At 38.9% G+C, this 72089-nt stretch overlaps 1 protein-coding gene across 1 annotated transcript; it reads right to left on the bottom strand.

The window, feature by feature from the left end:
• Positions 1 to 13685: 13685 nt before the first annotated feature.
• Positions 13686 to 56689, bottom strand: ITGB1 (integrin subunit beta 1). Its single transcript, XM_040645271.1, has 16 exons — positions 56554 to 56689; positions 40102 to 40168; positions 37506 to 37591; positions 34781 to 35003; positions 32869 to 33039; positions 32118 to 32356; positions 29477 to 29632; positions 28655 to 28750; positions 28257 to 28346; positions 26419 to 26559; positions 26060 to 26259; positions 24019 to 24257; positions 23575 to 23797; positions 22744 to 22976; positions 20876 to 21042; positions 13686 to 14917 (listed from the first exon to the last, which is right to left on the bottom strand). Exons 2-16 carry the CDS (start codon positions 40166 to 40168, stop codon positions 14852 to 14854), a joined length of 2397 nt encoding a protein of 798 aa, XP_040501205.1. The 5' UTR covers positions 56554 to 56689; the 3' UTR covers positions 13686 to 14851.
• Between the last annotated feature and the right edge of the window lie 15400 nt (positions 56690 to 72089).

The following is a 72089-nucleotide window of genomic DNA, read 5'->3' as shown; positions in this document are numbered from 1 at the left end:
TTAACAACAGATTACTATTGGACACACCTATCGTTATAATGTAAATCATTGGACAAAACCCAGATTGTGATGGAAAGTTATACTCATATAAACCTTATTTCCCATGGTCAGTAGATCCATCTCTATCGAGGTCCATTTTTTTTAATGGCACAGCTTTGCCCTAAGGGCATAGCTTTTTATTTTATTTGAGCCTGCCATAAACTCCACCTTCATCTTTTCCAAACACCTCATATAATAGAGCCTGTTTATAGGATCCAAGCATCTTGTCTGCTTAACTCTAGCCTGAACGTCCTACAGAGCTCTCTACTCTGGGTCCCACTCAAAGCTAGCAGCCTTCCATATCACCCAGTATACGGGTAAGATCAATATTTCTAAGTTACAAATATGCATTCCCCAGGACCCAAATAGGATTACCAAGCATGTGCTTCATTCTTTATTGTGGATTTAAAAAAATGTAGTAATTTGTCTTTCACTTTGGAGGGGATGTCTCATATCTGAGATAGCATGCCTCATATCATAGCATACCATAGCATATCTCAACATGTCTCAACACTACATACCTAAAAAATTTACTGATATGGTAGGCTATGAAATATTTATATGGCATGTCTTTCACCTTCTGGAGTGCAAATGGCCATGAAGGCATCCAATATATTTGTGACCTCTTAGTCAAGTGGTATGATGAACTTAGTTCTGTAGACATAGTGGGCTATTTATCTGCATTTCCAATTGGATCACATCTCCTCAGACTATTTAATGACAGAGGATGCAAGAGTGATCACAGCCATGTAGATGTAGAGTTCTCCATCCCAAGTGGATTCAAATTGCTGCTTCTCTTCTTTTTCTGATATAGGATAGAAAGAACACATTAAAATTTAAAATTAGAAAGTGTGATGGATCCAAATCTGTTCTCTTTTCCAATATTTTTTGACTACTCAGAGTCCCATGAGATTCCATATGCTTTTTAGAATTTTTCCATTTCTGCCAAAAAAAAATGCCAATGGGATTTTTCAATTTGTACATTGAATCTGTATATCACTTTGGATAGTACAGACTTAAATAAAAATAGTTTCCAATACTCTATGAGCACAGAAGGTGTTTCCATTTATTTGTATTGTTTTTTGTTTTGTTCAGAAATGGCTTATAGTTTTCAGCATACAAGTCTTTTTTTTAAAAGATTTTATTTATTAATTTAACAGAGAGAAAGAGAGAGAGAGAACAGAATGCACACAAACAGGGGGAGTAGCAGAGGGAGAGAGAGAGAAGCAGGTTCTTTGCTGAACAGGGAGCCCAGTGTAGGCCTCTGTCCCAGGACCCTGGGATCATGACCTGAGCTAAAGGCAGATGCTTAACCAGCTGAGCCGAGTGGCTCCCCCAGCATATAAGTCTGTCACCTCCTTGGTTTAGTTTATTCCAAGTATTTTATCCTTTTTAATATCATAAAAAATGAACATGTTTTCTTAATTTTCTTTAACTTTGGTCATTGTTAGTGTATAGAAAAGCAACTGATTTTTGAGTATTGATTTTGTATCCTGCAACTTTTCTGACTAGTTCTAATATGTTTTTTTGTGGAATCTTTAAGGTTTTCCACACATAAGATCATCTCATCTGTGGAGGCACCTGGGTGGCTCAGTCAGTTGGGTGTCTGGCTCTTGATTTCAGCTCAGGTCATTATCTCAGGGTCCTGGGATCAAACCCCACATTGGGCTCCATGCTCAGTACAGAGTCTGTTTGACGATTCTCTCCCTCTCCCTATGCCCCTACCCCTACACACACTCTAAAATAAAAAAGTCTTTTAAAAGATTATCACATCTGTGAACAAAGCTAATTATTCTTTTTCAATTTGTGTTTCATTTTTTTTCTTGTCTAATTGCTATGCTATAACTTCCAGTATTATGTTGAATAGAAGTGGAAAAATGGGCATCCTTGCCTATTCCTGACCTTAGGGGGGAAGTGTTTAGTCTTTCCGCATTGACTATAACATCAGCTGTGAATTTTTCATACATGGATTTTATTATGTTGAGGTAGTTTTCTTCTATTCCTAGTTAGTTGATTATTTTTATCAGGAAAGATTGCTGAAATTTTTTTTTAAGATTGCTGAATTTTATCAAAGCTTTTCTGCAACAACTGTGAGGATTATGTGTTTCTTCTCCATTTTATTAATGTGGTATATTGATTGATCTTTATATGCTGAACCATTCATGCATTCCATGAATAAGTTTTAATTGTTCATTGTGTATAATCCTTCTATTTATTTTTTTTAGAGAGTTTATTTATTTGAGAGAGAGAGAGAGAGAGAACAAGTGGTTAAGAGGGGCAGAGGGAGAGAGAGAAAGAAGCAGACTCCTTGCTGAGCAGGAAGCCTGATGCGGGGCTGGATCCTAGGACTCAGAGATCATGACCTGAGCTGAAGGTAGATGCTTAACTGACTGAGCCACCCAGGCACCCCACGTATAATCCTTTTAATGTGCTGTTTAATCAGGTTTGCTAGAATTTTAAGATTTTTGTCTCAATATTCATCAGAGATATTAGTCTGTAGGTGTATTGTTATGTCTTTGTCTGGCTTGGGTATTAGGGTAATACTGGTCTTATCAAATAAATTTAGAAGTGTTCCCTCATCTTCAATGTTTTGAAAGAGTTTGAGAGAATTGGTGTAGTTCTTGAAATATTTGATAGAATTCTCCAGTGAAGCAATCTTGCCCTGAGATTACTTTAATCTCTTCCCTAGATATAGGTCTGTTCAGATATTTCATTTAAGACTCCACTGGTAGGTTGTATGTTTCTAGAAATTTATCCATTTCTTCTAGGTTATCCAATTCATTGGCATAGAAATTGTTCACAGAAGTCTCATAAATCTTATTTCTGCAACATCAGTTGTAACACCTCCTTCTTCATTTGTAATTTTAGATACTTGAGTTTTCTCTCTTCTTAATTTGTCTAGATACGGGTTTATGAATTTTGTTTATTTCAAAAAACCAACCCTTGTTGACTTTTCCTATTGCTTTTTTATTCTCTATTTATCTATACTCTAATATTTATTATTTCCTTCCTTCTGCCTGACTGAATTTAGTTTGCTCTTTTTCTAATTCATTGAGGTGTAATGTTAGGTTGTTGATTTAAGATATTTCTTCTTTTATAGTATAACCATTAACTGCTATAAAACTTCCTCTTAATATGGCCTTCATGGAATCCCATAAGTTTGGGTAAGTTTTGTTTTGTATTCATTTGTCTCCAGGTTTTTACTAAGTTCCCTTTTGATTTCTTCTTTGATTCATTGGTTATTTAAAAGTGTATTATTTTCTATGTATTTGTGGATTTTCCTGTTTTCCTTCTGCTTTTGGTCTCTAGTTTCATTCCACCATAGTCACAGAAGATACTCTGTATAATTTCAATCCGATATTTGTTGTAACTTGTTATATAACCTAACAGGTGGTTTATCTTAGAAAATGTTCCATTTATGTTTGAGAAGAATGTGTATTCTGCAGTTGATGGTTGGAGTGTTCTGTATATATCTGTTATTTAGTTGGTCTAGAACATTAAGACCTCTGTTTCCTTATTGATCATCCATAACTAAAAGTGGGATCTAAAATCTCATATAAGATGGATATACATTTATAATTGCTGTATCTTCCTGATGAGTTAACACTTTGATCCTTATTTAATGTCTTCCTTTGTCTCGTGACAGTCTTTTTTTCGTTTGTGTTGTCTGATATAAATACAACCACCCCCATTCTCTTTAGGTTTCTGTTTATATGAAATTCTTTCACCATCTCACATTTTGCTTATATGTGTCCTACACCTAATGTGAGTCTTCCATTCAGCCACTCTATAGTCCATTAAATCCCTTTACATTTAAAGCAAATACTAAGAGTGAACTTACTATTGTTATCTGTTAATTTTTATCTCTCTTGTTAATCATTTTATATCTTGTATTTTGTTGTTGTTGGTTTTGTGTGTGTGTGTGTGTCCTTTTCCTCTCTTCCTAAAAAAAGAGGGGAGGGAGTAACCATTTTGGAATACACCAAAGTGATCTGTTCTTCCTTAAAAGCTTGCCCACAGGCAAAAATATTTTGCCAGGGCCAAACCTGCTGCAGTTTTATCAACACTTCACCAACTTGGGTGACGGGAAAAACCCAGCTCCAACCCCTATAGCCTTCTACATGAGGGTACAGAAATAGCCAACTCCATTCTAGACCTCAAGTTCCACCTAAGTGGGGGGGCAACTGAGAAGAATTGGGGAAATTCACACTCCATGGGCATAGGCTTACAAAAAGACTGAGACTTAATCATAAGATTATTAAACACTGGAAGAGAGAACTCTTCCAAACTCACTTTATGAAACCAGCATTACCTTAATACTAAAGCTAGATAAGGACACTCTAAGAAAATAGAATTCCAGGCCACTATCTTCGATGAACATACATGCAAAACTCCTCAACAAAATAGTTATAAAACCAAGGGGCACTTGGGTGGCTCAGTTAGTTAAGGACCTGCCTTTGGCTCAGGTCATGATCCTGGGGTCCTGGGATTGAGCCCCATGTCGGGCCTCCTGCTCAGTGGGGAGTCTGCTTTCCCTCTCCTTCTGACCCTCTCCCCCCTGCTGCTCATGTTCTTTCTTTCTATTAAATAAATAAAATCTTAAAATAAACAAACCAAGTTCAATAATAGCATTGAAAGGATCATACACCATGACCAAGAGGGACCTATTTCAGAAATGCAAATATGATACAACATCCACAAATCAGGCAATGTCATACAGCACATTAACAAAATGAAAGATAAAATATCGTATGATCATATCAATAGGTAAGAGAAAAAACACTTGACATGGTTCTATATCCATTTATGATAAAACTCTCAACAAAGCAGGTTTGGGTAGAACCTCAATATAGTAAAGGCCACATATGACAAGCCCACAGCTGACCTCGTGCCCAAAAAGAAAAAAGAAAAAAAAAAAAGCTAAAGGCTTTTCCTCTAAGATCAAAACCAGACAAGGATGCCCACTCTTGCCACATTTGTTGAACATACTATTGGAAGTCCCAGGTACGTCAATTAGGCAAGAACAAGACAGAAAGACACCAAAATTGGAAAGGAAGAAGTAAAACTGTCACCGTTTCAGATGACATAATATTACATATAGAAAACTCTATAAAGACTATCAAAAAATTGTTAGAACTAATAAATTCAGTAAAGTTCCAGGATACAAAATCAAATACAAAAATCTTTGTGTTTCTTAACACTAATATTAAAGTATTAGAAAGAGAAATTAAGAAATCAAACCCATTTATAATCACATCAAAAAGAATAAAATACTTATGAATAAATTTAAGGAGGTGGGAGATCTGTTTATTGAATACTACAAACATTAATATGAACAAAATTGAAGATACATATAGAAAGATATTTTGTGCTTGTAGATTGGAAGAATTAATTCTGTTAAGATGTCCATACTACTCAAATCAATGTACAGATTCAGTGCAATCCCTATCAAAATTTCTTTTTTTTTTTTTAAGATTTTATTTATTTATTTGACAGAGATAGAGACAGCCAGCGAGAGAGGGAACACAAGCAGGGGGAGCGGGAGAGGAAGAAGCAGGCTCATAGCAGAGGAGCCTGATGTGGGGCTCGATCCCATAACTCCAGGATCACGCCCTGAGCCGAAGGCAGACGCTTAAACGCTGTGCCACGCAGGCGCCCCCCCTATCAAAATTTCAATGGCATTTTTTTTTCACAGAAATAGAACAAATAATTCTAAAATTTTTATGGAACTATAAAAGACCGTAAATAGTCAAAGCAATCTTGAGAAAGAATAAAGCTAGAGCCATCGTACTCCCTGATTTCAAACTATATTACAAAGCTATAGTAATTAAAACAGTATGGTATTGGCATGTCATGAAGATCAGTGGAACAGAATAGAGAGCCCAGAAATTATAGTTAATTAATTCATGACAAATGAGCCAAGAATATACAAAGGGGAAACAGTCTCCCTAATAAATGGTATTAGGAAGATTGGACAGCCATATACCAAAGAATGAAACAGACTATTGTCTTATACTATTCACAAAAATGAACTCAAAATGCATTAAACTTGAACATAAGGCCTAAAACTATAGGCTCCTAGAAGAAAACATACGCAGTCAGCTCCTCAACATAGGTCTTGGTGCTGACTTTTTGAATCTGAAACCAAAAGCAAAAACAATAAAAGCCAAAACAAATAAGTGGGACTACATAAAACTAATAGGCTTCTGCATAGTGAAAGGAACTTCAACAAAATGAAAAGGACTCCTACTGAATAGGGGAAAATATTTGCAAATCAAATATCTGAAAAGAGTTAATATCCAAAACACATAAAGAACTCATACAACTCAATAGTTTTGGATCTAATTGCAAAAACAAAGGAAACAAAAGCAAAAATAAATGGGACTACATCATCAAACTAGAAAGACAACCTACTGAATAGGAGAAGGTATTTGCAAATCACATATCTGATAAAGAAGGGATATCCAAAATATATAAAAGTTCCTCAAAATTTAAAAATAGAGCTACCCATATGTCCCAGTAATTCCACTAATAGGTATCTATGTGAAGAAAATGAAAACATTAATTTGAAAAAATATATGCACCTCTATGCTCATTGCAGCATTATTTACAATAGCCAAGATATGGAAACAACTCGGACCCATGATGGATGACAAAAGCATTCGTGCATATAATGCAGTACTACTCAGCCTTAAAAAAATAATAAAATCTTGCCATTCACAGCATCATGACTGGACCTTAAGGGAAATAAGGGAAATGGACCTATGTGATGTAAGTCAGACAGAGAAAGACAAATACTGCATGATTTCACTATATGTGGAATCAAAAACAAAACAAAGAAACAAAACAAAACCCAAACTCACAGATACAGAGAACAGACTAGTGGTTGCCAGAGGGGAGAGAGGTGTGAGGTGGTATGTGAAATGGGTAAATGGGGTTAAGAACTGCAAACTTCTAGTTTAAATAAATAAATCATCTGAATGTAGTGTACTGAAGGGGAATATAGTCAATATTACTGTATTAACATTGTAAGGTGACAGATGATAACTAGCCTTATTGTCATGATCACTTTGTAATATATATAAATGTTGAATCACTATTTTGTATACTTGAAATCAATATATGTGAATTATACTTCAATAAATTATTTTTTAAAAAGAAAAAGCGAGTTACCCTAAAGACCCAACCAACAAAACCGTTAGAAGTAATAAATTCAGTAAAGTTTCAAGATATAAAATTAATATACAAAAATCAGTTACCTTTCCACGTACTAACAATGAGCTATACAAACAAACAAACAAGCAAAAACAAATTAAGAAAACAATCTTAGTCTAAATAGAAAAAGTAAAATATTTAGGATAAATGTAAGCAGGCAGGTGAAAAATCTTTATAATGAAAATTATGACACAATTGATAAAAGTAATTGAAGAAGAGACAAATAAGTACAGAATGATGATTTTGTTAATGGATTGAAAGAATTAATGCTATAATGTCAGTATTACCTAATGCAATTTACAGATTCAATGCCATCCCTATCAAAATTCAATTTTCATAGAAATATGATAAACAATCCCAAAATTAATGTGAAACCACAAAGACTGCAAATAGCTGAAGCAGTATTGAGCAAAAAGGACAAAGCTGGAGGGATCACACATCCCGATTTCAAACTACACTACGAAGATACAGTAATCGAGATAGCGTGTTACCAGCATAAAACAGACATATAGACCAACAGAGGAGAGTAAAGAGCTCAAAAGTGAACCCACACATTCACGGTGAATTGTTCCTTGACAAAATGCCAAGAACACACAATAGGGAGAGGATAGTTTCTTCAATAAATGGTGCTGTGAAAACTAGTGGAAGAATGCAGAAAAATGAAACTGGATCCTTTTCTCACTCCATATATAAAAATCAACTTAAAACAGATTAAAGATTTAAACATAAAACCTGAAACTATAAACTACTAGAAATAAAAAACTTTATTGACACTGGTCTGAGGGATGACTTTTTAAATATGACTCTAAAAGCATAGAAAACAATACATGTGGTAAGGGTTAATATCAAAAATATATTGGGAACTCATACAATTGAAAAGCAAAAAAACCAAACAAAAAAAAAAAACCAAAAACCAACCCAACCCAAATAACATGATTTTAAAATGCCCAAAGGATCTGAGTAGACTTTTTTCCCAAGACATACAAATGGCCAACAGGTATATAAAAATATGCTCAACATCACAAATCATCAGATAAATGCACATAAAAACCACAAGGAGACATCACCTCGCAGCTGTTAGAATGACTACCATAAAAAATAAGAACAAAACACACAAGAGGTAAGTGTTGACAAGGACGTAAGAAAGGGAACCCTTGGGTATTGGTGGGAATATAAATCAGGTCATATACTGTAGAAAACCATACAGAGAATGTGGGACAACAGAGAATCTCTTCCATTGTTGGTGGGAACGCAGAATGGTACAGCCACTTTGGAGCAGAATTTGGCTGATTCTTATCAAATTAAACACGATCTTATCATATGTTCCTGAACCTTATACCCAACTGATTTGAAAACTTCTGTCCACACAGAAATGAGCATGTGAGTGTTATTTTATTCACAATTGCCCCAAACCGAAAGCAGCCAAAATGCCCTGTATGTGCGGGAATAACCTCTGGCACATCCACAGAGTTGAATACTCTTCAGCAATAAAAAAGAACAAGCTATCAGGCAATGTAATGGTTGACATGGACAAATCTTAAATCCATATTGTTAAGTGACAGGAGCCAGTCAGAAAAGGCTACATGCTGTCGGATTCCAAGTAGAAGACATTCGGGGAAAGGCAAAATTAGAGAAATAATAAACAGATCAGTGGTTGTCAGGGCTTTTTAAGGGTAGGAGAATTGAAAAAGTGAAGATTCAAAGGACTGCACATCCAAAAGAACAATTTTTAAAGGTTATTTGAACTATTCTGTATAATACCTTAATGTTAGCTGTACCACTATACGCTGCACCCCCAGACCCGTCCCCCACCAGGGCCGGCGTTGTGGCTGGTCTGGCCGCTGCGGTTCTTACTATGAGGGCAGGATACACGCAAGCAAGAAACCACTAGGGAACTTGAGGAAACAAGATTTCTTAGTTCTCAGTGGGTACATGGCCCGTGCAAGGGTCACGCAGTGAGGTCGGGTAAAAAGAGAACAAGCACACCAGCTTGGGTCTCTGCCGTCATTGGGGCCTGGGTGTGAAGCGTCTCCAGTTTTCTGCACTCGCTCTTTATTAGCCAATCTAAAGCACGGGAGAGGGGAGCTGTGTCTCAGGAAGTGCGAGGTGGGGTCCCTTGAGCAGTTATCTAGGTTGCCCAGGGCTTTCTGAAAGAGGGATCTTCACGGGTGAGGGCAGCCTAACTCTTTATCTGGCTGTTTAGTTAGTAGCAAAACCACTTGGGTTGTTCCTGCCTTTTGGCCCTTGTGAATAACGCTGCAATGAATACTGGCACACAAGCATCTGAGTGCTGTCAATTCTGGGTATTAACCTAGAATTGCTGGGTCCTATGCTAATTTTATGTTTAGCTCTTTCAGAAACCACCAATCTATTTTCCACAGCTGTTGCACCATTTTACATTCCTACCAGCAAAGCACAAGGTTTCTAAATTCTCCACATCCTCACCAACATTTGCTATTTTCCACTTTTATTTTTTTTAAGATTTTTTATTTATTTATTCGACAGAGATAGAGACAGCCAGCGAGAGAGGGAACACAAGCAGGGGGAGTGGGAGAGGAAGAAGCAGGCTCATAGCGGAGGAGCCTGATGTGGGGCTCGATCCCAGAACGCAGGGATCACGCCCTGAGCCGAAGGCAGACGCTTAACCGCTGTGCCACCCAGGCGCCCCTGTTATTTTCCACTTTTTAAAATTATTGCCATCCTAGTAGGTGTGAAGTGATATTTACCTGTGGTTTTAATTTGCATTTCTCTGTTGTACATCTTTTTACCTGCTTGTTGACCATTTCTTTCTTCTTTGGAGAAATATTTATTCAAGTCCTTTGTCCATTTTTAATTTGGTTGTCTTTCTGTTGAGTTGTAATTCTTTGTATATTCACCCCTTATCAGATATGCAATTTACAAATATATTTCCCATTCTGTAGCATTTCTTGTTACTTTCTTTTTAAGTAAGCTCCATTCCCAACGTGGGGCTTGAATTCACAATCCTGAAATCAAGAGCTGGATGCTGTACTGAGTGAGCCAGACGCCCCTTGTCACTTTCTCGATAATGTCCTTTAACGCACAGGTTTTCAATTCTGATGTTCAACTCGTATTTTTTCTTTTGTTGCTCATGCTTTTGTGTCATGTCTAAGAATACATAGCCAAATCCAAGGTCATGAAGAAGTACCATGTTTTCTTCTCAGTTTTATGGCTTTAGCTCCTACGTTACTGATCCATTGCGAGATAGTTTTTGCACACGGTGGGAGGCGGGGGTCCAATTTCATTCTTTTGCATGCAGAAATCCAGTTACCCAGCACCATCCATTGAAGAGAAATTTCTTTCCCCTTTGAGCTGACATCTTTGTTAAAAACTCAATTGGCCAGGGGTGCCTGGGTGGCTCAGTCGGTTGGGTGGCTACCTTTGGCTCAGGTCATGATCCCAGGGTCCTGGGATCAAGCCCCACATCGGGCTCCTTGCTCAGCAGGGAGCTTGCTTCTCCCCTGCCTGCCACTTCCTCTGCTTGTGCTTGCTCTCTCCCTCTCTGTGTCAAATAAATAAAATCTTTAAAAAAATAATTGGCCATAGGTATATGGGCTAGACAACTCTTTTGAGTTATAAAGGGAAGAGAAAAACAGAAATGGCAACTACAGCAGGCTTGTTAATGATGGGCATGGCCTACGAGAGGGGGAAACAGTGATGCAGGGAGGGGAGAACTGCTGTCTTAGTAGGGAGACGAGATGATTATTGAAAATATAGTGCCAGGACCGGCCTGGGGGTATAGAGTCCATCGACAGGAACTGGCAGGAAGGTAGAGTAGATCACTGCAGACGCTGCTAGGTAAGTAGATGCAGGAGTGGTAACAGGGAAACAAATCCATCTATCCAGCAAGTGCTTATTGGTCACCTATTGCTGTGCCAGACCTTGTTCTAGGGGTAAATGGCCAATCAAAACACACACGGTCCTGTACTCACAGACCCAGTAAATCCAGGGACAAGACACAAACATCGAGTACAAGAGGCATGTAGAAAAGCTTGAGGATCTGAAAGTGGAGCTGGAATGGGGGCGTTGAGACAATACATTGTAAATGGTTGCTGAGAGGCCACTTAGCTATTGAAGGAGACCTGGATGCTGATTATCTGCCAGGAATAATCTTGGTCAGTAAGCCACAGATATAACACTGCTATCAGTAAGTAAAGTCGATATCAATACTACACATAAAATGAAGGCAACTCTGTCCTGTATAAATGATTAAAGCAATGGATTAAATAATGGAATTTAAATATTCTGAATAGTGTTTCCACTCAGTGATGCATAGTTAACTCTGCTTAACATACCAGTCTATTTTAGAATTAGCCCTGATAATAAACCCAGAGTAAGTAGAAAGTCCAATAAAATGGTATGAAATGTCACTAGTAACCTTTTATGGAAACTCTATACCCTTGAAAAATTCATAGATTTTAATATAGTTAAAGTCCAATCAACACTTAGAGGTATTATAGAAGGAAATGAACATAAGGATTGACTTTATCAGTGGGCTTAAGGGAGTATTTGTCTCGTGCATCATCCTAGCATTTTTGTGCCCCAGAGGGTCTAGTTGAGAAGACATGTCACCCTCACAGTGGTAGAGGCTTCATGGGCTCTTTAATTTGATCTAATCCAGCCCCCAAATCTGCTCCTACTGATCAGTCAAAAGCCACATCTATTTATCCCTCAATTCTCAGAAGAATCCTAGAACATGTGAGATAGTCTAAAGAGCCAGTCTCTTTATAGGCTGAAGAAGGGTCCTGGAGATACTATTTCTGAACTCCTTTGAGTATATTAGGTCAGAAACATCCAAGTCTTCAAGGAGTCAGGCAATAAACAAAAGATAAAAGATAACCTAGTCAATGTTGTCCCTCAAATTCTAGTAGACAACAGAAGGAAAAAGGGCCAATTGCAGGTTAAACTAGTTGACCGTGTGACTTTTTAAAGTAGTATGATGACCTGCTCCTGTGGCTCTAGGTCTGATCTGGGCATCTTTATCAAATAAACTTGCAAAGTTGTATGTTGCAGAAAATAAGAAAACTTCGTAAGATGGCCGAGAGTTATTGCAACGAATTGCCGCTACTGACATCTGACATTCACCAAATTCTTCATGAATGATACATTTTGTAAATTCTCATGAGTTTGAATGAAAAAAATTTTTTTTTTTTTTACTTTCAGGACACTTATATTTTGGAAAGTGTTTCATTGGAAGTCAAAATATACTGTCACTAGGAAAATAAATATTTCAGTGACAAAGTTCCATGTGGCTTCAATCAAAGTTATTGTAAATTGTAATATAAAATCTAAAAATTCACCGGATTTCAGCCTCAAGGACATATATGTCAGGAAAAAAATATGTATACATAGAACAGTGACTTTGTTCCTATAATATTAAAAACCTCATAATAAAAGCAAAGTTCTGGTGCAGAAATATATAATTCAATTCAATAGATTATGCCTAAGGCATAAGGAAAAGACTTGAGCCAAGCAGGAGTGCGGGTGGTAGGAAAGAAAATGAACAAGATAGTTTCTTTCATGAAGCTTACAAACTAGTAAAATGAGTAATTCTAAACTGGAAAATGATTTAGTCTAAGCTAGGAAACACAAATAAGTGGAATAAGTACAATAGGGCACCAATTTTTAAAAATGGGAGGGTACCGCAATTGTAAAGTTGAAAGTTTTAAACACAGTCCTCCCCCCCACAACTTTCTGACACTTGCTGTATGCTCTAGGAAGGATTATAGGTCTTCTAATATGCGTTACACAAGTATGTTCTATAGGTGTACATACTTTCTAACAAACCAAAGCCAAATGAAAATCAAATTTCTTTAGAAAAGTAACAGGGGCGCCTATGGTGCAGCTGGTGGAGGGTCCCACTCTTGGTTTCGGCTCAGGTCAGGATCTCAGAGTCGCGGGATTGAGCCCCACGCTTAGCGAGGAGTCTGCTTGTGATTCTCTCCCTCTCTGCCCCTCCTGTTCTGTGCGCTCTCTCGATAAATAAATCACACGCCCTCAAATAAATAAATACATAGTAAAAAAAAAAAAAAAGAAAAGAAAGAAAAGTAACAATCCTGTCTGGATCTTAAATGACAACTTCCAGCTTTCTAGCTACCAGTTCTAAGACATTCACAGAGTTAATCCTGTTTGATGCAGGGATGAAAGCCTTCGCCCGCTGCAGGGTGTAGGGAGGGAGTGGTGAGGAGGGCTGAGGATTTATCCAATATTATTTAAAGAGCCCAAAGACAGTCTGCAAAATCTATCTGATCATACCACTTTCCCTGTGTCACTGGCACATCTTCTTTTCTTTTTTAAGAAATGTATTTTACCTTCTTAAGTGAAATACCCATTAACCAGAAATATTTTTTGTCAGCCTAAGCTATAAAAATGTCATGTGCAGAAATGGACAAAACAGAGCGAAAACACCCAACTTACATATTTTCGGCATATTTATTTAATAAATAACTTCAGTAAACAGCATGTAAAAAGTGAACTGTTAAAATTAAAAGGCACTTAACACAAGAATGTGACTAGGATGAAACAAAACGGGCAAACAGTGAGAAGGGACTATACAGTGGTCTGTTAGAGCGCGGGCTGAAGGGGACGTGCACACGTGAGGGCTGTGACCTACGCCAAAGGACAACTTCACATGTTCATTAAAAAGGCAAATTTACAGCTGAAATGTCAAAGAAAAGGTACTGGTAAAAAAAGGTCTTACCCCCAAATTGCAAACAAATACACTAAATGATTAGAAGAGGTGATAAAAGCACCAGGCTTTAAACAAAATACAACGAATAAGATAAATTCACCCAAAGGTCCTCAATTCAGCAAATATTATGTAAATTAAGGCCATTATGTAATTGATGCTAAATTAAGGACATTTTTGCAGAAAATTTCCCGATACTTTTATCCAAGTCTTGAATTTCTAAAGAGAAGGCAAAGAGTTACCAAGATTAAGTAACTCTTAAAATGGCACACAGGTTTTAAAGCTATGTTTTCCCTTCCTAACTTTCTTTTTCCCACGGCCTCCGCAGATCAAATATTTCAAAACTATTTTGCACCAGTAACTGCCAATATACCCAGTCTTTCAGATATGTCATCAGTCTTGTCTAATGGGCAAAGAGCAAAATAACAAATTCAAAACAATTCTAAACTAGCTACGCAGGACATTTACTTTGGATTCCGTAGAACTAAAACCTGACATATCTGTAAAGCTAAAAATCAATTTTAATACTTGATTAATAGAAACTCTCAGCATACTCACTACTTTAACTACTGCCCTTTCAATCACTCTAGAAATATCGCTTAATCCAGTAAGAGGCTGATTTCAATAGTCCAGGAGGAAAAGGTCAAAAAGGCACAATGTGACCTTAGCTGACGAGGATAACCATCCTGTCTCAAGTTTTTTGTCAGTCCCTGGCATTGATTATAACATTATTTTCAAAATAATAAAAAAAAATTTTTAAATTATACATATTGTACATTTTCAAAAACTGCACATGAGAGAAACCACGGTGATACTGCCCTAAAGCTACCTTACTGTGACTATGAAAATTACTACTCTGAAGTCAGTGTCGTGAATCCGCACGGGCGGTGCTCATTTTCCCTCGTACTTCGGATTGACAACAGTTGTCACGGCACTCTTATAGATAGGATTTTCACCCTAAAAAAAAGTGAGAAAAATTATCAGTTACTCTACTAAAATCAAGTAGTACTATTTTATAAGACGGTATTAAAAATGGTCATTTTCAGAAGTTGTTTCCATTCTTATCTGTCCAGATATCACACCCAGTTTTTTAAAAAGGCATTCATAGAAGTTTACGCCGGAACGAAACATGAAAGCTTTGCTCTTCAAGCCGAACGGCGACGCTGTAACCCGGCATTATTTCAGTCCTGAGTCCTCTCCCCGCGGCAGGACGGACTGAAGAGCGTCCTCCACGGCAGAGACCGTGCAGGGACGCTTCTCCCCTTTACGCTAGTTTTGAATGCCGGGGTCAGTTAGAATCCACCCCTCTGCCATGAACTGCCTGATCCTTAACGCTTTACTGCGGTTAAGAAGGTTCCCGGTAATTACTGGGACTCCTTACTGTCATCTCTGGGAGGGAAGCAGCGTCCCGAGGCTCTTCCGCCCACAGAAGTGACTGCTACAGAAAGTTCTGGGGTGAGGTGGTCACAGGACGGCTGAGAGCGCTGTGCCTCCTCGAGGCGTCACAGAGCCAAATTTGCTTAGAATGTTAACAAAAGTAATACCATTCTTCATAAAATAATCGTTATTCTTCGATATCATACTGGTGAAATGTTTTATTTTTATTGCAATACTAAATTTTAGTAAAAAGTACTGAAGTCAAGCCCGGCAAGTATACAGGCATTGATGCTTTAAGCAGGCAAATAACAGCCACCCCCACGCTACCATTTTCTTAAAAAAAAACCAAAAAACTCTTAACCTAAGCGATCCATTTACATATCTACTGTAGCATTTTCTTTCTCCTATCCTTATAAACTGAAAAAGTAGGCTTGAAAGCCAACTGAGAAGTACAGCCAAATAATCCTCTTTCAGAGGAAATTACAGTGAGCAAAAATCAATAAATGTTAAATAAAAACTTAAAACATTAAGTTTCTGGGCAAAAATTAAGACTTTGAAATGCTGTTTGGTTTTATATTGTACCATAGAGCTATTTGTGTTGATTTTTAAAAATATTTATATGGAAAGCATCTAAACAGTCATTTTTGCTTTCAAATTTTATTTACACTTCACTGCAGATTATATTTGGATATGGCTTTTATTGCCACAATTTTTTGTCCTCTAGGAGGGTCCAGTCTGGTGACGACAAACATGCGAGTAAGTGCAGGCACTCCGCTACAGCACGCAAGAGATCTATGCACTCAGTACAGAAGTGAAAGAAACAAGGGGCTTGGGAAGATCAGGGCTATTTTCACAGAGAAATTGACTACAGATAAAATATTAAAAGATAAACAAAACACATGCAAAGTCAAGGTCTAGGGAAACGAACGACACATTTGTGTAGAAATATATACGGTTTAGAAGTTTTTAAGAGTGTACATGTGAGTGTGAGTATATGTTTTGAGGTGTGAGCAAGGGAGAGGAGATAAGAAAGTGCTAAATCCTAAAGGTCCTGTTTGTCATGCTAAAAAAAGACTGAATTCTATCCCGTAGATGGGAAATCACTGAGGAAAAGTATAGCGTGTAAAGCTGGGTGGTCCTGAAACACACCAAATAAACCACCACAACTTCAGCTCCACAGTTAGTCTGAATTCCTATTAAGACAGGACAATATGCCTTAGCCCGAGCCCAACCCCACCCCACGAAACACAACTTGACCAGTCATTTCAGAAACATGGAACTCAGGATCCCTCAGGGACAGACATTATATAATCTGGATGATAAAGAAACATGCAGGGTATCAATTTCCTATCTCTTATCCAAGTGAAGCTAATACATTATCACACAGACATTGCAGCAGACATTTCACAACGGAGACAGGAAAGTAGATCCTGGCAACTACATTCCTAGCAAGTTATTCAGTACAAGAAAGTGATACTCTATTCCCATCTTCCTACTCAGCATACGAGGCTAGAACTAGATTCTTCCAAATACACTGAGAAAACAAATCACCATTTTTCTTTAAAACAATACATTAGATCAATCTAATATTTCTTACTTAAGAATTATAAGGAAGGTAAACACATACACAAAACCAAAACAAAAAAATACCCAAATTATTGATGAGTCCAAAGTACATAAGGCGGAAACTTACCTTTGGAGAAAAGTCTGCCTTTTCATATACACAAACATTTATGCATTTATTATTACATCCAAACAAAAGTTTAACATGCAAGGTTAGAGGTAAAGTTAAACTATCTGTGTCAGGCATCATTTTAAATAGAGGTAAACGAAAATAAACCAGATTAGTTTCCGTTGTTCAGAGTGCAACCCCACCCCTATCTTGAGAAAAAAAATCAAAAGCATGTTTAAATCAAGAGAACAGGGTTATATTCAGAAGTGAAGTCCTCTGTACTCTGTAAAATGTCATCTTTGTTCGCACACTGGACTATCATCTCTGTAATAGAACATATTAGATATACAATATACAACTGTGAGAGATTAAGAATCTACATTTAAAGTTGTATAACAGGGGCGCCTGGGTGGCACAGCGGTTAAGCGTCTGCCTTCGGCTCAGGGCGTGATCCCGGCGTTCTGGGATCGAGCCCCACGTCAGGCTCCTCTGCTATGAGCCTGCTTCTCCCTCTCCACTCCCCCTGCTTGTGTTCCCTCTCTCGCTGGCTGTCTCTATCTCTGTCTAATAAATAAATAAAAAATCTTTAAAAAGAAATAAAATAAAGTTGTATAACAGCATGGAAGATAGACAATTTTTTAATCCACTTTAAAATTATAAAGTTCATAATTTGATTTTTTTAAATGCACCTACACAGTAGCCTCACGTGGTAAAGTAATTACAGCACCTGCTCATTATCTGAAATATGTTAATGACATAATTCACTCATTGGCAAACCCTGGTCCTATATCAGCAAAGTGTTTCACAAGCTGTAATTTATTTTCATTTTGTGATGCTCATTAATTTCTACTGTTTATTTCTACTTTAATTTTTCATGAGAAAACACCTCAGAATAACCTGTAGCCATTAATTCCCCCAGATTTCACTAATGAATAATAACATTTTAACCAAACTTTTACCTCTCGAGTTATCCAAAAGGCTTATTTTGGCTGAAGAAATAACATTTTAGCCAAAAATTAATGATGTAACCATTAAGTCTCACTATTACTGATAATTTCCTTCAAAGTACAATTTAATGTGTAGTAAAGGTGGAAATTACACCTTTTAATAGGGTTCACAGAAATTTATCTCATTTGCGAAGTAACCAAATGGAATTGTCAATATTTGACTGTTTCTGATCTACCCCCCCCCAAAAAAAAAAGGGAAGAAAGAAAGAAAGAAAAAATCGAGCAAAAAATACTCTGTGGAAAGGATTAGGAAAGAGAAGAACACAAGTCTAAACTAATACAAAAATGTACCAGCCTACCCATATATGAAAGTGACTGTAATCTTCTGCCATCAAATTTAATTTTGCCATTGCAAAAGTCTTAAAATCTGCTTAGAAATTAAAGAAAATCTGACAAGTGATGGTTTCTAATGTTATTGGGCCTTCCTACCTCTTAAAAATATTAAGCATTCCTGTATTTTCAGGACACTCTCAGTAAATAAGCAAAAAACCAGCGCTGGTTTCTATGTCACAGGTGGCACGTCTGTTACGATGCTTGTGCAATGCAGTAATGTTACTGTTACTACGCGTGTCAAAAAGCTGTCATTCTCTGTAAAGAATGACCCACCTCTTCTGAGCTAGGTAGCAGAGTCTGGTGAAGACGAGTGACTGCTGCCGGCGCACTCTTGTGGGCAGGAACACAGACCCCGGAGTCCACTGCCTGGGTCCGAACCTGAGCCCTTCCGCTGACTAGTCGTGGGTGAACCTGGTCAAGTTACCTCACCCTTCTGTGCCTGAGTTTTCCAATAGGTGAAATAAAACAAAAACAGTCCTTGGGAAAGGAAAGAGGAATTCTGGATCACCAGCCAGGAGAATCTGTTCTTATTACAACCTTTTAAATCAGTTTAAGGGCCTTCCATGATTATATTAAAATATGCTAGAAGCATTTCATGAAAATTCAGATATAAGGAAATCCTGACCACTACTAACAAAAGAAAAAATAATAAATTTGTCATTCAGGTAAAACATACATTCACCAAAATGATTACACCCCAGCTTAGTGAATAGGATAAGCAACCTTATTACAACTGTGACATTTTCAACTAAATGTTTATTTAAAACTGTAAACAGGACTTTCTCTTTAAAGTCTATGTCATCTTTTTTTTTTTAAAGTTCAGTGTTAGATTTGAATATTAGAATCACTCAATGACCAGAATATATATATATAAATAAAAGGTCTTCTGGTTTTTAATAGCATTTCATTCGATTTAAATCAAGAACTAAAGAATCTCCAAATAGTTCCAGAACCAGTAACAATGATACTGTAGTTGCATATTATACAAATGCTTCACCAGGTTGCATTTATTCTATTTTGCAATTTAGACTTCACTTTTACTTTTTACTATTTCACCCTAAAATCTACATGTAGCGATGCATATGTAAGGATAATGCCATCTACAGCGCGGGAGTGAAGATTGTAAGTGACAGGCTGACCTCACGTAACGCGGCTCATTAGCAGACACCCACACCCACACAACAGAGGTTATTCAAGGCTCCCTGTTAAAGACGCGACAACTAAGCTCTGAACAGCAAAGTGGCTCAATGCTGCCGAAGGGCTGGGATCTGACCCGAGGTCGGTCTGACCACAAAGCATATCCTCGTTTTACTGCAACCCAGCTGCTGCTTCTGTACCATAAAGCTTGTTTTAAAGCTCTTCAAAACACTAACTCTAAAGTAACACACACACCAAAAAAAGCCACAATATAGCCGTATAAATAAAGCCAGACTTTAAAAAAAACAGCAGCAGTGATAAAGCACACGCGGTGCAGTAAGAAAGAACAAAAGTTCACATGCAAAGACAGAAAATGAAAGAAAATACGAACGGCAACTTAGAGACCAGCTTTACGTCCATAGTTTGGATTCTTGAAATTATTAATAGGACTCTTGTAAATCGGATTTTCTTGCTAAAGTAAAAGAAATAGTTTCTAATGATTTCATCAGAAAAAAATCGACATGTATAGTGTTTAACCACTATAAGAGAATTTTCACTACTTTATAAATTTTACTTTTATAGTTCTGAATATCATTATTTAAAAAAAAAACAACCCAAACTGCAGTAAAACGCAAATGACTAAAATTAATTTATTATCTCAAATTACCGAAGACGGCCTTCTTGTGTCAAAAGACAAATACATGGAGGCCAACATTTGGCCACCCCACCCTCAGACTTCATATTTCAAAGCACATTATATGCTAGCACAACGTTTCACTCACTTTCAGCTTTTAAAAATTTTTACAAAGTTTACTGAGTTATAATCTGTAGAAAGTTAAATATACCCTTTTAAGTATAGAGTTGTACAGCCATACCCACAAACCAGATCACCCCAAGAAGATCCCTCGTGCCCTCTCCCCCCACTCCAGCCTGATTTAGTTCTGCCCCTACAGTTCTGCCTTTTCCAGAATGTCAGACAGGTGGAATTGTATAATGCATAGCCTTTTGAGTCTGGCTGCTTTCGATTGGAAAAAAAGGAGAGAGGGAGAAAAGCTTTCTACTGAGTATCTTGCTACACAGACATTATTTAGAATTCTATTTTACATGAGATGAAAAGGCAGAAGAGCAGATTTAAGATCAAAATTCAGAAATAAAAACACTGACCACAGTGTCCAGAAGATACTTTCTTATAATGTTTTGTTTTAATGGGATATATTTAAGATGTTTTCTGTTTTTCACTAAATGCAAGTTCTCTGAGTAATGAACTCCTGGGGAGATAAAATACTTAAACAGGACTTTAATAATCAATTTTAAAGTTAATAGACAAGTCTTAGAAGTGTTACATTTACTTTGTAAACCTCCTTATGTTTTAGATGTTCTGCAACTTACCGTGTCCCATTTGGCATTCATTTTTTCCTTTTCGAATTTGGCAAATTCCCTTCTGTCATGAATTATCATTAAAAGCTTCCAAATCAGCAGCAATGCAAGGCCAATAAGAACAATTCCAGCAACCACACCAGCTACAATTGGAATGATGTCTGGACCGGTGGGGCACTCTGTAAAGTAAAAAGGAAAGAATGAGCACATAAGATTGATATACGCAAAGTAGGGCCAAAACTACAAAGACCTGGTTAGTCTCTTATCAAAAACATATAGGAATAAAACCCCAAGATAAGTAAATGTAAAGAATTCCAAAGAATCTATAAAAAAGATACTAGAACTAACAAGTGACCTTACAAGGCCATAGGATACATCATCAATAAACAAAAATGACAGGTATTTCTATATATTACATAGAAGTTTATTTCTACATATTAGAAACTGAAATTTAGAAAACAGTACCTTCTACAACGGCATCAAAAACCATGAAATACTTCTGTACACATTCAGCGAAATACGTGCAAGATTCGCATGCGAAAAATTACTAAGCACTGATGAAAGAAATCAAAGACCTGAATAAATAATGTTAAGATGTCAATGCTCCCCCAGTTTGAACTACATAAACTCAGTGCAATCCCAATCAAAATCCTGGCAGGAGTATTGTGGGTATCAGCAAGTTAATTCTCAATGTACAAGGAAGGCAGAGAACTAGGCGAGTGTTTCAAAAACACTTTGGAAAAGAACAAAGTTAGACAGATTACATTACCAGATTACAAGACTAGCTATAAAGTGACAGTAATCGAGATAGTGTGGTATATTGGCTAAAGGTCAGATGCACAGATTAATGGAACAGAATAAAGGATTAGAAATAGGCCAACATACATTAAGATTATCGGATTTTTCAACAAAGGTAGAGAAGGGGTCAATCTTTCCAACAAATGGTGCTAGAATTACTAGAAATCCATATGCAAAAAATTGAACCTCACTCCATATACTAAGATTAACTCAAAATGGGTTATAGACCTAAATGGAAAACCAGAAACTATAAACCTTCCAGAAGAAAACACAGGAGAAAAATCCTGTTCTTAAGGACCTGAGTTAGGCAAGGAGTGCTAGATATAATAGTAAAAGCAAGATCCATAAAGAAAAACTTGGCAAATTGTAGTTCATCAAAATTAAAGCTTCTGGTCTTTTAAAAAACACTGTTAAAAAGGTGAAATGATAAGGAAGCAGAAACTGGGAAACAATATTTGCCAAACACACACCTGGAAATACGAAACAATACAGAGGCTTCAAAAACAGTTTGGCTATATGCTCACCATATGCCCCCAAATCCAATCCTACCACATATCCAAAAGAGATGAAAACTTATATTCCCACCAAAACCTATACACAAATGTAGAAAATTTCAAAGAATATACAAAAAAGTGCCTATAAAAGTCAAAATAAAAAATGTTTCATCTTCTGAGGAGCTGAACAAATTCATGTTTTATAATATCCTTTAACAAATTATCTTTCCTGGTAGTACCCAAACCTACATCAAGCTCAACCTTAAGGATCATCGATAATGATCGAAGTACTAGTGAGTTCCTGGTTAAGTAAGTGTCAGGCAGTATGCTGAGACTTTGATGTGATTTCACGCATTTCGTCTTCAAACTCTTCACTCATAACACTTAAGACTTGCTTTCTCTTTTCCTTATATCTTCTGTAGTTAAGAATACTATTTTAAGCTTTGAGATTAAAAATTCCCTAACTTGAACCTAAAATAATCCAGCTGAAGGCCATTACTGCGTGTTAGGGAAAACGCCAAGAGGCCTAAGTAGTAGTAGAAAGAAGACAAAGAAAATGAAAAGAATTTTGAAATGATCAGATTTTACCTGGAGTCTCTACAACATGGACGATGGCCTCGTTGTTCCCATTCACTGAGTACGTGAAATAGAACCAGCAGTCGTCAACATCCTTCTCCTTACAGTGGGACAGGGGGTCAACCTGGCCTGGCTGCGGTAATTTGTCCCGATTTTCAACCTTGGTAATGTTGAAATGTGAACATTCCTGTGCGCACGTGTCTTTCTTCTCTCCTTTATTGAAGGCTCTGCACTGAACACATTCTCTGTGAAAACACGAATTATATTAACAATGTATTTAAAATTTTAAATAAATATTTGCGTAAAGGCTATTTCATGTGAATAAATGGAGAGGCCCAGGACACTTCTAGATGGAAAAACTAAATATAAAGATGCTAGTTTCCCTAGTGAAATTACATAGTACAGTTCAAACTAAAATCCAAAAAGAGAAATAAAAAAGTAGTAAAACTAGCCTTATTAGATATTATAAATATGCAGCACAAAGCGATTTAAACAATATGTTGTTGATACAACAACAGTTCTTCAAAAGGCAAAACCTTCAATTCTACTTAGTTTAGTCCAGAGATAGTAATTCAACAACTGGTAATACTTCCTTCAGAAAGGTTACCATGTGGATTCAATTCCATAGCCTGTGAAATTCAGACCAAAGTGATGGCACGCACTGCTCTCCTATGACACACTTAAGAATCATATGACAAACACCAGCAACTGAGAAAGGATTTTTAAGACTCCGAGTGGGCCACCGTGTGTCAGATATTTTATTTCCAGTGTGACCAAGTATCAGTCACAGTTAGGTCAACACACAGCAAATACCACCTGTTTGTGCACCTGGGAAATACTTACTTATGTTCCGCACAGACACCGAGGCAGGTCTGGCACATCTCACAGGTTGGCCCCTGGAACTTGGGGTCGGTGCACTTACAGGCCCCGCACTCGCACACCCCCCGGCCGTTGCAGATCTGCCCGTTCGTGGCCAGGCACGAGGTCGTGTCCAGGGAACAGTCACAGGCACTGCCAGTGTAGTTGGGGTTGCACTCGCACACACGACACTTGCACACGCCATTTCCTGGGATTAAAAATATCATTTCTCATAATAACGGTAAAGATATCCAACCACGGCACCGACTTAAAAGTCAAAGTAAGCAGTAATGTGAAGAACACAGAGCTAAGGACGGACTGACCCCTCACTGCTGCCCTTTCCTACTTGTTCACCAAGTAAACTCCTAACGTTTTTTATTGTATTAGATGGGATCACGTTTTAGAACCATTTTCAGACCCCTTTCTCACCTCCACAAATTAAGCCGTTGGATCTATCGCAGTTGAAATTATCACACTCGCAGAATTTGCCAGAATAAATCTCATTTGTATTATCCCTCTTCCTACAAACACACTGTCCGCAGACACACTCTCCGTTGTTACTACAGATTTCCGAACTGTTCTCCTTCCTGCAGTAAGCATCCATGTCTTCACTGTTCACTTCATCTGTGCTACACTCGCAATGTCTACCGACACGTCCCTCGTTGCACCTGAAGAAAGAATCCAAAATTTCAATCAAATCAAATAAAAATAATTAAAAATAACAAGTCATATTGTGAGAAAGACTGGGAGAGGAAACAAGACTATGAACAGTATCTTCAAAATACAATGATATTACATGGGAGTGTTCACACCACACGTCACAGACGTGTACAAAAGTGTTCATATGCGCACACACACATGCGGCCAAGTTCATATGCAATATATGCAAGAGCCTAGGAAAAAAATCTGTCCTCAGGAAAATAACCATTTTTATCAAGATGAAAATATCATCTAGCAGCGAACAGGTGAACAAAGAATTTGGAAATACAGGATCAACTTACTTTAAAAGAGTATATTAATTCTGTTCTCAAATAATATGCTATTACATTTGGTATTATGGAAGAAGCATCTCTAAATTTAAAGCAATGGTCCAACTGTTAATCTAAAAAAGTACAATAAACACACCCCAAAAAGTGCACAGAAGTTGAAGAAAAACATATTGAGCACATCATTTAAAAATATAACATACTATTTAAAAATAGGTATATCCTATGGGTCCAGACTTTTCAGACACACTGTATTTTTAGAATACCCAAGGCTTATAGACACTGGAAATACACTAATTCTGTATCTGGTGAATATGTAAAGGGAAGGAAGGCAAACTATATTTTTTAAAAGATTTATTTATTTATTTTAGAGAGAGTGAGTGTGCGCCCATGCCTGCAAGCTGGGGGGGAGAGGCTGAGGGAGAAAGAGAAAAAATTCTTAAGCAGATTCCCCACTGAGTACGGATCCAATGCCCGTGGGGCTCAATCCCACAACCCTGACTGAGATCATGACCAGAGCTGAAATCAAGAGCCCGCCACTTAACTGAATGAGCCACCCAGGCATCCCAGAAAGACAAAATATTTTTAAGATCTTTTTAGTTCATGAATTTTACTAAAAACGGATCTACAAGACTCAGTCAGGATACATACAACACAAAAAAGTAAAATATAACATTTAAGTTGTTATTTAGAATAGACAACTAGTAACTGATGGTGAAATTCAGCCACTTATTTTTCTCATGATTAAAAACCCTTCAAAGCCTAGTCATTTGGGGCTGACATTTAGATCAAAATACTCTCCCCTTCCTCCTATCTTTCAAGGAGACAGCTGTATTCAAAGTATATTTAATTTTAATTTTTAATTTAAAGGTAACCACCACAGTGTAAAAAAAATTTTAAATCATTCGATTACAGTTTTGTTAGTAGATTCTATGTTTAGAAAATAGTGTTTTCTTTTTACTTTCACAAAATATATTTATTTTTAAAAAACAATTATTCCAGCAATTAATTCCAGCAAATAATTCCATTATTCCAACAATGCAGAAGTGCATGCACCAGGTGAACACCCTTTGCTGCTTCCTAGTTTCATTTCCAGGTAAAACCATTATAAGTTTGATGTATCTTCCTAAAACGCTTTTCCATAAATGTATTTTAATACAGGCTTATTAGCTCTAGAAAATTCAGGTTGCTATTATATGAGGGAAAAACCCAAAGGCCAACTTAACAATTTGTTAAACATATGTCTTTGATGGCTATAAAACCTTTTATTTCAAAGAACATCTTCTGAAGAAGGAAGAAGGCAGGGAAGAACTTTCTATAAATAACATACAAGATCATAAAATTGATCTTGTGGTGAGCAACAGTGGTTGGAACGAAGAATTTACTTGCTCTAAAAAGATTTTTTTCTGGATTTCTCAAAAGAGCATGCCCATAACTTTCCAAACCCAATGCACGTCTGTCATTCTCCAACCACCTCAGCTCACCTGCAAGCTCCACACTCGAATGTTCCATTTCCTTCATGACACTTTGGACTGCTAGGGATGCCTTCACTTTGGCATTCACACTCACAGATGAACTGAAGAATGACTTCTACTTCTTCAGTAAAGCCCAGAGGCTTAATTTTAATGGTTTCAGAATCCTTATTTGGACATTTATTTGAAGTTATGCTAATTTCAAACTGAACCTTGAAGGAAAAAAACAATTAAATTAACTAACTAAGCAATTTAAATCTAAAAAGTATTTCAAAAAGCTCATTTCTTTTATTGTTTCTCAAATTATAAACTAGATTTGCTTATAAACAAGCAATTTTTTCTTTTCTTCAGAAAATGCTTATACAACATACCTCATCTCCAATGGAAATATTGGAACATTTTCTTCCATTCTCCCCTGTTCCGTTCACCCCATTCTTACAGTAAGATTTATAATTTATTGTTACTCCTTCTGGCAATTTGCTGTTTTCCAAAATGACTTCTGAGGAAAGGGACTAAAAGAAAGAATAATCACACACAGGAAAGGCAAACAAAATGCTACTATAAAGTACACTGAATACATAAAACCAATGGGCAAATGAACTATTAAGAAAACAATTATTATTTAAATAAAAGATTTGGAGCCAAGTCTTGAGTGACCAGAAAACACAGACCTGAGAGAAACAGGCTCAAATTAAAATTCTTCAAAATACTGTACATGATTAAAAAGTTAAGATGGGGCACCTGGGTGGCTCAGTTGGTTAAGGGTCTGCCTTCGACTCAGGTCATGATCTCAGGGTCCTGGGATCGAGCCCCACATCAGATTCCCTGCTCAGCGGGGAGTCTGCTTGTCCCTCTCCTCTTACCCCTGCTCGTGCTGTCTCTCTCACTCTGCTCTCTCTCACTCAAATAAATAAAATCTTTAAAAAGAAAAAGAGTATTTGTGCTTAATTACTGATGATCACACAGTGCAGAAAAGGCCTGATATTAAATATGAGGAGTCCTAAGGACTCAGAACAAACATTTTCTGTCCCCATTGGCAATATGTCTCTCCTCTGGCCCTACCACTTCCAGCCACTAAGGACTCAGGTAAACAATTGACTATATAGTCTGGAAACAAATCTACTTAGGAGCCATTATAGACCAGGACAAAAAAAAAATCACACACACAAAAAATAACAAAAAAATAAAACAACAACAACAACACACACACACACACACACACACACACACACACACACAAACCCAAAACCCCAAGTACAAAGGATTCAAGGCAGTGCTTTTTTTTAATATCAGATCGCTCAAGACAAATAAGAAGGCTCAGCAGCAAGCTGTCTCCTGTTCACACACCTACATGCATGCGAGTTGGAAATATTACAATATTCTGTTAAGATGGAGAACAACTATAGGGAAGACACGAAACAACTGGGAGTCCTGAAAACCTCTGTAATACAAAACCTCTCTGAGTAGGGTCTCTTTGAATAGGGTCTTTCCAGAACATTCTGGGAAACCCTGGCATGAGGTAAAAATTCAACCTGTCAGAAGGCTGAGGGGTGGACACACAATGGTTACCATATTACAAATGTCTTCTGACTACTTACAACGATTATTCACCAATGCTTAGTGAGCGTCACTGACCATACTCTGGGTTAGAGCTCTAGACAATTCAACTTCCTTCCATGTGCGGGGGAAGAAAAATCTTATAGATCTTTTTAAAAGAGCTAAGTCATATATGCATTTACATTTGTACATATTTTAGGTACACGTGTACATGAGTGACTGTGTACCTCTCGAGAATAGAAAACTACATCTCTAAACACATGGCAAGAGAAGAACCGGCAAAAAACCTTTTCCAGAGTAATTCATTAAAAGAGATGAATCTATAAAAGATACTGGGGGGTGGAGACTGAGGTAATCCAGTAAGTCTAGATGCAGGTTATGTCTCACTTGTTTCCAACAAGGAAACCTATTTAATGACATCAAACGGACATTCAGAAACCTTCCCCACAAGCCTTTGTCATATTTTTGCTCTGTTTAGGTTACATAAATAATTCTACTCTTGTAAGAGAATATAAGAGGTTTTCCTCCGGATACACAAGATGTTAGTTTCATCTTGTCCTCTGGGCTTGCGTAGGAAGGGAGATTTACTTTCTCTGGGCAAAGTGCTCTCAACAGTGTATTGCCTAAGAGATCTTACTCAGAATGTACTTACGTTGTAGGCATCGATAATCAACTGAATCACGTTGCTGGAGTTTGCAGATAATGTTCCTACTGCTGACTTAGGGATCAAATTTTTCAGTTCCTGAAATGAAAAGATAAAACATGTGAGATACAAACACTATCATTCAACCGATTAGTACTAAGTATGTAAAATACTTAAGTACAAGCACCCTAGCCATTTCCTAAATAAATTAAGGAGTCGAACATGAGAAAAACTAGCTTTATATGTGATTAAAAATTAATTTAAATCACTGTTGTAAAATCCAGTCTGTCTGGCTAGTAACACTTTCCCACATTTCAAACAGACATAAGATTTTGCTTCTAATGACTAGATACGAAGAGCCTAGAAATTGGTTTCTCTTTTTATCCCATACATATATATATATTTACCTTGTAAACAGGCTGAAATTCTTCCGTAACCGCAAAAATTGTCTGAATGTTATTTTCACTTAGTTTCTGGACAAGGTGAGCAATAGAAGGATAATCCTAAGAAATTAAATAAAATTTAGTATGTAATTACATCCAATGTAGTCCAGTTTTTCAATACATTTTGAAAATCACGATGTGCATACATAAGTGGATTGCTTACACAAGACTGCTTGAAATAACACAAATGACTGCTGAAGTGCGAGGTGTGTACATGTGCGTTTCCAATCTTCTATCTTTATCTATACATAAAAACTTCCATAATAAAAAGTTTTAAAAAGCTCTATGTTTATTAAATGTTAAACAATGAAATTAAAGAACTGCCAATAACTACAGGTTGTATCATAAATCACCAAAATTCACCAGGGTTTAGATTTCTTCTACAACTTGAATAATTTGCCAATCTTTGTTTTCAGTAAAAGCAGAGTGCCTACTTCCAAAAATCTTACATAAATGAGTACAGGACTATACAAATTATGTTTAGAAACAGTATCAAATTTGTTACAAAATGCTGCGTGCAAGGGAGAAGAGACACAGCCAGGGGCTGAGGCACAGAGTGAGAGTGTCCAAGCAGCTCCTTTCACCGACTGAGGCCCTTGTCTATGCAGCAGGAAGCCAGCACAAAACCACATTTTTAGACACAGCAATACCAGCTTCCTTGCACATTAGGTTACGGCCTGTGCTTACCAAAATAACAAACCCCCAAGCCAGTCGCCCACAATACTCTTACATTAAGCCCAAAATTCCACATGAATCCATTCAACATGTAAGGAATTCAGCACTTACATAATAATGGCTCATTGTGTACACATCATTTTCCAGGTGACACTGTCCATCATTTGGTAAAACAATGCCACCAAGTTTGCCATCTCCAGCAAAGTGAAACCCAGCATCCGTGGAAAACACCAGCAGCCGTGTGACATTCCTCCAGCCAATCAATGACTTGAAAAGAAAAAGATTTCAATTTATAAATACTATCCACAATTGCTGTACATAAAGCTGTCACCCTCACATAGGCTCCACCGCACTTTTTTTTTTTTTTTAAGATTTTATTTATTTATTTGACAGAGAGAGAGAGACAGCCAGCGAGAGAGGGAACACAAGCAGGGGGAGTGGGAGAGAAAGAAGCAGGCTCCCAGCGGAGGAGCCTGATGTGGGACTCGATCCCAGAACACCGGGATCACGCCCTGAGCCGAAGGCAGACGCTTAACGACTGCGCCACCCAGGCGCCCCTCCACTGCACTTTTAACCTCACTCTAGACCTTCTCCTTAGCTTGTCCTTTTGTAATGCCAAGACTCCTACCGATACCTGCAGAGCCCACTGCAGAAGGCCCCTCCACCCCCCACGAAAACTGTGTCTTGCCGGTTGTCCACTTTTCTCAGCTCTTTTTAAAAACTGTATCTTTTAAAATCAATGTCTCCCTCCCCGAGTAGAAGGTAAGCTCACTCCCTGTGGGGCAGGGACATCTGGCTCTGCTCACCATCATACCTCAGGAGCCAGCACAGTGCTCGGCACACAACAGGCATTTAACGGGGACGTAAAAACGTCTCAGCCCATTCCGCACTTTACCCTACTGCTGCTGCCATGTTCCCACCCTCCTTCCATCCTGCTCATAGCTTCTAAGGTATACGGCTCCTTTATCAAACCTCCATATTAGGCATTATTTTTTTTAACTTCTCCAAACCCCTGCCCTGCTTAACTCCACCCAGTCTACTTCATCGGTACTGTTTATTTGTTCACGTATTTTATTCTCCTCCTCATTCAACAGAGGATCTAAAGTAGCAGTAAAGGGGCACCTGGCTGGCTCAGCTGGTGGAACGCGTGACTCTTCATCTAGGGCTTATAAGCTCCCCTTTGGGTGTAGAGATTACTTAAAAAAACAATGAAAAAGTAGCAATAAAATCCTCTTCTCTTTAGGGTAAATTTGTAATTATATTTCTCTAAATTTACTCTATACATCTGTGCATATCCCCATAAAACTGTCAATTCCTTGAAGGCAGGCATTAAGTGTGCTGATGCTGGCAACCCACGCATTAGTACACTGCTTCTAGAGAAGCAGGTGGAACAGTTAGTCAGCATGATAAACAAAGAAAGACGGCAGTGGCCGTGGTGCTATGGCTAGCTTTAATCCCACCGGCTGAGGCACAGACGGAGGCAGCCCAGAGAATGTTCTCTCCACGCTGAGCAGCTAACAGGATCATGAATCAGTAGCTGCAAGAGGAGGGCGGCAGGCTAAGCGCTACCTGGAATATTAGTCTTTCTTCCCCTTTAAAAGCAGAAACTACCCTTAAATGCCAACCGCCCCAGGGAGAAATCAAAAGTAACAATAATATAGTACTTGATATTTGCTGAGAGCTCCCTGGCACTCTACATGCATTACCGTATTTGAACTTTGTAACCGTCCTATCGGGTACGTCTAGTATTATCCCTTCTTATGGAGAAGGAAACAGCCCTCCAGCGCGGCTAAGCAAACTGTCCCGACTCGGCGGCAACGGGAAAGGGTGGAACAGTGTCCCAGCAGTCTAAAGACTGCTCTCTCAACCACTGTACCATCCTGCTATACCACATGATTATCTTGGATATAGTTAAGCACTTTAGCAAAACCTGGTTGACAAAATACCCATTAAGAAGCATCTGGAGTCAAGGAAGGTCTTCCAGGGAATGTACTGTAAGGAAAAAGGGGGGGAATGAGACAGAAGTGGGTACTTCAGACAAACCTTACTGACCTCAAGTGCTCTCTGGTTCCAGCTGCAGCCAGGTCATGAAAGGTCACCTCAAAATCTTCAGCTGCTAAACGGCTCATAAAATTCTATCACTAGGCTCATGGAGATGAGCTTTCCACTACTAAAGATCTTGCAATTACAATGATTACTATGCTACAACTTCTCAAAATATATGTCCTCCTGTAGCTTACGCAGTAGGACGTAAAAAGCTGCTGCCTGCATCGCTAAGGCACAGGGAAGACATCCCTCACAGACGGCGGGCAGAGCAGAACCCACCCGAGGGAGACGGCATCGGAGACGCCGTTCCAGCCGAGCTCTCTCAACGCGCCTGGTGACACCTTGACCGAGTGCGACTCCATCTCCGGCACGAGCCAGAGTCAGGACACCTGCGCCTCTTCTAGAAATCTAGAACACCAGCCAAAGTACGGCTGTGCGGCCCCACTGTTTCAAATGATGAGCATTCTGGCTTTTAAGATCCGGCAGGAATGAAGTGGCTGCCCAGTTTAAATAGGGCCATAATGATTAAATCTGCTTTACAAAGCACTTGTGTAGCTGGAGGGAGTCTAAGGGATCAAATTCTGTATTCCTCAGGGTCGTGAAGTGTGATTTGGTAAGTAGGTAGTTCTTCTGTACCAACTGACAGTAAAATCACAGTTAAAATTCACACAAGTAATGTCCCTTTGTAGGAAAGGCATGTACTTACTCCACAAACAGCAACTTGCATGATGGCATCAAAGCCACCTTCGGGAGAGTCCAAATTTCCAGATATGCGCTGTTTACCAACGAGTTCATTGAATACCTCCCCTTTGTCCGTAAGGCTGAGCACATTCTTGTAGCTGAACGGGCTGGTGCAGTTCTGCTCGCTCGTGCAGGGGTTCCTGAGCTTAGCCGGCGTCGTACTGATGTAAGGCATCACCGTCTTCTCCACAAATGAGCCAAATCCTGGGGAGGAAGAGTCCACACAGAGGGGTGGGTGGGTGGGCAAACTTGCACTAAAAAGAATAAAGTTATGTTACCACATGTAAGTCAATCTTTCATAAGAAATAAGATTTTAATAATAAAGTTTGGAAAGGAGATCATTACAATGTGAAACACCCAGGTGTGAAGCGAGATTAGGCTGTACAGACAGGTGTGGTTGTATTAATTAGTAATGAAACAGAAGTGCAGCACTCAGCATGCTTATAAAATAATTCAACAAATGAACGAATACATTCCTGTGAAAACAAGCATGCACTTCATTACCTACGTGGTGTAATCGGTTAAGTAACACGACAGCATAAAGTAACAGAGGAACAGAGAGGCACAAAAATTACTAGATATGTGACAGGAATATCAGTTTCCTCTCAGAAAGAAAAGGCTAAAAACTGGCCTATTTACTTCACAAGTATATGGTGAAGAATGAAACTGCCAGGACTTATACAAATGAAAATTATTAATATTCTCAATAATCCTACCAATTCTGAAGTCTGAAGTAATCCTTCTCATTTCATTCATGAGATCCGTTCCGAGACTTTTAACATTCTCCAAATCATCTTTCATAGAGTAGGAGAGGTCCATAAGGTAGTAGAGATCGATGGGGTAGTCTTCAGCTCTCTTGAATTTTAATGCAAATGTCTGGGGCTCCCCTAATTAAACAGAGATTAGAAAATGAAGTTAGTTGCTAGAAATCAAAAGCAAATGAGAAAGACCAAACTGGACTTATAGAATAAACACTACAAAACGAAATGCATTATTGCCATAATTTTTACGAAAGCCTGGGAAGTCCATAGGCGAACTAAATGAGCGTGTACTCCATGTCAACACACCACTTACCATGCCAAACCCTGGGCGTGCGGGATGAAAAAGACAATACTCCACCGTGGGCAAGACAGACACAGTTCTGCAATGCAGAACTATGACCAAGGGCAACAAGTCGATGGAACAGCACATATCAGACTGCGGTGGGTAAGGCAGGGCACGTCACAGCACACACCGGAGCTTCTAGAGACTCTAGTTCTAAAACACTCTATTCTCTGTTTATATCTAAGTAAATAATATCATTTGATTTTTACTTTCAAAAACCTGGCAAGAAAGTTTTAAAAATGAATTACAGAGACAAAGAGACTGCTGAGAAACTACTACAAAAATCTTAGAGGAAGACAGGAAGATCTGAACCGAAGCCATGAGGAATAAGAAGGGGAGAGAGACACAAGAGGCGTTAAGGTATAATTCACTCAGGAAATAGAGGACAAAGAGAATGTTTGGGTGAAAAATCATCACATGTTAACTTGTAGATATTCTCTATACATATTTCTAGTAGGCAGCTGTGTGAATGGGTTTGGGGCTTAAGAGAAAAGGCTACATCACAGCACACAGACGGTTTTAAAGCCATGAGAGAAAAACTAACAATTAAGCGGACTGCAAAGAGGAAGGAAGTAAAAAGACACCAAAAGGAGACTGGAAAGCCATGTTAAAAGATAAGAAAAACCAGGAGTGATATCACAGAAGCCAAGAGGGGAGCATTTCAAGAAGTTCAAAGGTGTTACTTGGTACAGGAAGGTTAAAAGAAGAAAGAAAAAAAAAAGGGCCTGACAAGAGTCCACTAGGTTTGGTGGTTCAAGGGGAAGGCAGAGCTTTGTCAGAACAGGTTGAGAAGCAGGCTGGAAAGTGGTCAAGAGGGGAGCTCATGGAGACAATGACTGTGCACCATTCTTTTGAGAGAAAAAGGATGGAAACTGGAAAGAGGAGGAAAAGGGCGGTTTTCTTTTTTCGATGCAGGACCGTCACAGATTCTTACAAAACTTAATATGTTAACAACATTAAAGAAATACAAAGAGAAACGTGGGTTAGAATGGTGGGTTTATATTACATAATTACACCACAGAATGGACACTTTTATTTTTAAAACCCACTAAACCTAATACCTTCTCTTTTACGGAATTTGCTTTGGACATTAGGCAACCTTCATTATTTCAAGTATATGTGTCTTACAAATTGCTATGTCTGCAAAAAATTTCTAAAATTTGACATATTCCACATTTCTGTTTGAGTGCTGATCCATATGTGAAAATGAACCCCTGAAGGAAAACTCAAAAGAGGCTCATATAAAGTCGTCAGAAAGCTCAAGCTGAAACAGAAGTATTCATACAATTAGATTTCTTTTTTTTTTTTTTTTTAAGATTTTATTTATTTATTTGACAGAGAGAGAGAGACAGCCAGCGAGAGAGGGAACACAAGCAGGGGGAGTGGGAGAGGAAGAAGCAGGCTCCCAGCGGAGGAGCCTGATGTGGGACTCGATCCCATAACGCCGGGATCACGCCCTGAGCCGAAGGCAGACGCTTAACGACTGCGCCACCCAGGCGCCCCCATACAATTAGATTTCTGTACCTGATCGTAATTGCAAAACCAACTGCTGAGGCTGGATCTGAGTAATATCTTCTGGCTGGAGCTTCTCTGCTGTTCCTTTGCTACGGTTGGTTACATTTTTGTTTTTCTTTATATCTTTGGAGCCTCTGGGATTTTCTATGTCATCTGGATGGCAACCCTTCTTTTTTAAAGCTTCTAAATCATCACACCGTGCAGAAGTAGGCATTCCTTCTTGTAAAAATGTCTAAGTGACATACAAAATATAGGTATAAGTAACAAGTATAATGATCAAACACGCTGCGTAATATAATTGCATATATGCAATCAAAATGCAAAAATCAAGTGACACAACTAACATACTTCATTTCTGGTTTTTAAACAAAATGTTCCCTTTACCCAAATCATATGCTCTTGTTTAAAAACAAATGAACTCATTCTCTAGAAGAGTAATCCCTTTATAAATACTACTAGTAATGTATTACTTTAGTAATACTTAGGACGGACCTAAGTGTACATTTTAACTGTCCCACCTTCAAATTCAAAGTATCTAAATCAAAGAAATTTCTTCAATGAAAAATCACATATTCAGTATGCTTAATGGCCACTAATAAATAATGTACATAACCAAATACTGGACAATTTTTTTCCCCAAAAGTTCCCTTTAAGAAGTCCTATGTAAGTCCTTCATATTACGTAGGTTCTCCTCACATTATTTTGAACAATTCAGCGTTTAGGGAAAACATATTTGCCTGAAGGTGTCTCAGTGAATGATGCAATTTTTAAAAAGGAGACTGAGAAATTTAACACAGAGTTAGTAAGTATTCTGGAGATATGAAAAAATTTCAGGTTTTGGCTATTATTTTAAATAAGGCTTTTAAAATTCATTTTGAAAAACAATAATCACAGTGGTGATTACATGACATATGAAACAATAACCACAGTAAAATCTGATCACATGACAAGGTCATGAGTCTATCTCCCTACGGTGCATTTTAAAAATATAAAAATAAAAAAGGTCTGAATGGTATATAAACGCTACTTGTGGCTTGGGGTAAAATTTCCAGTAGTGATAGGATTTCATAATGTGTTATACCTCCAACAACTTAGATGGAAATAAAAATTTTATCAGATGAGTGAAGAAGTATCAGTGAAAGCAAAAACACTGCTGTTAAGATATATGTAAAATCTCTGGATACAAGTTTTTCATGAAATCTGAGTGGAGAAAAACAATGACATTAGTGTGTGGTAGGTATGTGTCACTTTAAAATGTGTACCTATAATAATCAATTATTATAACAGACATTTGAGTATTTCACATATACCCCTAAAAATTTTATACGTAGCTGTATTAAGCCAAAGATTTAATCTTGGCATTGGGAAAGTGAGGAAACGGCTTTTCTTTCAGGTCATTTTATGTTCAATTTTATACGGTATTTGTTTCATGGTGTTGCATAAGTGACGATACTTAAATACAAAGAATACACAATGGTTTTAATCAGTTATTTTTAAGGGAAACACAACACTAATGAGAGCATTTATGTAATTAAAGAAACAACAGGAAGGGAATACAAAGGGTTAAACAGTTCGAAGCTAAACTACTTTTCTGTATCACCAAGCCTAAAATACTACCAAAGCACAGTAGCCTCGCATGGGAACTTTAAGACTGTAACTCAAACAAGATTTCACTAAACACATTCCAAAATCATGCCACAAATTTCAAAGGCTAAATTATTTAAAGAACAGTTTGGCAAGTACGCCCTGCCTGAGACAAACTGAATTCCAGAATACCATCTTCAGGAGAACAGAAAGTATCACTAGAAAAATTTTGAAGTAACAAAACAAAAACCTCTGATTTTGTCTTTCGTATGGTCAAACCATACGAAGTATCTGATATTTAACCAGTTCAGTTACACCTATGAAACCGACAGCTGCAATGTATGGACTCAGGTGCCTGAGTAAAAACAAACAATAAAACTTTGACCTTCTGATATTATTCGCTCTGTGAATAAATTATATATCCTCACAGTGACCTCCCTATACTTCCTGTCCTGACAGTCACCCACACACTTACTCATTTGACATTCAGTAGGCTTTGTGAAAGGTATCAAGTTGAGCCATGTACACAGATGACAAAAGCGAATAAAAGTTAAACCCTAACCTCAGTGGGTTTTTACTGGGATGCAAATCAATTCTGTATCAGTTCTAACTCGAATATAATTAGGAAGGTTAGCTTATACCTCTCCCTACAAAAAAAGGGCAAAATCTAAAACAGTCAAATTAAATGGCTAGGGATTTGGGGGAAGCTACCAACAGAAATATAATGCATGCCACAAAGGTGAGCTATATATGTATTTTAAAATTACCTAGTAGCCACACTGAGAGATAAAATAAAAAGAAACGGGAAATTAATTTCAACAATATATATAAAGTATTACCATTTCACCATTATTAATGATTTTTTTTATCATTAAGTCTTCAAACTTTGGGATGTGTTTGAGGCTTATGGCAATTCTCAAGTAGGACCACCATGGAGCACGTCTCAAGTGCTCGACAGCTACGTGGGCCTAGCGGTTACCGTACTAAACAGCACACCTCTAGACCATCATGTATAGACACAGAGTTGATACGTATTCAATAAACATTGATTTAAGTGAAAATTCATATTTAACATTTCCCAAAGATACAATATGGGCCCACAGTAAATGACTAGAGAGTAAATGGAAAGGCCTTGAGCAATTTTACTTACTGAATTTGTACACCATCCACAATTTGGCCCTGCTTGTATACATTCTCCACATGATTTGGCATTTGCTTTTAAACATCTATTTTCATCTGTCAGGACACACAAAGAAGAGACAACTTTACTTGAAGTTTCAAGAGGGAAAATAATGAAAAATGATTACAATGACAAATAATACAATGCATATAAACCTTAAATATGAATAATACAACATGATGTCCTATATTGTTACACGTTATATTTTATAATTATACATTACATTATATTATATACCATATAATAATTGTTACTACACTGATCCAGACCTACCCCAAAGAGGTGATGTTAGATTACTTTGGCATAGAAAGCCATGAAAAGATAGTGTTCTTGTCTTCCATACAAAGACTACGTACCAGTAATCTATATATTCATCCTTTTCATCAAAGGCATAATTTCAGGATCTATTATGTTGGATGGTCATAACTATCAGGAGTTTTCTTACAACTGGGTAAAATACTATTTCTTTTCATTTAACTCCTACTACCCACGAAAGCATCTGCAAAAGCTTTCCCTTCATTTTCAGTATGTTAAATACTTGAAAAGCCCCTCTTCATCCACTCCACAATCCCATGACTTTTTTAGGCTCTATGTTCGAAGCATGTCTCATGTTTCTTTGAATCCACCTGAGTGAGGATCAGCTTGCCTTCCGTGCGGTGAGTACTAACATGGACTGTCTCCAGTGTGTCTTCTCCGATTCTAAATCTAATATATATTCATAACAGAAAATTTGGAAGGTACATAAAAGCATAAAGAACAAACCAAAAATCACCCATAATTCACTAAGAGATAACTACCGTTAGCATTTTTGTATACTTTTTTCAGTCTTTTTTTATGTAGATAAAAAAAATAGCAAGGAAGCACGCATATAGACATTATTTGGATAAATTGAGAATATCCATTTTGCATACTACTTTTTATACTTTATCCTAAGTGTTCCATTACAAATTCTTTAAAAAGATGGCTTTTAATGATTATATATTTTATTATGTTAATACGTCCTACTTGATGTTGGACACATTTAGATTCTTTTCAATTGCATACAGGCGTAGTTTCCACATACTTGCTCACATGCACACGCGAATCCTCCAAATACATGTGTGTGTATGGGCACATACATCCACCCATTCTGAGGGCCATTCCCATGATGTAAAACTCTCATCATTTCCTTAGCACAAATAAAAAATACTGAGTTGGGGGGCGCCTGGGTGGCACAGTGGTTAAGCGTCTGCCTTCGTCTCAGGGCGTGATCCCGGCGTTCTGGGATCGAGCCCCACATCAGGCTCCTCCGCTATGAGCCTGCTTCTTCCTCTCCCACTCCCCCTGCTTGTGTTCCCTCTCTTGCTGGCTGTCTCTATCTCTGTCAAATAAATAAATAAACTCTTTAAAAAAAAAAAAAATACTGAGTTGGAGGGTATTCATGTTTTTAATATTCTCAGTATACACTAATTTCTATCCAGAAGTGATATTCAAATTTATAATCCTATAAGCAGTACACAATTACCGTTTTCACCAGACTTTTGACAAACACCAAGTACTTTTTTAATATAAAGAATCTTTTACTCATTTAATGCATATAAATTAGAATATCAATTCTATCATCAGTTATTTAAGGTTTCATTTTTATCATATTTTACTGACCATTTCTTTTGTACATTTTTATATCCTTTGCTAATTTTTCTTCTATCACATTCACGTATTTTTACTGGATCTCAACACGTGCTATGAAATTAAACCTTTGTTTCGTTTCTCATCTTGATGGTGTTCTGACATCCAGACAGTTTGGGTTTTTATGTTGTTGTTGGTTTTATGTAATCAACTTTATCAATAATTTCCTTTAAGGTTTTTCTTCATTTTTCCATGTCCTTCCTGTTCTAAGATCAAATAATTGTTCTAGGCAATGCATTTTCTGAGATTTGGAGAAGAGAACAGCACATCCATTACTGCAGATGTGGACGCATCATGTTTGTAAGAGGATTAAATATATTTTTGGCTTTATGTTTCATTCCTCTTCGAGATAATGCCAATATTTTGCAAGACTTTTTGATCAAGAGTAAGAATATCTTCTAGAAACCAGGGGTGTACTGTATGGTGACTAACATAATATAATAAAAAAACATTAAAAAAAAAAAGAATATCTTCTAGAAAGTCAGTTGTTCCTGGTTTAGTTTTTTAAGATAGTAAGGGTTTGTTCATAATCCACCGTTCTACAGGTTCACTTTATTTTCTTCTAAATAGATTTCACACCTTTGCTTTCTCCATGCTCACTTAAACAGCCTATTACAGTCTTAAAAGACCTTTCTGTAGTGTTCTGTATTCCTACCACTTCAGCATTTCCTTAGCCAACCCGCCCTGCCGCTGTTCTGGGTGACAGCAGCGAGGGGCTGGGCAATGAAGGGCCTCACAGGCCACTCCAAGAACCTGTTCCCCGAGGGAGAGGAAAGCCCTTGCCCGGCTTTCAGAAGGAGCAGCACGATGTGGTTTCGATTTGCTCAAGAATCTAATTGGTCAAAAAGTAATACAAGACACTGAAATGAAAAGACAATGAAAACTTTTTTTTTTTTACCTGCTTGGCCAAACACACAGCAAATCGAACTGATCAGCCCAATCCAGAAAATCAGTTGCAAATTCATCTGAAATATAAAATGTACATCGCTAAATATTAAGAAAATAACAAAAAAAGATAATACATTAAACACAAAACATTTCTACTCACCTTATCTTCTGTTGATTTTATAAACATAATCTCTCTCAAACCATTTCTTCTCCAATCCCTCTCTAGACCCCTTTTATCCTCCTCTTCCCCTTCCCAGTTACCTGTCACTGACATTAACATAATGTCCATACCGGATCCCTAGAATCCATTCTCACCTTTCTCCATATCAAATATATTTCAACATCTAACTAACAAAAAGTGTCAAGTATTCCTGAACACCACAAAACCATTAATAGTCTTTGTTCCATGGAATCTCTATTCTATTACCGCCTATGGCTATTAGGGGGCCACATCCAGATGCTTCCGTTACCTCAATACTGGAGGTTAGTTTGAGTGAACTTGTCAAAATCCAGATGGCTCGCGCTCTTGCTTATAACTTTTCAATAATGTCTATTTCTCCTCAGGCTAAGACCAACATCCTGCACAAGGCCTCAGTTAATTTTTGAGGCTGAGCTCCTGTAATTAGTTATCTTTTTTAAATAAAATAACTTCTATGCATGAAATTAAATATTTTGTTCAATTCCCTGTCATTTCTAGATCTACAAACTACACAAAAACAAAAACAAAAAAAAACAAAAAGAAAAAGTGCAGGAGGGGAGCCTAAGAAGACCTGACAGGGGTTTCAGTGTCTTCCAGAATCTCTAAAGAAAAATTAAGTAATCTCCTGTATATTATTCAGAATTACGCCAACCTGTACACATTAGGTATAGGACAGTTCTCACAATACTAATCTATACTATGCAGTGAATCAGTTGTCACAATACTAATCTATACTTCAGCAGAGTGGGTCAAAGATGGCTCTAGCCACAGCTCGCTAACCCTATATAGCCTTTAAGTGTTTACTGCTCTCGGGCTAGCAGCCAATTATGTACAAATATCTGCCTCTCCCAAAAGAATCCAAAAAAACAAATACTGTAAAATCCCAAAAAGTTAGCTTTACTAGTTATCAAAGAAATATAAATTAAAGCCATATCAGGTAAACCAGCAAGGAAAAAAAAAAAAAAAAAGTGGGGGGAAGTTTTAACCCAACACAACTATTGCATATGGCTGAGAGAAACCAGAGCCGGTGCTGGTATACTATAACTGGTATATTTTTGGGGAAATAATAAAACCATTAAAAAATGTTTCTACCTTCTGACTCAGCAATCTAGTTATTAGATATTCACCTTGAGGAAATAGTTAAAAATATAAAAGGTGATACACACACATAACTCGTTTATTTCCAATAGGCAAAAATGCAAACGTCCTCTACCCAGTAACAAGGAAACAGCAAACTCCGTCAACCAGACGGACTATTAGAGTTATAAAGATAAAATGTAGTAACAACAAAAGGTTTTTAGAAAAATTCTGGATGCAAAATATACATTTAGAGGACAGGTATGTGAAAATAACAGTACATGAACGTATAAAGTAACCGAGGAGACCCAGAGATGACAGAAACTCACATGCATAATATAAAGACAATGTTGGGCGCCTGGGTGGCTTAGTCGGTGAAGAATCTAACTCGATTTTGGCTCAGGTCGTGATCTCAGGGTCCTGGGATGGAGCCCTGCGTGGGCCTCTGCGCTCAGTGGGGAGTCTGCTTGCCCCTCACCCTCTGCCCCCCCCACACTAAATCTTTATTAAAAAAAAAAAAAAGACATGGGGCGCCTGGGTGGCACAGCGGTTAAGCGTCTGCCTTCAGCTCAGGGCATGATCCCGGCGTTGTGGGATCGAGCCCCATATCAGGCTCCTCCGCTATGAGCCTGCTTCTTCCTCTCCCACTCCCCCTGCTTGTGTTCCCTCTCTCGCTGGCTGTCTCTATCTCTGTCAAATAAATAAATAAAATCTTTAAAAAAAAAAAAAGACAATGGGCTTGTTTTTCAATTGTGTTTTCCTCTTTTCGCTTTCTTAATAAAAACAATGATGGGTAACTGTGTGGGATTTTCTTCTTTCCTGGTAAATTTCCTTTAGTAAGAAAAAAATATTTCTTTTTAAAAAAAACCTTCTGGCTTCAAAAGCTTCCATTCTAAGATGCTATTCCCACAGCTCTCAAAGAGTGCTTCAAAGTTGTGCTCAGAGCACCCCAGATCCCTGTCTCTTCCGCTGTTAAATGCTGTTTAAGCTTTCTCTGTTGGCTTCCCGGCGAAGAGCAGTGAGAGTAACTTACGTAACCACACGCTCTACATTGTGCTCAGCCCAGCAAGTCCTGCTGTGCTGGGAGCTTACAAAATTTTGCTTACGTATCACTTGTAACAGCATCCAAAAGACTGTAACTGCGGAGAGTCACAGAAGTGGGACATGCCTACAGTTTGCCTTCTATGGCCTCTCCAACAGGTTTATGTGCGATAAACCCATGTAGACTAAAATTCTAAGCAATTCAAATAATGTTATCAATTCCAAGGTTATGACGAAAAGACCCTGGAACATTAAGACTGTGATGAATGGACCATCTGGGCGGTTTCCACAAAGTAAATAGAATAACTATTTGTTCCATATATGGGCTGATACGTGTTTCTTCAGGATACTCCTCAGGCTACTTCAAGGACCACTAGACTGCTTTGAAAAACATTTTAAAGTATTACACAATTCAGAGAGTCACCATGAAGGTAAAGTTACCAGGTAACTGAAACATTCTGTTTTAGGAAGCCTCACATCCTTAGGCTACCCACCTTTAAAATATTACTTTAAAGGCCCTGCCCTTTTCCTTCTGTAAACCTTGACAAGTCAGAGATTAGCCTCCTGATACTCTCTTGCTCTGGAAGAGCTCCAAACCCAGAAGCAGGCAAAACAAGGCCTTAGTGTTGAAGAGCAGCTGAGAGAACAGGACAGCAGCTGCGAACAGGTCAAGGACACTCGTCAACTCTGCTGTGACTGGTCAGCACACTGGCGAGAAACAGGCACCCTCATTGGCTGGGGACGCCTGTAAAAGGCCAGGCTTTCCCGCAGGGAAACACAGAAGCCACTGGCGACAGAAGACGACAGAAACGAGTACAGAGCGGTGAGGACGAGGCGGAGAAGAACCTGGCCGAGGAGAGGAGAGCGGGCTGTGCGGAGGAAGCGGCACAGGACACTCGGCGGCCTCCCGGTCAAGGCCGACAGTCCCTGCAGGTACCAGACGCTCCTCCTGCACGTGGGGGCGGGACAAGGACGCCCCAAGAGCTTCCCGCGCCATTTCCGCCTAAGGCAGCTCTTCTCCCAGTGTGGGCTGGGCCACATCCGCAGCCGATTTACTGGACGCCCACCCGGGTCTACAGCCCGCACGCGCGGTAGGCGGGGCCTGTTCCCCCGCAAGGCCCGCGCTAAGGAGTTTCCCACCAAGGGCATTCCCTGCAGAGCACTTCATCCTGAGGGGCCGCAGGGACAGATGCCTCCAGCCATTAACCTAATCCTGTCCTCAAAGGTCTAGAAATCGTTGTCCACACTGTTCTCCAGTTTACAATCTCCTACTCCCTCCTCAACCGGCTGTGACTGGTGTCCACGTCCTACCACGCCTGTGAAACTGCTCTTGCAAAACCAAAGAATCTTCCAGGCTTTGTCTTACTCTCTGCATTCACTCACTCATTCAAAAACTTCTTGACTGCCTACAATAGGTACTTGGGGAGCTACAGCCACCTACTACCCAGGGAATTTACGGGCAGCACTTAATCCATTTCACCATTCTTTCTTAACCCGCTCTGTTCCCTCGGGCCCTACTGGTTTCTCCCCCCACCTTCTGGAAGTTCTTCCTCGGCCGGCGGCCAACTTCGTCAGGTTTTGTGCCCTATCTGGAGACACAAAAACCGCTGTCCCAAGGAATTTTCCGTTCAGACAAAAATACAGATGATTACAATATGATGTGATGGTTTCTGCAATGAAAATAAGGACAAAGTGCACTGAGGACACCAAAATCTGCCTGGCCAAGTTCAGAGGCTTCATGCATTTGGCAAAACAGGCGGGCAGATGGAGAGAAATGTTCCAGGCAAGAGGTTTGTATGTGCAAAGCCCCGGAGTCCTAGGAAGAATTACAGTAACTTCTTTCCAACCTCATTTCTAAACATACACATTTGGGTGACTCTGCTCCTCAGCACCCAATTGGGACGGTCTCACTCTTATCTATACAGAAAAAAAATTAGAAAAAATATATCTAGGGGTGTCTGCCTTCGGCTTAGGTCATGATCTCAGGTCCTGGAATTGAGCCCCGCATTAGGCTCCCTGCTCGGTGGGGAATCTGTTTTTCTCTCTCCCTCTACCCCTCCCCCTGCTTGCGCTCTCTCACTCTCTCCTGTCAAATAAGTAAATAAAATCTTAAATATATATATATATATATATATAATATAAAATATATATAACATATATACGTATATGTTATTTATAGTTAAATCTGGGCTGTGGGACGAACGATTATTTTGTCCCTCTAATTTTCTACAATAAGTAAAAATTATATTATAATCTTAAAATAAATTTTAAAAAAATCTTAAAATCATAAAGGCCAAAAAGAATCTTAACGTACTTAAGCATTTCTGAGGCTTAAATTATAAGATGGGAAAAATAGAAACCAAGACCAGCGAGGCAGGAGGAGCTGGGTTACAGAGAGCCTTCCAGGCCCTCCATGCTCAAAGGGTTTAGATTCTATTCTATATATAGCAGGGAAACTGGGGGGGGGAAATGGGGCAGATACATACATGGCAGAAAATGCGTGAGGCAGAGGATGAGGGTCGAGGTAAGAGCTACACGACAAGCACGGCTTTCACCGCTGGGCTCAGCGAACACCTGAAGGCACCCAGTAGCAAGGCGGACCACGAGGAAAAGACAACTGTGGATTATGAGGAAGCACAGTGGGGATCTGACGGTTGCTTGGAAAAGGAATCACCACTTTCAAACAAAGAAGGCAGGAGGATGACGTCAGAGGAGCAAATAATGCCTTTGTTTTAGAACTGTGTAAGGTGAGACGCCTGAGGGACTTGCCGGGAGGCTACCTATGGAAGGTAAGACACAGGTCTTGATGTCAGGAGATAAGTCAGGGTTAGAGATGACGGATTACCCCAGAGCAGCTGGCACAGAGGCGCAACTGAAACTATGAAAACAGGAGGCCATGAGGGAAAGAATACTCGGGAAGAGGTGAGCTAACGAGGTGAAGACCCAAGAGAGAGGAACTGATGGAGCCCGGCGTCCTTGGAGCAGAGAGGACAACATCCAGCATCAGGCTCCAGTGTGAGCCTGAAGAGAGGTGCGTCTGTCAGTCAGCTCAGGCCAGACAGCCTAGGTTTGCTCTGAAAGCGGGAGCAAGGACAACTGCTGGGAGAGGAGGAGGAGGGGCTCCAGGGGGAAGGGTACCAGGAGCCCTCAGGGCACATCCACTCCTCTCCCTCCCAACGACCTGCTCAGACCCATCTTTCCTGATGGGTTCCAGGCTCCAAGAAGACAGGGCCTCCGTGCGTCCTATTCAGCCATAGCAAGTACCAGAACCACTTGGCACAAAGTCGATGCTCAAAAATTTTTGCTGAACTACATTAAACTGCATGACATTTTCTCTGACATTACTCAGAAGCCCAGGAAAGAAGAGTTTCTCAGAATTAATGTGCAGACTCTCTTTAAATAGAAAAGTTACTATAGACACCCTAGTAATACCAATTTTCAATTCATCTAGGTATATACAGCCAACTTAAAGCTAGACGTAAAATGCTTCACCTGTATGAACCAAGATTAATTTACACATACAAATAAAACTCGGCACCAAAATAATAATGACTCTGTTACAAAGTAGTTGACCAGATAATCCAGATGTCGGTTGCTTAGTCCTGTAATTTTTAGCACAAAAGCACAACATTTTTACCAATTCCTGTAGCTCAAATCACTGAGACTACCTCCCATGGGTCCTCAGACTCCCACTGGAAATCACTGAATCCATGCATTGGTTTCCCTGGCAAGCACGGGTAGGCGGGGAGGAGGCACCGGCTATGCTGGCCAACAGTTCATAACAAAGAAGAGGACAAAGTCAAAGGACTAGAGATCACAAGAGGTAGGTGAGAGAAAAGGGGCTCATGAGCACAGGGGAGGGAAGAGAGCCCGAAAGAAGGACAGGTTTAACATTTCAGACACAGGTAGTCTTGGGTAAAAGTTCTAAGCCAGGATATAGCTACCGGCAATTGTTTGAGTCAGAGTTCCTTCAGAAAGCAGAGGCTGAGACAAAAACAGGACTGTAGGCGATTTTTATACAAAGGTGACCCCAGGGAAAGACACAGATGCCGAAGAGAGTGAACCAAATCGGCCAATTCAGGAGGAGACTTATTTGCCATGTGGGTGCCTAGAGGCTTGACCTGGCTGAGAAGTTCTGAGAAGTGTACAGAAAGTCTGTCCAGAGGAAGGTCAATGTGGAGAAGTACATTTATTAATGCCAGTCCCCACAGGTGAAAGTCGGCCCTGAGGGGCATTCACTTCCCCCACACTTCCAAGAACCGTGGTGCGTCCACCCAGAAGGCTGCAGCAGCTTCTCGCCCCACAGGCACATCAGAGCAGTCCCGGGAGGAACGTGAACACGCAAGATGCAGTGAGTCAACCACTAACTCTTCCCAGCAGCAGTGGCTGGAATCAGAGACGCCAGGAGGAGGTTAGGAGGACAGATGAGGTTTCTAATACAATGCTCGAAGGCCACCAGAGTGGAAAAAGTCAAGGAAACTGCTAGACCAGAGCGTGAGAGGTACCACCTGCATGTACTCTTGAGGACCCCTGATGATGGCAAGAACTGGGGTGGTGATTGAAGTCAGATACATATACTAAATCAGATATGAACAGTCTTTGTTGTAAAAATTTAGTATTTAAGCTACGAGCAGCTCCTACCCATCTACTACAGATGTGTGAAGCTGACCTGTCCTTATGAACTGTCATCTCCCCAGAAGTCACTGCTTGGTGTTCTCTCTCTATCGAGGAAGACTGATATACTTAAAGAGCCAGAGAGAGGATAGAGGAGACACAGACAAGAATAACACAATATACTGACTTTTGAGGATTTAGGGTAATTTGTAATAAAAAGTTATCTCATTTTTATTTCAACACTTTCAAATGACTACAATGACAATAATGATAAAAATAATAACAGCTATCCCCTCCAAGTACCTCTACGCGGTTGGGAATGATATCGTCTTTGGTTTACAGATGAGGAAACCAAACCACAGAGAGGTAAAATAACCTCTCCAGGGTCACAGAGGTGGAATGGAGATCAGACCATCTGAATTACGTACAAGCTATCACCTGGTCTGTGCTTCATTAAACTATAATTTTTGAAGGCCTACTCAAGTCACTATTTAAAAAAAAAAAGAACATCCTTCCAGGGTGAGAACAGACTCAGAGCATAGTAGTGGAAAGGATCAACAATGTTCTGTGAGTTTATTTCTTAGTCCTTCAAACTGAATGGAGGCCAACCAAAGTTAATTTAATTGGCTAATTTCATGAGTGTACCCACAGGTTTTGTGCCTCGATTTCTACAGAGGCATTTTACCCTCGTATTACTTTTTACCATATTCAAGTTTATCTAAAAGGTCACAATTCATTCCTTAAACAATAAATCATCTTAAGCACCTCCTCCGAACAATTTCATTTTAGTGGTTAACAGCCTGAACTGTGTGCATTGTTCCCACTGTCAAAAATTGTACATAATTATTTTAATCTCCACTCTAAACTCACCTTTATTCACCAAAGTGTGCTTTTATGTCCTATTCAAATTCTAAACACACACTTATTTAATATTTTTAACACTGTCACAAGTAATTCATGTGGCATTTCCTTTTACATTTACAGATAAAATCTTTAGAAATTGAACGATTATATTTCAGAGGAAAATTACTTTTAAAAATGTGGTGAGTTACATTTATTTCAAGTTTTAAAATAAGGTACCAAAAAGCCACAAAAAAAGCTATCCACAAAAAACTTCTTCCTATCAAATTCTTGCAAAAGGGTGCATTTTTTTCCAACACAACTAAGTAAATTCAAGTCAGCAAATATTTATTGCAAATCTACTATGCAGACAAAGCCAGACTCAGTGACAAAGCTGGGTGGGATATAAACCTAGGCCTGATTCAAAAGCTCAAGCTTTCAATAGAAGTAGGTTTCTAATAAGAAAGGTCAAGGGTTTTTAATTTTCAAATACTCTCTTTCAGAGAATAGAATTTGCTTCCTTTCTCATGTCATAACATTTTAAAATCTTTTCACCTTAATAGAAAAGATTAGGATAGCTACATTGAGGTATATCATAAATCTCTCCTAAAAATATAATACAGCTGTATTCATCCCAAGGCTGTCCCACCATCATTATTTTCTGTATCTGCTTTTAAAAGGGAAAAAAAAATAGTCCTATAAAAGAATAATATTTAAAAATCGTTACAGAGTATAAAAACAACACAGAGCCAAACTGAAAGCCTCAGAGAATTTACATGCAGCTCCTCCCACTTCTCCCGTACAGAGGGCAGCCCAAATGCAAGGTGCTCAGAAATCCCACTGATCTCTATTCCATCAAATTTGAGGGTAAGAGTGGGGATGCACTCCTCTGGGGCAAGAGCATCTATCCCCTACAGGAAGAACAATTAAAACTCAGCATTTTATTTCCCTCTCTCTGGCAGGAAGAGGTATGTGCTGGTGACCAGGAAGGTGTTTATGACCCAAATAAAAAGGCAGAATTAATGATTAACAAAAACTTAGCAGAAAGGATGAAGAAGAAAGAAAAAACAAGAGGGAATAAGAGAGAAGAGGCCAAGTACTTCAAGGAAAAGATACAACTAACACTTCACTAAAAGTCCTTTTCCACCTACTGTGGATAAATAGAACAGTAGTCTGAACTAGAAACCTTTCTACAATTCACTACTCTTGCCCAGAAGAAGAAAATGTGCTTTTTATGAGCACCGACTCTTTCTTCCCCAATGGTGACATCCACCTGAAACTAGAGCTCCAACAGCAAAGGTTAGGCTGCTCCAAAGCTACAGCTCACAAAACAATTTGAATCCTGAGAACAGCTCTTAACAGGGCTAAATACTTTAAGAAATGACAATAACAGACTGAAGCAGAATTCATCACTAGAACTGGTCTGCCCACCTTCTCCAAGGAAATGTGAATATGGAAGATCAATCACCGTGACCCACCACCCAGCCCACAAGTGCACAGGAAAGATAAAGAACGGATATACTACACGTTGGCACATAAAAAGCCTCAAAGATAAATCGGTTGGTGGGGGCGGGGGAGGGCACGGAACTTAATCAGGAAAAACTTCTACAGTAGAAAAAGTGAAAGGAAGTGAAGAATCCTCTCTGAAAATAGGAGGGAATCTAAATGAATTCATTATGCTCTTGAAGAAATTTAGTAAATCTCAAATAGGTCTCATGGTGATCAGCCAGAAATAGTAAGACCACAAAACTAGAAGAAAAGCATACAGAACTCAGGGAGGAAATATAAGTTGAAATCCTTTATAGAACTCGTAACATACAAGGAACAGGATCAACACGACACAAAGAGCATGCTTGAGAAAAACCACACAGAATTCAAAATAATTCAGGCCAATTAGAAACATGATGGAGCCAGTGGTGATCTAGTAAACAGGTAACTGGTATACCACCACCACCCCTCAAAAGGAAGAGCCTATGTGGAAATGGAAAAAAAAAAAAAAGAAAGAAAGAAAGAAAGAAAGAAAGAAAGAAAGAAAGAAAGAAAGAAAGAAAGAAAGAAAGAAAGAAAAAGAAAGAAAAAGAATTGGGAGCTCTTAGCTTGGTGAATTGTGGAGATTCAGGGAGAGTGGCACTTCCAGTGGCTGCCCACGCACCTTCTCCATCTGGCTGTTCATGAATTACATCCTTTTATAATAAACTGCTAACACAGTTAAAAAAAAAAGAGCATTAAACTAAAAAGATCGACGAGGGGGCATTAATAAACTCAAGTCTGAAGAAGGACAGACTTAAAATACAAGCAGAAGACACTTGAACCAAAACTATCAAGCCATAATATTTTAAAGGCTGATCCAAAATGAGCATGGAAAGTTGCCTGAGATCAGTTCTTCCAAGCTCCTCCTTCCGCTGGACATTATCTAGCAACTGATATTTTTCAAACTAGCCTAGTGAGCTGTTCCTTTTCTACACCTGCTACGGCTATAGATTTTGCCCTTCCCTGAAAGGAGAAAAGAGTAGGTCAGTAACAGTTTTGTTTGAGAAATTTTATTTTGGGGCAAGTTTACAAAGACAACTGTAAATGGAGCTAGCAAAAAATGTTCACCACCCCGGTAACGGTATCAACAAGCACTTGAAAACAACATCTGTTCTACATTATTTTAATTAAGGAGAATTGTAAATAATGTTCCCAAATTGTGTGATTTTATCTACTTTTAGGTGGATCACTCCAAAATTCTTACTTGATCAAAAGTTTAATAACTTTGGGCCATACCTTGTGCCACAGCTCCTCTCTGCCCTGCAGTGGAGTGGGACAAGCACAATGCTAGGTATAGTTCAGATATGTAACAAATGTTTTAAAAACTAAACATAGGGAGAAATAAATTTCTCATTGGACTCAGCGCTAAGCTGGAAATAACATCTACCTCAGAACCGCTGCAAAGGTAAAATATGATCATCGATGTAAAAGCTCTTAGCAGCACAGGTTTTTATGGTGATCTGTAGATCACATTTTACTTAGCTACTAGATTTTCTTCCTGCTCTCTGACTCATTCACTAGTCACAGGCTTCCAAACATAAGCACCTGAGTGACTACTTAATAACGGTTTTCAATCATCCTAAACCCATGCTCCTTTAACAAGCACAAATCCACTCCCTATTGTGTTTTTTGGTTTTTTCCCTAATATAACGAATGTACTTTTTCAAACTACAACCTCCTCCTCAACAATCAAATATGAGCTACCATGACCCCTTCTGAGGAGCACTGCAATCATAATATGAAAGAAATCATATGTTAACTATAAAATATTGGAGAGCCAAGAAATTACTATTCCGAGTTTCACAAAGAGTAAGAAAGTTTACTCATATATTCACTCAGTAAACATTTATACACTGAGATGTGACTTCCATACTTCAAATGGTACGTTCCCAATAAATTTTTCATGTGAATACTTTCCTCATCCACTTAAACTACATTCCCTACAGCAAAATAAAATGCTAACTTTTCTTCTTTCTTTCTCTTTTTTTGGCCTTCACTGGCTCTTCATCTCCTCACCAACCACAATAATGAGAATTAACTACTCCTAAAACATATTCTTAAGTGTCCAGCATAGTAAATGACAAACCTTCAGTTTCAGTGATGCTCAATAATATTGTTTTAATTCAAACTTCTATCATAACTAATTGTACTCAGGTCTGTGAACCACACCAGATTAGAGGGAAGACAAAATCCAGGCTTTCAACAGATACTCGTACACACACGCACACATACACACATGTGCACACAGGTGCACATACACACATGCAGAGTAGTCAAACAATATTTGCTAAATTAGACTGAATTCTGCCTTCTACTTATACTGTCCTTGGCATAGGTCACCCATCTATCATCTGTATCTTTGTTCATGCCACTCCAAGCTCCTTTATAAAGCATTCTAAAACCACTTATGCCAATGCTGATCTTTTTCTCAAAATCTACTACAGAAAATTACCTGGTATAGTACACTGTGTAAAATATTCCTCGGTATCTGCTGTTTCCCTAGATTAAACACAACTTGTCCTAACTAGACAACCTACTCAACAGCAAAGTCCATGTCGGCCATTTGATCTACAACTACTGAGCACAGCATTTTTCAGTAACTGGCACTCAACACACTGATGGAAAAAATGTAACCTACAACAGAGTTACATCTGACAAAGAGCTCTCAATTATAGATTTGGCTGGTCAACACTGACAGGTTTTCTTAAAGCAATAATTTGGCATAGCACCCGTCCTCTCTGGTGATGATACAAGAAAATGGTTGCTCGCGGGAGAAGAGGGGCACTCCACACTGCCTGGGTTGAGCGGTAGCTATCCTTCAACTCACAGAATGACAGAACGAGGGAAACATACAGACCACTTCTTGATGGTGTAGCTGCAGAAGCCAAAGCCCTGGAAGGTGCAGTATTCCAGCAAAGGTCACAGAGGAATTCAGTGGCACAGCTTATACTGAAACCCAGGTCTACCACCTCCCAATCACAAAGCCTTTATTACATCAAACTGCTCTTCTAGTGACGGGTCTAAAATGACTAGTAAGTCTTTTTGTCTTTACCTCAAACATGTCAATCACAGGAAAATCTCCCAAAGACCCAAGACACTTGCTAAACTGTCACACAAAGGAGTTAGGAATTCAGAGACCAAACAGGGCAGGAAATGCTTTCCTGGATTCCTTCTCCTCCACCCAACCCGAGACTGTTTATAAGTGTTCCCAGGCTTTCTGCCTGGCCCCTTTTCGCCCTGAAGACTCTCCTCTGGTGTTCTCAGCAGCAGCCCATAGCTTCAACTAGCACTTACAGACTAGACTTCCAGAATCTCCCAACCAGACTTCTTGTTCTGAGCTCCTCATCTGTGTATTCAATTGAGCTCTTAGACATCTCTACCGATGTCACTTTTAAAAACACTCAGCATTATCATTTCCTCTCCCTCCAGTCAATCAGTACCACCGCAATACCACCCCCTTGTGATCATACTGCCTGCCCTGGGAAGTGACACCACCTAACCAGAAGCCTGTGTCACTCTGGGTTTCTTTCACCTCTCTTATTTTAGACACCAGGTTTCATCAATTCTCCCTCCTGAATACAGCAGTGCTTGTATCCACACCCAAAGCATCCCCTACGCCAATGATCTCCAAAGCTTTTTGATCACCCACTTTTATTACTGAAAAGATTTTTGAGCTAACATATACCCAAAATACGTATTTATTTATAAACTAAAATACATGTACTTCCATAGCAATATAATAAGATATTAAAAATAAAAATTTTAAACTTTAAATAAGGTTAAAAAATATATATGTATATGTATACATATATGTATATATAATATTAAGCCTAATATTTTCTTCCTATACTCTAATGAGTCATTTTATACATCCAGAAACCTGCACTTTGGAGACTGTGCAATGACACTAGTTCAGTAAATAAAACATATATACATATATATCTATATGGGTGTGTGTATGGGCTTACTTAGGTATGTAGTATGGATATTCGAATCCATTTCTTTTTTCTCACATACACATATTTCAAGATGATATAAACAATTTAGCATATTGCTAACTATAGTTAACCTTACCATCAAAGACCACAAGCCAAAAATAAATTTTAAAAGTAGCTGACTTCCAAAAACCCACTCTATATTATTTTATAAACATAACTCTGTAAATCTTACAACTAGCCATCTCTGAAAAGAAGAGAAATTTAAGAGTACAGTTTGGCTCCTTTTGCACACGGCTCCTGAGGAAGAGATACCACATTTTTTTCACCTACCCACTGAAATATTCTAAGGTTGCTAATGTTCTGGGTTTTGTAGACTGGACCTCCTTTAACCCAAATACATACCGTAGTATTTTTTCAGCTTTCTCCATCTATAGATACTGCTACCATTTCAGAATCCTGAAGACTAATGCACTCTTCCTTACTCTTACTCCTGTCAACCCATCCCCCTTCCCCAAGATTCCCACTACAACAAAAAAGGACAAAAATCCCACAATATATAACCAAAGTTAGATCTGCTAATACAATAAGAGATATTTACATATCTGCACAATACAATCCTTTAGGAATCTACCCACAACCTGACACATCCTAACTTTCCATGCAGAGCGGGGAAATCTAAAATTTAACAAGAGGCCATATAAATCCTCAGACACATTCAGCTTGTTACACATTCAGAAACTGAAAATCTCAGAAGTTCTGCAACTTTGAGCAGGAGGGAGATGTTTCATCGCATCATTCCAGCAGTGCAGTTAAGAGCAGACCAGTGCACTAACCGAATATTAAAGAAAAATATTTTCCTTAGGTAGACGATTCTATTACTCCCCCCCATGTTGTAAGCCACAATTTGGCAAGAAGCCGAACAATAAAGCTATTATGTGGCAAGCATTTCATTAAAACTAGCACATTAAACTGATTAATTCTATTACAAAGTGACCAGATGTCCCCAGAGAAGCTCCTGGAGTCAGGAGTTTACCGATAACAATATAGAACTCCATATTCATTCGGTGATGGAAATTTGGGCCAGATTTTAATTATACTGCCAGAAAGTTAAGAAAAAAGCCACATGATTGTTAAAATTACTAAATCTAGCAATTTTCAATATTGTTGATTCTATACGTTTTCATGCACAGATTGTGGAGGGTATTATAAAATAATAACAAAATAATATGGAATTTAGCATTCTTTTAAAAAAAGTCAACATTACAAAAACTTTACATTTTAGGTCTGTGAAGTCAACACCAATGCCTTAACTTGGAGTTGATTTGCTTTCTATTTACAGAAGTATTAACCACATCCCCTGTCTTTTTGGCTAACATTCTAATAACATCTTCCATTTTATACTTAATTTTAGGATAAATGAATGGCTTTTTCCTCAGAGACCTGTCCCCAAAATACTGATTTGTTCTCTCTGTTTTCTATGTATCACTTCATTATCTTCCGTCACTCATTTAATATTGATCAGTGAACTAAAATTATTTAAAAATATAAACACTGTAGCGGAACTCTTAAGTAAGTCCTATCCCCTTCTGGACCCATATATTCACAAATGGAGAATAGGTTAACTTTCATCTAAAATTTCTTAATCATTTCTAAAAGTGGTCTATTAATATAACCTAAAGGCTGTAGGTTACGAAAGATGCCTAACCAAAATTCATTTCACATTATTTTTGTACCATCAAAACAACAAAAAATAACAACCCAGTAATTCTACCCACATGCATATCTATGTGGAATGTGATCCAAGGAAACCTTGTTAATGATGTTATCAATTACATCCTGAAATTTTTTTAAAAAATCTTTTTAATATATCAAGAAGGGATGAAAAGGAGGCATATTTATTGAGCATCTACTCGACTCTAAACTGTTTTATGTATTACCTTTAATTTTCACAAGTATATTGTAGTTAGGAAAGGTTACCTGTGGTTCAAACATGGGCTCCGGTGCTAGACCCCATGCGTTCTCCACTCACTGGCTCCATGATCACAGCCAAGTTACTTATGCTCCCTGTGCCTCAGTTTCTTCATTTGTAAAATGGGGATAAAAATGGCACCTACCTCATTGTATCGGTTCCAGGATAAAATGAGAAAATACAGATAAAGTGCTTAGAGCTAAGCATGGCCCACACTGTCGTTACTATAATAGCTTCTTTTATTATTAGTGTGGGTATTGTTCCCATTTTACAGATGCGGAAATGGAAGCCTAAAGAGAGTAATTTACTAGTGCTAGATTTTGACTCCAAAGCACAAATTCGGTGAAATAACAATGACTTAGGCATAAAATACTGGTATTCTTAAACTACCGCTTGTTAGGAAGCACAAGAACTGACACGTAGTAAGAAGGCACCAGGAGCAGGTCGGGCACCGATCTTGCGGAGCGCCCGGGACCCTCACGCTGAGGGATCCCACACTCAAGTGCGGCCCTCATAAACATTAAGTGGAAAAACCTATATATGCCAACACCGCGCCTTCTTTTCCTAGCGGCTCCACGGTGCCAACTTTTGTTGGGGCCCACCCCACAATTCACCCCAGGCCACAGGCCCAACTTCTGGATGCTGGAAGCGAATTACTAAACTCAACGCTGCTCAAAGGAAAAGCAGCCGGCGACAGGAATGGAAACAAAGGGAAACCCTCAAGGATCGTTCAAAGTCCTAAAGCGGCGTCGAGTCCCGGGGAGGCCGCCCCTCGCCTTCTCACCTGCACGCGCCGGAGCCGCGGACGGAAACCCGGGCGCCGCGCGGGGTCAGTTCGCACAACCCAGCCCAGGCCACGAGTCAGGCAAGGCTGGCTATGAATGGCAGGTGTCGGGGGGGGGCCGGTCGCGGGCCCGGGTCCTCCAACGACCCCCGCCCCGACGTGACAGCGCCCAGCCCGGCGACCCTCCCACTCGCAACGCCGCAGGGCCGGCTCCGAGCCCTCGGGGCGCCCGCGCCTGGGAAGGGCAGGAAGGGCCGCGGGAGAAGCCGGGAGCGCGGCCGCCGGCCGGACTTCCTCTCCGGCCCCAGGGCAGGATTCCGCCCCCACCCACGCCGCGGCCCGGCGGCCCACCCGGCCCCAACGTCCCCCGCCCCCGACACGCGGGGCCTGGCCCCCAGCTGAGCGCCCGAGGTCCGGCGGCGCTCAGGGGTCCCGCGGCCGCCGCCCGCCCCGCCCCCCAGGGCGCCTACTTTCTCCGGGCGGCGTCCAGGCCCCGGCGCGCTCGGCTCGGGCCTGCTGCTCCGCGGCTCCTGCTCGGTCTCTCCCGTGGGCTGGCGCGGCCTCCCGGGTCTCGGGCGCGGCGGGCGGCGGCGGCTCCTCCTCCTCGGGGGTGGGAGGAGGAGACTCGGAGGCCCGGCGCCGCCTCCCGGCAGGAAACGACCCCCGCGGCACCGCCTCCTCGGCGCGGCCGATCCTCTCCTCAGGCCGCCGCCGCCGCGCTCTCCCTCCGGAAACGCATTCCTCCCGGGCCGCGTCAGCCGCGCCGGAGGCGAGGAGGTGGCGGCGGAGGCGGAGGAGGAGGCAGGAAGACCGCGGCCTGGACAAAGGAGTGGGGCGGGAGCGGGGCCTGGGGGAGAGTCGTGGAGGGCGGGGCGCGGACTCGGCCAGGCCTTCGCCGTGCCTCAGTTTCCTTTCCTGCCAAGGGAGCGTTGGGGTGAGCGCCGGTGCTCCGCAGGGCCCCGGCGAGCTGTAATATCCTCCCATGAGAGAAGGCTGGGTGGGCCTTAGGGAGCCTGGGGCTGGACTCCTTTTCGGCCCTACATTCTACTTCCCCAGAGCCACACCCAAAGGTCCGTTTTGCCCAGGACTGTCCCGGCAGCTCCTTCAGCCCCAAGCAGATCGAGACAGCCGCTCACCCTACAGGGCTTCGTGGGGCCCAAAACATTTAACTTTTGGAAGGGAATCAGCTAAAGCCAATACTGTTTTCTGTGATAGTTTGCTCGACTTGAGTCTATGAGGTAGGTGGTGAAGACAAAAAAATCGATACCAAGAAAGACGGGTTTTTAGGAAAGTTTTCGGGAAAAATAGTGTGAGTCAGGGATCTGCTTTTGTTAAATTAATCTGGAGGTCCATTTATGGGGAGCAGGGTTAGGAGGAAAAATTCCATCCATAAGAATACAGTGTCTGTTTCTCTTCCTTTTTTTTTAGTAGGTGGAGATGAGGGCTGGAGAAGGAACATTTCAAAGAGAAGGGAAACATTCATTATGAGAATAGCTGGACACATTTTTTTTTGATAAGAGGATTGAAACTTGTACCACCCAACATCATACTGAAACCCAGTAATTCAGAATATGCTGCTGGCAAGCTGCCATCCTGTTAACAGAAATTGTTGTGCCCTGCCACCTGGGCAGCTAGCTGCAGCACCCTGTTGGGAATAGAGTTCAAATAAGATTTGTGAAACTGAGAAGTAGAGTTTCACTTGGGGGAGATGAGAAGCTGAGATGCTCGTTAGGCTGCCAATTTTAAATAAGAGAAAATAAAATAATTCTACCTATGGAAAATTTGTATATTGCTCACCAGCAAAATCAAATCTGTTGGTTAGATAATCTCTAAAGACCTCGAAGAAATGAACATGATTTTTCCCACTTAATGGATGAGGCTAAATGATGTCTCTGTATTAATATCCCAATAGTAAAGCTGACACAGAGCTCAACATTCTTGGATTTAAAGAATCTTGGATTCTTGGTTACACCACTATTCACAATTAAAAGTGGCCTGGTCTCGATATGGGAGACTGAAGTTCAAAGATAAAGCATAATTGATCTATGCCTGATTTGCACTGCATTTCCCAGAATTTTCCTCTCTGTGTGTGATTTGAGGAGGCAGTCTGTGCCACCAGGATATTACGAAGTTTAGATTTGTACAACCCTAAACTAAATTAGTTCAAGGGCAGTTGAATCATCTCATCCCAGTGTCAAACACTGTTCCAGGACACATAACAGGGACTCAGCTAATATTTGATAAATGAATAAAGAGGTCCTTTTGCTCCCTTGGGACCAGGTTAGAACATTCTGCTAAACTGAAGTGTGAGTAACAATTTATGTACAGAATTCATGAGCCTTGAAAAAAATGAGAAATTAAAAAAAATGTTATCTGAGAAAAGCAGTAATTGAGCAGGAGTATGGCTCTACCTGTGATTTCATATAACTATTAATGAATAGTTAGCTAACTATAAAATTTATGACTACTCAAAAATAAAAAAGGATTGGTCTGTCTTACCATGCTGAACAGGAAGTCCTAGTAAATAGAGATAGTATAAATCACATTGCTAGATCATATCGTGACAGGGTATCTATTGGTACCTTAACTTTCAAACAAATTATATTGTACCTATACTGTCTCCCAATTATAAGTTGTCTTCTTCCATCTCCTAAGTCATTACATCTGATAATTAAAAGTTGGTCTTTGGTTTTGTCACCATACTACTGTATGTCCCTTGAAATATATCTATTCAGGGCACCTGGGAGGCACAGTTGGGTTAAGCATCCAACTCTTGGTTCCAGCTCAGGTCCTGATCTCAGGATCATGAGATTGAGCCCCATGTTGGGCTCTGCACTCAGTGGCAGTTCTGCTTGGGTTTCTCTCTCCCACTCCCTCTCCGCTTACCGCACCTCTCTCTTTCTCTAAAATAAAAAAATGAAAGAAAGAAAGAAAGAAAGAAAGAAAGAAAGAAAGAAAGAAAGAAAGAAAGGGAAAGAAAGAAAGGAAGGTATCTTTATTCAACTACTGTTTTCCAAAGTGAAGTTTCAGTGTTGCTCACGGGTAAAGACTTTATTGGATACGTAGGTTCCTTTCAATTGGCCTTTAATCCCTACTTCTATGAATAATTAAAGGATGGGCTTACATAAATGAAAGGAACCACTAATATTTAGTGAGGCACAAAAGAAACTAAAGGTTCTTAGGAACTCGATTATCTCTTTTAAACAGTGGGATCACAGTTTGATTACTGACCTTTAGATCTAGCAAATTGTTAATCTGCTAATTTCATAATCCCATGATTATGAAATACAGGATGGGGAGTGAGTAAGTTGATTTTGACTTCAGGAGTGGAGAGCTGTCTTTGTCTTGCACTTTGAGCAGTCTTGGGACTTACCCTCTCAATATTACCCCGTTCAGTAAGCCACAAATCACCCCGTGATTACTTGAAGGCTTTTCAATCTTTGACAGTGAGAACAACCTTAAACAGTATAAACTTTTATGGGCAAATAGTTTAATATGTGTTCATTTATGAATCATTTTCTTTTTTTTTTTTTTTAAAGATTTTATTCATTCATTTGACAGAGAGACAGCCAGCGAGAGAGGGAACACAGGCAGGGGGAGTGGGAGAGGAAGAAGCAGGCTCCCAGTGGAGGAGCCTGACGTGGGGCTCGATCCCAGAACTCCAGGACCACGCCCTGAGCCGAAGGCAGCCGCTTAATGACTGAGCCACCCAGGTGCCCCTATGAATCATTTTCTAAGTGCAATAAGCATCAGAGGAGCCTGTGCGGTTAGAACAAAGGATGGATGCTTGCATTGGAAGAATGCAAGTACACCTAAGACCAATTTTTTCTTGGTGTTGGCCGCTGACTGGCAAACTTTGGCACAATCCACACCAGACTGCTTTTAAATAAGCAGGGAGACTCTGTGTCCTGGTATGCCCAAGATAGCCAGAGTTTGTTGTCCAAGCATAATTATTAATAGCACCCCTTTCATTCCCCAAACTATACCCAGATATGAATGGTAGAGTCTATGGTCATCCAGTAAAGAAGAGTGTCCAGACAATCAGGAATAAGAAATAATTTTAGAAATTTGAAGGGAATGCATAGGGACACATTGAAAATCAGGTTCCAGGTTTACAGGTGAAAACCAATTCTAACATTAACGATGGGGGAAACTTGTGTGGGGATGAGTGTGCTAACTGAAGGGGCTCCTACTGATGAATTCGCCCTACTTAGAGCTTCAACTGAGGAAAGTCTTTGAAAGTAACCTGGTCGGTCAACAAGACTCGTGTTTTAAATACCATTATAAATGTATGTGATGGCTCCTGGAGCAAACTGATTGACAGTGGCTAGGTAAGTCATCAGCTACGTTTCCAAGAACTGTTTCTACAGAGCGACCTAGATATATTTTCCTCATCTGCCACCAGCCACTTAGAACGTAACTCTTCTTTAAACATTAAAAAAGGGACAAAGATGAGCAGAAGAGGAGGGAAGGAATAAAAGTCTCTGATGATGTCTTATAATACTATTGCTGAAGTGCTTCTTAGTAAAAAATAACCCCATTTCTTTTCCTAAGAAACTAAAAATCCCTCTATTAAAATGTGAATCTGTGTGCTTTGGTTAAAGAAAAAGAAGTAGCCCTGGGAATTAATTGACTCTTAGAAAAACAAGAGTGAGACAGTCCTTCCAGTTCCTTCTTTTTCTGTCTCCAAATAGACAACTAACATGCAAATGATCATATAATGCTGAGAAACTGGAAGTTCTTTTATTTGCACCTTGTTTTTTGGCTTGGGGACTTTGATTTCATGACCAGTCCTCAATACCCTAACTGCCAGAGCAACCATGAAAACTTCAGTTTGCTGCGAGGCAGCGCCCAATTCTGCATACATGCTACGTGTCTGTGTATTTGACTAGCCCGTCCTGAGGCTTTAGTTGGAACTTTACTCTTTTGCTTATTTAAAAGTAAGGTGGAAAATGTCAGAACAGTCCGGCCTGATTTGCACTGCGTCCCTTAGAACTTAAGCTAAGCTATTAAGTCTTTTCCTTTTCTAGATAACAGTTGCTGGATTATGGCTTTCTATATGGGTCACTTGTGAGTGAGGCTGCCTCAACTAGTCCTGCTTCCTGTTTTCCATATATAGCATCCCCGTTTTTCTGTTGCTCAGTCCACAGGGTATTGCCTGCACTGGGTGTGAGCGCTCCCTGCCAGCATTCAGATGCTGAACATTTTTAAGAGCCCAGAGGGAGCGGTGTTTTTAGGCAGCTCTTTTCAGACGCTGAGTTTCTTCAGCTGGAGAAGGGAATGTGCTTTCCCAAATAAGAATGAAGAATATGCCAAATATAAGCAGTTAAATAGCCCTGGAGTTATTTTTAGGAACCAGGGTCATTCAGTACGGGAAGTGATGGTGCTACCAATGAGTTATGGCAAGTGACAATAAAACATTATTTCTTTTTCTCATTTAACTACTTTCGAGTATTGAGAAAATTTGCTAGTTTGAGTTAAGAGTAGGTTGATTTTAGGCCGGATTCATTAGGGAGTGGGAAGGCTAGGTTAGTCAGAAGGTATGTTTGTTTGGTTAGTAAAAGCGCCCTCCTCCTCCAAATTAATGCCCATAACACACTATCTAAGATAGAGTTGTTGCTGTGTACCTATGTATGGGAAACCACGAATACATGAACCTCTAAAATTATAGACAGGATTTCACTTATACATATAAATCTGTATTTTTGCAGGTATTTCTGGTTTTAATGGAAACTTAACTCCCAAAATTAAGATTCAGTATTTTAAGCCCAAATATGATCAGTCCCTTTTATAGATCAAGAGCATAAACCAAAACTTTGTGTTGTTGCCCTGGATTTTTGAGTTGAATACTGATTAGTCTTATCTAAAACTTTTTTTTAAACATCAAATAAATGTCCAAATATTTTGTTATAACAAGATATTCACTGCAGTGCTATCTAACCTATAGAAAGTAGAACGAAAAAGTACAGTAATTTGTAATCAAAACATACAACTAAAAAGTGTTTGTGTTTAATTTTCAAAGTAAAATAAACTTCAAAGAGAAACAGAACTTTTTATATCTTTTTTTAATCTTAATTTTTAATGATTTTGTTTATTTAAAAGAGAGAGAGAGAGAGAGAGCACGCACACAGCAGAGGGAGAGAGAGAAGCAGACTCCCCGCTGAGCAGGGAGCCTGAGTCAGGGTTCAGTCCCTCAACCCTGGAACTCAAGGACCATGACCTGAGCCGAAGGCAGACGCTTAACCGACTGAGCCACCCAGGCGCCCCTAGAACTTTTTATTTCAAATTTCCAGTTTATATATTTGAAGTGCCTTCAAATTATATCTAAAAAATTTCCTGATCAAAAAATGGACATGTTTAATCAGACTGAAAACAATTCTAAATAAATTTTAGTTATATTTCCTAGGAATATTTTCCATATAGCATTCAGAAAAACAAGCCCTGTGGCTTTTCTACTTTAGGATTTCTGCATTGTTGTTGGCTGATGTCATAGGCTTTTCGCTCTGTGATCACAAGAATTCCCTATTTAGAACTGCTTATGGCTGCCACATGCCTAAAATGTCAACTAAACTGCTTTTTTTGTATAGTCAGCTCATTGGCTATGGAAATGAGATACTTCAATTTCACCAGTAGGGAGAAAATATATACAAAAGATATATCTGATAAAGGACTGTGATCCAAAATGTATAAAGAACTCTTAAAACTTAATAGTAAGAAAACAAACAACCTGATTAAAAACAGACCAAAGATCTTAACAGATACCTCACCCAGGGAGATATATAGAAGACAAATAAACATATGAAAAGATGTTCCATACCATATGTCGTTGGGGAATGGCAAATTACAACAACAAGACCCAACTATACCCCCATCAGAATAGCCCAAATCCCAACACTGAGGACGCCAAGCGCTGGCAAGGGTATGGGGCAACAGGAACTCTCATTCATTGCTAGTGGGAATGCAAGATGGTATAGACACATTGGGAAAACAGTTTGGCATTTCCTACAAAGCTACACATACTCTTACAATATGATCTAGCAATCACACTCCTTGGTATCTACCCAAAGGAGGTAAAAACTTATGTCAAGACAAAAATCTGCACACAGACGTTTATAATAGCTCTATTCATGATTGCTAAAACCTGGAAGCAACGAAGGTGTCCTCAGGAAGTGAATGGGTGAGTAAACCGTTGTACGTCCGAATGATGCAGTATTATTTAGGCTAAAAAGAAATGAGCTATTAAGTCATGAAAAGACATGGAGGAAACTTAAATGCATATTACTAAGTGAAAGAAGCCAGTCTAAAAAGGATATATCCTGTATGACTCCAACTCTATGACATTCAGGGAAAGACAAAATTGAAAAAATAAATTCTAGTATACCCATAGAATATAACAATCAGCAGCTTTAAAAAATAATGCGTTGGACCTGAATGTATGGCTATGGAAAGACTTGGGTGTATATTTCGTGTGCACCATGAACAAGATGCAGAACATATCATGGTGTAATCCCCACTGTGAAGTAATATTAGTTTTATCCACATTTTATAGGTAAGGAAACAGAATTGAGAGGTTATATTGAAAAACTATCTCTTAATCTATATATATAAATATAAATTTCATATATATGAAAATATTTATATAAGTAATTTAATATATAATGAATATATATAAATAAATATATCTAAAAGGAAAGGGTGACATGAGATTCTATTTTTTTTTTTAAAGATTTTATTTATCTGACAGAGATAGAGACAGCCAGCGAGAGAGGGAACACAAGCAGGGGGAGTGGGAGAGGAAGAAGCAGGCTCATAGCGGAGGAGCCTGATGTGGGGCTCGATCCCATAACGCCTGGATCACGCCCTGAGCTGAAGGCAGATGCTTAACCGCTGTGCCACCCAGGCGCCCCGAGATTCTAATTTTTGTATATCAATGTAAATAAGCATATAAGCATAGCTAAAATTGTTCAAGCACATCATTCCAAATTTGGTCAGTTCCATATTTTTTATTAGAGACCTTGTAAGAGTCTACCTTTCTTAAAGGCAGTGAGCATATCTTAAGTGTTTGTGTGTCTAACACAGAGCTTTACATATATGATTATATTGCTTCTCTTTACATTTAGGGCAAAAATAACCACCCCTCTTCTTTGACATCATCTTAAACCATCTCCCCTTTGCCCACAGTACTTTAATCGCATTGATCTCTCTGTTCCATGACTTCACCAGGTGTGTTCCTATCTTGGAGTTTTTGTCCTTGTCATTCTCTCTGCCTGAAATGCTTGCTCTTTGCATGTCTACTTCCTTCATATCAATCAGATCTCAGCTTAACTCTGACCTCTTTAGAAGGTCTTCCCTACCTTCCAATCTAAAATAGTTCCCCAGACCCTCTCCATCACATTGCCATATTTTAATTCTCTGCAAGGCACCAGTTACTATCTGATATTTTTCTACTCATTTTTTCTATGATTATTTTCTATCTTCCTCCGCTACAAAGTACAAACTCCGTGAGAGCAGCTACTTTGTCTAAAGCCTTGCCCAGTTCCCAGAAGTACCTGACACATGTAGAGAGCAAACAATAGTTATTGAATGAATGAGTAAATACTTGTTCACTATTTGCTTAACAAGAAATATGATGGTTATTTCAATACCTTGTGAAGATTACAAAGTAACATTAAAGTAACATCTTAGAAAGCAATTATTTATTGTAGCTTTCATTCATCACCTTGTTCTTTAAAACATTCCGTTTAATTCATAAAAACATGCAGCAAACTGAGAATAGAAGGAAATTACCTCAAAATGAAGAAATTTATGAAAGACCCACAGCCAACATCATACTCATGGTGAAAGACAAAGCTTTTCCTCTAAGGTCACAAGATAAGGATGCCCATTTCCACCACTTCTATTCAACACAGTACCGGAAGTTCTAGACAGAGTAATTAAGCAAAAAAAAAAAAAAAAAAAGCATCCAAAATAAAAGGAAGAAGTAACATTATGATTGGTTGAAGAGGATATGATCTGATTTGTAGAAAACTCTAAAGATTATACACACACACACACAAAACCTGTTAGAACTACAAATAAATTCAGCAAAGTTGTAGGATACAAAATCAATACACAAAAATCAGTTACATGTGCATACATCAATCCAAAAAAGGAAATTAAGAAATCAATTCCATTTATGATAGCATTAAAAAGAATGAACTATTTAGGAGTAAACGTCATCAAGGAGGTGAAAGACTCATACACTGAAAACTATAAAAGATTGCTGAAAAGAAATTGAGGAAAACACAAATAAATTTTAAAACATCCCATGTTCACGGATTGGAAGACTTAATATTGTTAAGATGTCAACCCAAAGCAATCTATAGATTCAATGCAATTTCTATCAAAATCCCAATGGCATTTTTTATAGAAATAGAAAAGTTCATCCTAAAATCATATTGAATCTCAAGAGACTCTGAATAGCCCAAACAACCTTGAAAAAGAAGAACAAAGTTGGAGGTCTTAAACTTCCTGATTTCAAAGCTGTAATAATCAAAACAATGTGGTACTGGTGTAAAGACAGACTGGAGAGCCCAAAAGTCCTAACATACATGGTCAAATGATTTTTGACAAGGGTGCCAAGACTATTCTTGGAGAACGGGACAGTATTTTCAACAAATAGTATTTGGAAAACTGGATATCCACGTGCAAAAGAATGAAGTTGGATCCTTATTTTACACTATATATAAAAAAAAATAATAACTCAAGGGGTGCCTGGATAGCTCAGTCGGTTAAGCATCTGACTCTTGGTTTCAGCTCAGGTCATGATCTCAGGGTCCTGGGATCAAGCCCCGTATCAGCCTCTGCACTCAGTGCAGAGTCTGCTTGTCCCTCTCCCTGCCCCTCTACTCCTCCCATAGGTCACACTATCTCTCTCAAATAAATAAAAAAAGTCTTAAAAAAAAAAAGAACTTAAAAAAAAGAGACTCAAAATGGATCAAAGACCCATAAACATAAGGCCCAAAACTATAAAACTCTTAGAAGAAAACTTAGGGGGAAAGCTTCATGACATTGGATTTGGCAAGTACTGTTTGGACAAAAAACAAACAAAAAAAACAAAATCACAGGCAACAAGAGTAAAAAAATACATCAATATTAAAACTTCTGTGCATCAAAGGACACAATCAGCAGAATGAAAGCCAACCCATGGAATGAGAGAAAATATTTGCAAATCATATATCTGATAAGGGAGTAATAGTCAGAATATATAAAGAACTTCCACAATTCAACAATAATAAAAACAAACCAATAAAAAATAGGCAAAGAGCTCAAACAGACACTTCTCCAAAGAAGTTATACAAATGGCCAAGAAACATAAGAAAAAATGTTCAACATCATAATCAGGGAAATGTAAATCAAAACCACAATGAGAGCCCACCTATATCCACTAGAATGTCTACTATTAGAAAGGGAAGACAAAAGTATTGGCAAGGATGTGGAGAAATTAGAAACTTTGTGACTATTGACAGGAATGTAAAATGGTGCAGCTGCTATGGAAAAAGATAGAGGTTCCTAAAAATATAGAAAATAGAATTACCGTATGATTCAGCAATTCCACTTCTGGGTATACCTGTATACCTAAAGGAACTGAGAACAGAGTCTCCAAAATATATTTGTACACTTGTTTTAAAAGCAGGCTTATCACAACAGGCAAATAGGGAAGCAACCCAACTGTCTATTGGCGAATGAATCGAAAAAACAAAATATGGTATATGATACAATGGGAATATTATTCAGTCTTAAAAGGAAGGGAATTCTGGCACATGCTACAACACAGAGAACCTGAGGGACATCGTGCTAAGTGAAATAAGCCAGTCACAAAAAAGACAGCTATTGAATAATTCCATTTATATGACGTACCTAGAGTAGTCAAATTTATGAGACAGAAAGTAGAAATGTGGTTTCCAGAGGCTAGGAGACTGGAGAATGGTGAGTTGTAAGCAACAACAAATGAATATGGAGTTTCAGTTTTGTGAGACAAAAAGTGTTCTGGAAATTGGTTACGCAACAATGTGAATGTACTTGATACTGTTGAACTATACACTTAAAACAGTTAAGATGGTCAATTTTATGCTATGTGTAGTTTACCACAATTTTTTTAAATGTATATTTCCTTGTTCAATACACTGGAAAGACCTAGAAACAGTAATAAACTTAGAAGCAATGAATACTCCTGGAGTCCAAATTGTGGTCTACTGGAAATTCCCCACCAATTCCCTAATTGGGAAATGATTGGAAAAATGAGTGATTTCAAACCTGAAATAGGAAATATATGAGATGAATTGAGACTGTGTGTGTGAGAGAGAGAGAGAGAGAGAGAGAGTGCACATGCATGCACACGCCCAAGAAACCAAAGAAATCACCAAAGATTCATTGGGTTTATCAAAAGGATATAGGAGCGAGATCAAAAGACCCTTCCACTGTCCAAGACGGGACAATCGGAGCCTCAAAAAGGAAAAGTGACTACACTTGATTCAAATATATTGAATTTATAAAAATGTATGAATTCATTGTTTTTAAGAAAGATAAAACAGGAAAGTTAAATAAAAGATATTGAGCAGACGGCAATTTAAATAAAAAGGAAAGAAAAAAAGAAATCATCTTTTATCACCATTGAAGGTGGCCAGAGAACTAACTTCTTAGTCTGAAAACTGGTAATTGGGAAAGAGTTAAGCATTTATCCTACTCTTCCTGTATAAATTAATTGGCAAAGTATCTAAGTTGATGTCTTTGATTAAGCAAAGCTCTTTTTTAAAGAAGAATTATAGCTGAGAACTACAGCGGAATTATAAAAGTAGAAAATTGCTATTGGGCAATCTATTGAAAAATTGATTCTCAGCATGAGAGAGACTATGGACTCTGGGAAACAAACTGAGGGCTTGAGGGGGGGTGGGGGAATGGGATAGGCTGGTGATGGGTAGTAAGGAGGGCACGTATTGCTTGGTGCACTGGGTGTTATACGCAACTAATGAATCATCGAACTTTACATCAAAAACCAGGGATGTACTGTATGGTGACTAACATAATATAATAAAAAAAAAACATTAAAAAAAAAGTTAAAAATTGAGCTACCCTATGACCCAGCAACTGCACTACTGGGTATTTACCCCAAAGATACAGAAGTAGTGAAGAGAATGGCCATATGCATCTTAATGTTCATAGCAGCATTGTCCACAATAGATAAATTGTGGAAGGAGCCAAGATGCCCTTCAACAGACGAATGGATGAAGAAGATGTGCTCCATATATACAATGGAATATTACTCAGTCATCAGAAAGAATGATTACCCAACATTTGCAGCAACATGGATGGGACTGGAGGAGTTTTTGCTAAGTGAAATAAGTCAAGCAGAGAAAGACAATTATCATATCATTTCACTCATTTATGGAACATAAGAAGTAGCAGGGAGATTGGTAGGAGAAAGAAGGGAAGAATGAAGGGGGGGTAAACAGAAGGGGGAATGAACCACAAGAGACTATGGACTCTGGGAAACTAACTGAGGGCTTCAGAGGGGAGGGGGATGGGGGATGGGGATAGGCTGGCGATGGGTATTAAGGAAGGCACATACTGTGTGGAGCACTGGGTGTTATACGCAAACAATGAATCATGGAACACTACATCAAAAACTAAGGATGTAATGTATGGTGACTAACATAGCATAATAAAAAAATAAATAAAAACAAAATAATGAAATAATTTATTGGTTTTTTTTTTAAGATTTTATTTATTTGAGGGGTGGCTGGGTGGCTCAGTCAGTTAAGGGTATGCCTTTGGCCCAGGGCGTGATCCCAGGGTCCTGGGATCGAGCCCCACATCAGGATCTCTGCTCTGCTGGGAGCCTGCTTCTTCCTCTCCCACTCCACCTGCTTGTGTTCCCTGTCTCGCTGGCTGTCTCTCTGTCAAATAAATAAATAAAATCTTTAAAAATTTTTTTTATTTATTTGAGAGAGCGAGAGTAAAAACCAGAGGGAAGAGGGTCGGAGGGAGAAGCAGACTCCCCACTGAGCAGGGAGCTGGTTGCTGCAGGGCTGGGTCCCTGTCCTCCATACACGGGGCTCCATCCTGGGACTCTAGGATCATGACCCGAGTGGAAGGCAGACACTTAACCGAGAGATAAGCCGCTCAGACGCCCTGAAATAATTGATTCTTCTAAGAACCATTAGGGTAAAATTTGATGGAGAGTGCACGGTAGGGGGACTGACTGCCTTCCTCCGAACTTGAGGTCCATCTCAGCATCACTAAAAGTGTATCAGCCAGACATGTGCTCCTTGAGGTGATGCCCTGTGAAGTACAAAGCACTACCTGTACAATATTTATGCAAAAAAAAAAAAAAAAAAGAAAGACAGAAAGAAAAAGAAAATGAAGCAGAATCTGTTCACATTCAGATCTTACTTTCAGTTAATAGGAAATACAGAGGAAAGAACAACTGAATGACACCATAAGAAAGCATCAAAAAGCCAGAACGCGGGCTACGCTACAAGATGACTGACCTCATTTTTATAAGGACAGATCTTGTAAAGAAAACTGAAGAGGAGAAGGGATTTAAGAGACGTAAGTATCAAATGCAGAGTGGAACTTATCTGGATCTTGATTTGAACAAATCAGGTATAAAAAGATTTTATGAGATAATTGGGGGAACTTTGAATATGGACTGAGGATTATATTTGGGAATTAATATTTCTTTTGATGGCATGATACTGGTGTTGTGATTAGGTAAGAAAATATTCTTATTTTTTAGATAAATATTTAAGAGTGACACGACATGAAAAAATGGTGAAATACTAAGATATCTCAGGGATTTGTTTTAAAATAAAGAAAAACTAGAAAAAGATGGATGAAGTAAGCATGAGAAAAGATGAGTAATTATTGAGCTAAGGTGGTACACATATTATTCATAATATTAGGCTCTGCTTTTGTGTATGTTAATAAATTTAGAGTTAAAATTGTTGTGTATTACAAATGCTATATTGTTTAATCAAAACATATAATTACACCATTTCAACAAATGCAATTCCCTTTATTTTCCTGGGTTTCTTCTTTTTTTTTCTTAAGATTTTATTTATTTATTTGACAGAGAGAGAGAGAGAGCACAAGCAGCGGGAGCAGGAGAGGTTGAAGCAGGCTCCCAGGACCCTGGGATCACGACCTGAGCCAAAGGCAGATGCTTAACCAACTGAGCCACCCAGGCTGCTCCCTGGATTTCTTTCTGATCTTGTTCTAACTTTATACCTTAAGTAGATTTGTCTACTGCACTTAATCTTTCCTGTTATTTTTCTTTAAATTGATGGAAATACCAAAAAGTTTTAATTTTAATATAACCATAATCAGAGTAAATAAACATCAATGAAAATAATAAGGAAGACAATTTTTATACTTTAAATTTAGTTGTTAAAATTACACATTAATAAAAATATAAACTGATTTCCCCCCAAATCATAAACCTTTAATATCAGAAAAAAATTAGAAATTATTACTGAAAATAATTACCTACTTCAAAATAAATGTCCCATTTCAAGAGAGTAAATTCTGATGTTTCTGGGAAAAAAACTTATTCTCCCAAATACCCTGGCTTTTAGTGTGAAATAAATCATTGCAGGACCAATTGTACTCCTCTGGACATTAAATAATATTTGGTGGTTACAATTTCATCCTTATAAAATAGGCTTTTTTGAAAAAAAAGAGACTATATTGTGTATAGACTATGAGACATGCTCATAATTTACTAGAAAATCATCTTTTTAAAAATGTTGAAATCTGGGGCACCTGGTTGGTGTCTGCCTCTCCCCCTGGCTTGTGCTCTCTCTCTCTTACTCTTTCTCTCTCACATAAATGAATAAAATCTAAAAAACCTTAGAAATCTTCTTGATTATAGGAAGCTTTGGCTGGGATTTCTGTATTAATGGAGTGTCTAGGCATGCCATCTTCAGATGGACATTTGTCAAGGGCTCCATACTGTCACCATGCACCCATCTTTACCAAATTTGTAGACAAATGGTCTCTGTCTTGAGTTTATATAAATTATCTTATGCTGATGTTCTCATTTATTCTTTCCTTTATTATTATTATTATTTTTCCCTCACTTTGCAATACATCAATATGATTTTGATACTGATCGATACCAATTTCCACAATATCTACTATCTACACAGATTACCTAAAAATTAAAGTACCCTCAGTACGTCCAGGTCTGACTCCTATAAAAACATTTACATCTGTCTTGTTGACTCAGAACCCCTCCTTACAGCAGGAAATTCAACATTTTTTTTAATTGAAGTATAGTCGTCACGTGATGTTACCTTAGTTTCAGGTGGACGAGATGGCGATCCGTCAAGTACATGTTATGTCGCGCTCACCAGGAGTGTGGTCACCATCTGTCACCACACAACACTATCACAATACCACGGACTATATTCCTTATGCTGTATCTTTCATCCCAATGACTTATTCATTCCTTAACTGGAAGATTTCAACATTTTTTAAAAGATTTTGTTCATTCATTTGAGAGAGAGACAGGGACAGGAAAGCGCAAGCAGGGGGAGAGGCAGAGGGAGAGGGAGAAGCAGACTCCCCGCTGAGCAGGGAGCCCAATGCGGGGCTCATCCCAGGACCCCAGGATCATGACCCTAGACAAAGTCAGACACTCAACTGACTGAGCCACCCAGGTGTCCCAAGAAGATTTCTAAGTTTTGAAACTGCATAGACAAGTTATTAACTTGAATGTGATCTCCTAGAAATCTCATTCATGCATCTCAAAATTATTTTCAAAGATAATTCTACCTTGTATTTTTGGTACCATATCAATTTTCTCTCTTCCTTCTCTTATATTTCCATTTCCCTCTATCCACACTCCCAAGTGATACTAAGCTGGGGAAGGAGAGATGAAATAGAAACTTCTGGTTTCTGCAAAGTTATGGGGATTAATATGCCATTTGGTTAATTTGAGTAATTTGAGAATTAGCCCCAGTGG

This window comes from Ursus maritimus, unplaced genomic scaffold (assembly GCF_017311325.1).
Source record: "Ursus maritimus isolate PB19 unplaced genomic scaffold, ASM1731132v1 scaffold_31, whole genome shotgun sequence".
NCBI classification, from domain to species: Eukaryota; Metazoa; Chordata; class Mammalia; order Carnivora; family Ursidae; genus Ursus; species Ursus maritimus.
This window is presented reverse-complemented; position numbering and strand designations above follow the sequence as displayed.

What these genes read in the sequence shown, in the direction of transcription:
- ITGB1 (XM_040645271.1), bottom strand. Translation starts at nt 40,168, where the DNA reads ATGAATTTGCAACTGATTTTCTGGATTGGGCTGATCAGTTCGATTTGC. An exon ending in GGTTTTGCAATTACGATCAG is followed by an intron (nt 33,040 to 34,780) that starts GTACAGAAATCT and finishes CTGTTTAATTAG; the next exon opens with GGGAGCCCCAGACATTTGCA. An exon ending in TGATTATCGATGCCTACAAC is followed by an intron (nt 26,560 to 28,256) that starts GTAAGTACATTC and finishes TCTTTCTTTTAG; the next exon opens with TCCCTTTCCTCAGAAGTCAT.